The sequence below is a fragment of the Papio anubis genome, chromosome 11 (assembly GCF_008728515.1).
Source record: "Papio anubis isolate 15944 chromosome 11, Panubis1.0, whole genome shotgun sequence".
NCBI lineage: Eukaryota > Metazoa > Chordata > Mammalia > Primates > Cercopithecidae > Papio > Papio anubis.
The window spans coordinates 122,296,524-122,368,612 of NC_044986.1; the positions used below are offsets into that span (position 1 = coordinate 122,296,524).

The following is a 72,089-nucleotide window of genomic DNA, read 5'->3' on the forward strand; positions in this document are numbered from 1 at the left end:
AGTTAGGAAATTGACTTCTAAATACTCAGAGTCCACTCCTCTCTCCCACATAGGCGTCTCTGAACAGATGATTTTTGACATTTGACAAAATTGATGGCAGAGAGACAGCAGCTGAGTGCTGAATGGTGCAGTGTTTCTCTGCACCCAAAATGTCACAGTATATGAGTCCCGAAATGTGTGGGCATCTCATCCGCAGGGAAACGTTCGACGTCACGGCTGCACCTATGCCTTTTATAGCACGACTTTCTACCCCAGCCCCTGCAGGTTAGCAAGCCATCTGGAAACTAACCCTGACCCAGCACCATTTTAGAGAATGTTTTTCACTTCTTAACAATAGTAGTAATAATAATAATAATAATAATAACTCTGCCATGGGGCCGTTCTCCGCACAGCTCTGCACGCCGAGTTCACTGACACTGTCTGGCTCTGTCACTGCTGGTCATGGTAATTTCCTGCTAGGAGTTTTCGGCTTCTGTTACAGACTGTGTGTGCCTGAGGTTTGCTTCTCTTGGCTGCTCTTCCACAGTGGAATGTTCTTTTTGAAATCGATGACTTTCAAGGTGATCATTAAGTACCAGAGACCCCTGGAAGCTCCTTCAAAACACCAAACTTGGACTCTTCCCCAGCTCCTGAATTGGCTGTCAAGGGTGTGAGCTGACAGTTTAGATGACTAAGCCAACTGACAGCATGCCAGAAAATGCCACAGTTTAGAAATTCCTTTCAATGCCCACTCCTCATTCTATGAGGAAGGCCATGTGCAGTTTGCCAGAAATACTACTGAGAGGCACTAAATAGCATTGACGAGTCTCCATTAAAATGAGACAACTTGCTATACATTTCTTAACATATTTACGATTACACAGGAAAAGCAAAACCATTTGACATTAGTAAGACTTTAATTTTACTCTTTGAGCAAAGCAAGTTATGTAACTAAGCTAAGAGGAATGCAAAGACAATTTGCAAATATACAATTGCTTTAAAGAGTCAACGTAGAGAATGATGCTATTAAGCTTGTCATCAGAATTCAATTAAAATTTCACTAGTTTTTAGTTATGAAGAAAGAACACATCCAGAAGTGCTGTGCTCACCAACTGTTTAATATTAATTAGTGAAAGCAGTATTTCCTGATTTAGCCCTGAAAGTTAGTACAGCATTTCATTTCAAATAAATTTTTATTGAAAGCAAATTTTCAAACTACCTGGAGTTGTGTTCAGCAAGCCTTGGGAATTTGAACTGTTTCACATACAAAAGTTTAAACCCCTTTTTTTTTCCTGTTGTGTGCAAAAATCTCCTTTTCTTTGTCCTCCTGTGGAAATTGTTACTTTCACCCATATATTGCTCCAAAAATATAAACCGTCTTAGAGCGGCTGTTGAAATTATTCACTCTTGGCCTAGAGCTAATTGTGGCTTTTCACTCCTAACAATATCTTATGAGAAAGTTGTAAGTGAAAATAGGGTCAAAATGCACATATGAAAGCTGTGTAGCATTCTCAGAAAAACCACACACGGAGCTGGTTTTTTTTGTTTGTTTTTTTGTTTTTTGGGGAGTATCTGTTTATCAAAAAGCTGCCCGTCGTGATTCAGAGTCACATTATTCATCTGTGTGTATGTACTGGAGAACTTTGACCACGCTTGCTGATTTCAAAGCAAGGCAATATCTTTTCGATGACATCAGCTTCCACTCCCTGTACCGGGAACTCACCGTTCTCTGAACTGAAAGTTGGGAGCTGGTGCCAAAGGTTGTCTCACCTGTGAGTGCATTTCCTGTAAGCCCAGTTCATCCCGGCGTGGGCCTGGCCGATTCCGATAGTGACACACACCTCTCCAGTTCTCACAAGCAACAGCCCCAAGACTAACTCTTCAATCATCTCCAGACTATGACCGAGGCCATGGAGGGCAGCCACACCTGGAGAGAAGCCTGCCCTTGCTCTCCTGGGCTGTCCTGTCACTGGCAGTGAGAGCAGAGCTGTTTTCCCTTCAGAATCACCGAATGATCAATAAACACACTGATCCTTGTGGGCAGGAAGTGAGCCTTGTAGGTTAACATGTGCGTGCCGCAGCCAGAGGGCCCCGCGCCGGCCCCTCTTCATGACATGGTTGGGGTTGCAGCTCCTAGGGACACAAACACATGAGATTCGGGGCCACAGGAGACCCCTGCAGTGACATGACAAAATGCCTCCTTGTGCAGCTCAGGCAGCGGACACAGTGTGATAACGAAGAAATGGAAATAAAATGACTGTGGTTTTTTTTTTTTTTCTGTCCCGTAGCAGGAGAGTAGATGCCTGCAAGGCAGTGCATTTCAGAAAGGGTGAACGTTAGTGGATTAAAATTATCTCAAGGTGTTAATCCCCACATTTACATTGTGCTTATACTGTATTGACAAACTTCTTTAGTAAGTATAAGGAAAAATTCTCCCCTGGGATTCAAAGGACCAGCCTGCTCAGAAAACAGAGGAGTAGATAAAGAATTACACACAGACACAGACACACATACACACACACACACGCAGATATGCAACAGACACACAGAGACACCTACAGAGAGACTCACACACATGCATACACACAGACACACAGACATACATACACACGCAGACCATATACACATACACACACGCAGATATGCAGCAGACACACAGAGAGACGCCTACAGAGACACTCAGAGACACACAGACATATACAAACACACACAGAGCATACACACACACGCAGATATGCAGGCAGTCACACAGACTCACAGACACACATGTATACATACAGACACACATATAGACATACATGCACACAGACACACACAGATACACAGACATACACATATATACACATGTACATACACAGATATACATACATATTTACATGCAGACATACAGGCAGACACACGGAGACACACACACACATAACATACACAGCCATAAACACATGTACACACAGACACTGGGATATATAAGTACATATAGACACTGTAGAATGATCTTAACAATTCCTCTCTTCCTCCAATAATTCACATTTCTAGGTGACTGATTTTCTTTAGCTTTAAATGAAAAGCAAAATGCTTTCTATTATACCTCTTTGTTTGAAAGTATATTTTTAAAAAGATTCTGAATGGAAGATTTTTTTTTTTCAAGTCCTCTCATCTTTTACTTTTCCGCTAGTGATATCCTCACGGAGTCCATTTGGACAAAGACTGTGGACAAGCCATTGGGCGTGACACCCGGCTTGGAGCCTGCCCTTTCAGAGCAGGTCAGCGCCAAAATAGACAGCAAAGGAGAACTAAATCCAGGTTGAACAATGCCGGCCCAAAAATAGCAACAGGGTTTATGAGCACAGCAGCAGGAAAGGCAGCTAATCACTTGCCAGGATCTTTTATTTGGATTTGTCACTATTGAGCGACACTGGGGACTTGAGGCCCCTGTTGGGCACACAAGTCCAGAATTCCAAATATGAGACTCTAATAATAACATCTGGTGCAGAACCGTCCTTCCATAGAGAGCTAAGGAGCCAGAGCCTCCCGTGCTCCCCAGGAGCCGGCGGGAGGGTTTCCTGAGCATCCGCTCTGCAGGGGCCATCCCACCATGCTCTGGTATGAATCCTCCATTCACCCTCACAGCTCCCATTGGGAGCTTTCAGTGCTCCACGCTACCAATGAGGAAACTGAGGCCCAGAGAGTAGGACGGCCCAAGGCCACACAGCTGGAAAGCTCTTCCTGTCACACCATGGATCTCGAGTGTTCTGTGCGGTAGGGAAACAGTCACCTTAGACACTCTTCACTGCAGAGGATGGTGCAGCCGAAAATGCAGATCGCAGGGTAACTCTCCAAGAGCACAGCCACGGAGTGCAGGAGGCAAGCAGAAGGGACAGAGATGCATCCCCTCAGGGATGGGTGGACGGAAGTGGCTCTCCCTGGTGGCCTGAGCTCTGTGGAAGGGAGCACCCTCAGCAAAGGCAGCCAGCAGGACAGTCAGTCCACATAACAAACAAGCCAGAAAGAGAGAAGTGCGTTTACAGCTCTTGACCACGCTGAGGACTCGGATGCAGACCGATATGGCTGGAGCTATGGGATGCTATAGGGAGGCAGAGCTAAGTGAGCCTGGAGGGGGCTTGAGGTTTGGCAATTCACAACCAAGATTCCAAACCAATGGATGCTGCCTGGAGGGATAAGATCTTAAAATGGGAAGTGAAAGCAGTGTGCAGGCATCGATCAATCTATGGAAGGAGGATTATTCTCCTGAAACACAGAGCAGACTGGCAGAAAGGGGGCCTGGAAAGGAGGACCAGCTGGAGACAACTGTGGAACTCAATTATCGGTCTGATTTGAACTGAAGCAGGAAATGGCCAACCCTAGTTGATATCTAGCCACAGACACTTGATGAAACCAAGCAATTCAGGAGTAGACTCTGCATTTCTTGCGGTCTTCATGGGACCCACAGACCCTAATTGGTTCTAATTGGTAGGGAAGGATCAAGACCCTAATTGGTAGGGAAGGATCAAGACCCTAATTGGTAGGAAGGATCAAGACCCTAATTGGTAGGAAGGATCAAGTCATTCTGAACTGATGGAAACCCAGATGTCAGCTTGGGTCCTCTCCGGCATCCTCGAATTGGGACTGACCCGTGGTTGTGGAGAAGCAGACTGCAGGCTCATTCCCTGAGGCAGGTGCTTCCTCCAATACTTGCAACTCTCTCCTTGGGAACATCAGCTTGAGCAGCAAACAGGGCATTTGGAAAGCTGTCAGTGGTCACATAGCAGCATTATCTTCAACAGGTTTATGTAATTGAGTTTCAAGTAAAGCAGGGTGGCCACGCGGGAGTGTTGGAACTACTCACAGGTCCACAGGACCGTGATGCATGAGGCCGGTGGCGATGGCTTCACTGATTCAGCTGCAGTCACACATAGTTTATAGAGAAGGCAACCCTGGGCTACGACAACAGGAAAACAGGGCCGTGCCCATCTTATTCATTCTTTATAACCAACGGCAAATATTTACTTAGCAATCATATGATGCCCATCACCAGATTAGACACTTATATAGAACTTAGAATTGTACTGAATGCAAATAAGATGTTAATTATTACAACTGAATGATGCCTTTATCGTTAAGACTCTAGATGCATTTTTAAGATACACTTGAGGGAGAAACATGGCCATAATGTCATTCATTATGAGGATTTTCAAAGAGAAATTGTTGGGACCCATATGCTTCCATATAAGCAACAGGATTTTAAAATTAGGGCAAAACCATGACTTGGTTTTGCTCTAAGATTCCTTTTCACGGCAGGAAATTCCCCTTCCTTCTGATAGGATGTTGTTTCCTTCTGGCTCTAAAGGGAATGTGACACCCAATTATTCGCCCAGTGGCTTCCTTCAGGACCCGGAAGATCCCTGAAATGCCTCTGGTTCTACTGAGAATCTGACCCAAACCACACAAACCTCAGAGACAGCGTGGGATGGTGTTTCAGAGGTGGTCAGACCGGAGGCCCCAGCCCCCATCCTCCCAAGCTCTCCCTCCAGGTGTGTCTGCAGAGAGCCAGCTGATGTCTTCCGGCCGCTGTTACCAGGTGCAGGGTCTGGAGTCTGCAGCTGCCGAGCTGGAGTTATTTGTAAAAAATGGTAGCAACAAGACAATAGATAGACATCTTGTCCTGAAAGCAGCAGGGCAATGACTCACACGGATGAATCATTTTAAATTAGTCCAGTGGGTCTCGGGGGAAGCAAGTTCTAAATTCAGGAAACATCAGGCTCTGACCAAGTGAAGACTGCCAACTCAATTTCATAATCCTACAACAAGAATTAAGAGAGTTTTTCGCTAGAAGAAAGCATAGAGAACATGTTATTATTCAATGGCATAATTCTGTAGATGTGAAAACAGAAGTCCAAGATCCAAAAGTCACTTAGCAAAGCCCAACAACACTGCAGGTCTTCAGATTCTCGGCTTGGGTGGTCTCTCTGCCATGCCATTGGGGCGCACTGCTCACGCTTTGGAAAACCACTGCACAAGCGTGTGAGAGCTTTGGGGTGACATGAGCAAATTATGAATTCCCCAGAGAAAACTGAGGCATGATTTTATGTAGCCAGGCAAGCATTACCCTGCCACTGGAGAAGCATCGGTTACAGCATAAATAATCAACGAGGCCACAGCCATAGCCAGAACTGCTCACCGAAAGTTTCTTTTTTGGTATGAAAACTATGAGTGTATTTTCCCTAAGAACTTTCTGGCAACATGTACAAATAAAGCCACATCCACAATGACAAACTGTGCTGGTTAGAGTTTAGCAGATGACACTCTTGTTATTGAAACAGGAACTGACTCAGCCTCAGCAGCTACAGATCATATATTTTATTCCGTTGTGTTGTCTCATTTGAAAAAAAACCTATCACATGGCAACACTGTTTGTTTTCTAAATAATACATTTTCTTCAGAGAAACATGTAAAAGAGAGATAAAGCCTTTGAGATTTTAATTAATGTTTTCGAGGAACCAGGAGATAATTTCTCAGTTAATACGTCAATATTTAAATACTGCAAAATATGTTTTCACAAATATAATAAAATCAAATGAGTATTTTTCAATGAAAGTAAATACACGTTTAATGTTTTTGAAGGACATAGATTCTAGTGTTTGAATCTGACTGTAGAACCTTTCATAACACTGAATAGTAGTAGTATTGCTATTAACTAAAAATGGATTTTTTAAACACATTATAATGTACCTTTTAAAGATTTTATTAACTTCAGAAATTTTGTTCATTATGACTAGGGCTGGGCTGAAGTTTGTCCATTAAGCCTTGACATCTACACAGTGCAAACTGATAATCTAAAAAACGTATCTCAGGACAAGTGCTTACAACACTGAAATTTTTCAGGATACACCGAAGGCAATCTGCCTGGTGAACACTGAGAATCTGTTTACAGTTCACGGGCTACTCCAGAACAATGCCTCTGCCGCTGAAAACTGCTGAAAATAAACAGAAAAAGATTCTTTACATTCTATGAGTAGATGTTCGCTAGTACACCCACCCAGACTTAAATGATTCCAACAGAAAAGCTGTCCTGTCTCCGCAGTGAGACGTGTGACACTTCTTGCAAATCATGGGCTTCCCTGGTGAGATAAGTCTCTGCCTGACGTACCATTTATTTTGTAAGGGGGTCTCCCACTGCTGGAAACTATTGCAAGACCACAAAACATCAGAGACCCAGGGAGGTGATGGCTGTGACCTCTACGCACAGAAGCCAAGAGGCCTCCCTAAGGCTAGACTGGGTCAGAACCAGGCCCAAACCCACGGCACATCTTCCTTGCCCGCCGGCTTCTCTCTGTAAACACCAGCTCCCTTTCTGTGGCTCAGTTATCTGCAGCCATTAGAAAGACATGGACTTTTTTTTTCTGCTTTTCCCTCCATAAATCTCAGAATGAATAGTTTCCATCTGTAATTGTTGGTTTTATATTTTTAAATAGTGAACTAAGAAACATAATGTCTCATTATCTCTGAAATGATTCGAGCATTTGCTGCGTGCAACTCTGTCGATAACAGCACAATACAGTCATTTTACTTTGTCTGGGGGGAGGGGAGACGCTTCAAGAAAGTTCCCTTTTTTTTCCTCTACTAACTCTGTATTGCTAGTTATCTGCTGTTTCCACACTCTGCATAGATCTAATTTAGGTATTAAAAAAAAAAAAGAGATACTCCAGACATTATCCTGGATTGGCAGTTCAGAAAACACATGTGGCTCCAAGCCTCCGTTGCAGATCTGAAGCAAATTATTTCTGTAAATGTGTGAAAATCTGACTTTCCTAAAAAATGGCTTGTGGTGCATATGTGCTCAAATCTATTCAGAAAAACCACAGCGCCTGACATTTCTTCTCCATTATTTCCCTTGAGACATGAAGAGTCTTGTATAATTTTAGTTTTGTGAAATGACAGGTTCCGTCAATTTGCTTTTTGGAGTAACATGTTTTCTTGTGCTCTGTCATGTCAGATTTTACCTGAAAGCACTGAGAAAGCAGCTATCTGCCCTGCCATCTGGGGAGGGCTTCTCGACTCATGACAGTGACTCGGGATTTCTCACCACGGAGGCTGGAGTCATTGTGGGAATGTGCTTATTTCATATAGGGCCAGTCATACCTTAACATTTTCACGGTACTATGACAACATGCTACTTTAAAGCACCTTTTTTTTTCCCCTTGGTCAGGCAGTTCTGGGATTTAACTCCTAAGCACACGCTGCATTTGAACAAGATAACCTTTTAAAATAGTGTTATAAATAGCACATCACCAAGCGGATTTTCTTTCAATCGCACGGTATCTGAGGACAGGAAATTCTAGCCAAATGTTTACTGTCTACTCAGTCCTGAAAGTTAATCGTTAAAACTTAAGACCTGGCATGTTTTTATTAATCTGTTAATCACAACAATACTTTATTTGAAAATAAGTCTAAAGCTATCAGGTTGGCGCAAAAGTATTTCAGGTTTTTGCGTTAAAAGTAATGGCAAAAACCGCAGTTACTTTTGTACCAACCTGATAACTCACTCAGGATGTAATCTGCCTTCATCCAGCTGAAAAACTCCAGCGTCTCATGAACCAGTGGCCACAGTAGCCACGAGGCCCTCTTGGGTGTGAACAAGTGTGCTTGTGTTTGTGCCTGTGTGCCTGTGTCTGTGTCTGTGTGTCTGTGACTCTGTATGTTAGTGTGTGTCTGTGTGTCTTTGTGTCAATGTGTGTGTGTCTATGTATATATGTGAACATGTGTATGTGTGCCACTATGTGTGTTAGTGTGTCTCTGTGTGGGTAAGTTTGTGTTGTGTCTGTTGTGTGTGTTGTGTCTGTGTGTGTGTGTGAACATGTACATGTGTGCCTCTGTGTCAGCGTGTCTGTGTGTCTCTGTGTAAGTCTGTGTATGTTGTATGTGTTGTGTCTGTTGTGTGTTGTGTCCATGTATATGAACATGCGTATGTGTGCCTGTTAGTGTATGTTTCTGTGTGTGTCTGTGTAAGTTTGTGTGTGTGTCTGTGTATCTGTGTAAACATGTATATGTTTGCCTCTGTGTGTGTCAGTGTGTGTCTGTCTGTGTGTGTCTTTGTGTGATTGTGTGTTGTGTGTCTGTGTGAGTGTGTGTCTCCACTCCCAACCAAGACGTGTTCTAGGGGAGGGGGAAACCAAGCACAGAAGTCTGTGAAGACAGCCTATGTTTGAGACCAGGTGGGAAGAACAAGTGCCGAGTCAGGAGGAGGCATTGAGTGGAACTTCGGGGACACGATCCTGCTAACTGACCCCAACCCAAGACCAGGAAGTCACTGCTTTGAGAGGGACATTTTGGTAGATCCCTGGGGCTTGTGGGCATCTCAAGGACAATATGTGACCCAGTGGATCAATAATCCAGTAGAGATGGAAATACAGAAAACAGAACCAAACCAAGTACCCGTCCTCCAAGTATTCACCCCAGCTCTTCACCCTTATGGCACCCAAGGGAAGAAAAACCCACCGCTGTCAGCGGGTGACACCTCCACCCAGTTTCACATCTGCAGGATCTTCCAAAGGAGAATTTGTCACCATGCTGTAAGAAAGCAACAAAAAAGCAGCATTTGTATTTAGTAGAGCTTCTATTATGATCTGACCATACATCATCTCACTTAATCCTAAACCAATCCTGTCAGGTCAGCGTGTCCTTAGAAGAAATTCAAGAGTTAGGAAACACGTCTGCCCTTGGGCGGCTGGTCAAATGGCAAAGATCAGGCTCAAGGCCGGGCTGGTCTTCAAAAGCAGGTCCTGTTTTGATGGCACCGAATGACACTGAATAATGACATCAGTTTAATGCCTGTTATGAGAGGTGATGGATTCCAGGCCCCATAGGCAAGCTTCCAAGCTCTATAACAGTCAATAGGGAATAGCGAAAACTCCTCAAGCCCTTTACTGTCAATTATATTTCTGGGCCATGATGCCTGCAACTCTCATCTCAGGCCATCTTTCCTCCAGAGCCCTTCAAACATGTCAAGGGATCCTGGAGGTGGGAAGGAGACACATGATTCCCCATCAGCTTCAACTTTGCAACTCAAATGTCGCTTTGAGATTTGGAAATGACCATGTGGACATCAGGGTGTTCTGGGCTTTTGTGAGACCCACTGGACTCCAAACTGTGAGGGTTTCCGTGTTTGTGTCCAGTCACAATGAGACAAGGGAGGATCACGAGTGAATCAGAAAAGACCCAAGCATACACTTCCACAAAACCTGCACCAGCCTAGCTTGTGTTTGGTCCAAGCACCAGAGCTTTGGCACCACAGAGACAAACCCTGGGGGAAGTTCTGGAAGGAGGTACTGGCCTCTCTGGAATTCTGTTTCTAGGAGAGCTTCCAACAGGACTTGGGGTGTTCTAGGCTCTTCATCTGATCAACAAAACTGTAAAACGGGGATGTTGTAGTGGCTGTAGGATTGTAAAGTATATGAGAGCTGAAGGGGCTTTTGAAGGGGTAGAAACTGCTCTGAGCAGTGGCTGACCCGCTCTCCTCCATCAGAGTCAAGTACTCTTCCAAAGCACTGGAATAGAAGGCCCTTCCCATGCACGCACGAATGCTGTGTTTTAGAAAACTTATTTCTTCCAAGAAGTTCTACATAGGTCCTCATGACCTCCCTGCAGTTTATATTTGAGGTCACCTACAAACAAATGTTACCCAATAAAAAAATTGCGATGTGTACATAAAGAAATACCTCAATGGATATAAAATCTCTAAATATCTTTTAAAATTAAGACTAAAAAAGAAACTGTTTATCATGTTGGTAACTACATCCTGCACACGCTTCCTGACAGATAACACTACACCTAACTTTCAGCCATGGCTTCACTTTTCACTTTTCATTTTTAACTAAAAAAAAAATCTGATCGGGCCGGGCGCCGTGTCTCATGCCTGTAATCCCAGCACTTTGGGAGGCCGAGGCGGGTGGATCACGAGGTCAGGAGATCGAGACCATCCTGGCTAACATGGTGAAACCCCATTTTCTACTAAAAACACAAAAAAATTAGTTGGGTGTGGTGGCGGGTGCCTGTAGTCCCAACTATTCGGGAGGTTGAGGCAGGAGAATGGCATGAACCCGGGAGGCGGAGCTTGCAGTGAGCCGAGATCGCGCCACTGCACTCCAGCCTGGGCAACAGAGTAAGACTCCATCTCAAAAGAATAAATAAATAAAATCTGATTGACACCTAATAATTGCATATATTTGTGGGGCACACAGTGATGTTTTCATACATATGATGTAAGGTGAGCGTATCAGGATAATTCGCATAGCCATCATCTCAGACCTTTATCATGTATTTGTGTTGAGAATATTCGCTGTCCTCCTCCTAGCTATTTGAAACTTTAGAATATATAGCTGTATAGTTTCAAATCCTCCTTCTAGCTATTTGAAACTAATGTGTACTTATATAGTTAACTATGCATTATTATATAACAATAACTATATCATATGTGATTAACTATAGTCATCTAGTACAGAACACTAAAACTTATCTAGTTGTAATTTCATATCTTTTAACAAACCCTTCCTTGTCCTTCCCCTCCCCCTCCCTTCTCAGCTTCTAACATTCTCTTTTCTTCTTACTTCAATGAGACCAACTTTTATTTAGCTTCCACATATGAAGGAGACTATGCGGTGTTTAACTTTCTGTTTCTGGCTTATTTCACTTAACATAATGTCCTCTAGTTCCATCCATGCTGCCATGAATGACAGGATTTAATTCTTTTTTATGGTTGCATAATATTCCTTTGTGCATATGTACTACATTTTCTTTATCCACTCATCTGTTGTCAGATACCTCAGTTGATTCCGTATCTTGGCTGTTATGAATATTGCTACAACAAACATGGAAGATTCAGGTGTCTCTTAGACATGCTGATTTTCTTTCCTTTAGATAAATGCCCAGTATTGGGTCATATTTCTATTTGTGCTTCTGAGGAACCTTCATACTGTTCTCCACAGTGGCTGTGCTAGTTTACATTCTCATCAGTAGTGTATGAGAGTTCCCTTTTCTCTGCATCCTAGCCAGTATTTGTGATTTTTGTCTTTTTGATAATAGCCATCCTAACCAGGGTGAGATGATATGTCACTGTGGTTTTGATTCGCCTTTTCCTGATTATTAGTGATGAGCATTTTTTTCATATATTTCTTGTTCATATATGTGTTTTCCTTTGAGAAATGTCTGTTCAGGTCATTTGCTCATTTTTTAACTGAATTGTTTACTCTTTTGCTGTTGAGTTCCTTGTATATGCTGGATATTACGCCCCTAGCAGATGAATAGTTTGCAATTGTTTTCCCATTTTCTTTAGGTTGTTTTTTCACTCTGCTGATTGTTTTCTTTGCTGTGTGGAAGCTTTGTGGTTTGATGTAATCCCAGTTGTTTATTTTTGCTTTTGTTGTCAATGCTTTTGAGATTCATAAAAATCTTACGATCATAAAAATTTATAAGATCTTTCTCTAGAACAATGTCTTGAAGCATTTCCTCTGTTTTCTTCTATTAGTTTTACAGGTTTGGGTCTTACATTTAGGTCTTTGATTCACTTTGAGCTGATTTTTGTACAGGGTGAGAGGTGGGGATATAATTTCATTCTCCAACACCTCTTCATGATAAAAACTCTCAATAAATTAATTGAAGGACAGTACCTCAACATAACAAAAACCATATATGTCAGACCCACAGCTAACATCATACTGAACAAGAAAGAGATAAAAGCTTTTTCTCTAAGAGCTGGGAAATGACAAGGATACCCACTCTCACACTCTTATTGACCATAGTCCTGGAAGTCCTAGCCAGATCTATCAGGCAAGAGAAATTAATAAAGCAAATTCAAATTGGAAAGGAGAAAGTTAAAATCGTTTCTGTCTGCAGACGATATAATCTTACACAGAGAAAAACCTAAAGATGTCACAAAAACAAAACTGTTAGAACTGACAAATTAAATAATGTTGCAGGATACAAAATTAATACACAAAAATTTGCAGTATTTCTATATAGGAAAAATAGACTAGCTGAAAAAGAAATTAAAAAGGCAGTATCATTTGCTATAGCTACCAAAAAAAATACCTATGAATAAATTTAACCAAGGAGGTAAAAGACCTCTACAAGGAGATTTATAAAACACTGCTGAAAGAAATTGAAGAGAATACAAACAAATGGAAAGACATCTTATGCTCGTGGATGAGAAGAATTAATATTGTTAAAATGCCCATATTACTCAAGCAATCAGATTCAATGTGCTCCCTATCAAAAAATACCAATGACCTTCTTCACAGAAGTAGGAAAAAAATTCTAAAATCTGTATGGAACCATGAAAGATGCCATATAACCAAAACCATCTTGAGGAACTAAAACAAACAAATGAACAAAAGAACACAAAGCTGGAGGTATCACACTACCAGACTTCAAAATAGACTACAAAGTTACAGTAATCAAATCAGCATGACGCTGGCATGAAAAAAGACACACAGACCAATGGAAGAAAACAGAGAATCTAGAAATTAATCCAAGTATCTATAGCTAACTTAGATTTTACAAAACTGTCAAGAACACTCATTGGGGAAAGGAGAGTCTCTTCAATAAATGGTGCTGAGAAAACTGGATATTAATTCTTCTTTCTAGACAAATGTCACCTTACCAGGGAGGCCCTCCATAACCATCGTATTTGCTAAGTCCCCTTGCCCACCACTTTCCATTCCATCCCTTTCATAGCATTTGTCCTCACCTGAGACATTATGTGCTTACCTGTTCCTTATTTTTCCCTCCACCAGAACATGAACTGTGTGTGAGGAGGGACTTTGTTTTGATCACTGCTGCTTCCGGAAGACACAGACAATGGCCAATGCATAGTAAGTGCTCAAAACAAAATATGCATTTCTTTAAACACATTGAAGTCTTCGTAGAAGAAGAGCAAAGTATTGACTGGCCGAAAAGTGCTACCAGATGACAGATAGAGATTTCTGACTCATCTGGATGTGCTGATGGAAATGAGAAAGTTGCATGGAAGAAGATGAGATCTTCTGAATTGATCTAAGTGGGATATCCCTTTTATTCAGGAGGGGATTTCAGTTTTCAAGAAAAGCACCACAGAAATTGGGCCCCTGTACAAATTTGTCAGAATCTCTATGTGGGTCCTCTGGTGAAAGGATTCTCATTTAGGGTTCTTCTTGAAATACTAAGAAAGGTTAGAACTTTGCCTTCTCATTTCATCCTTTCTTTCTCTCACTCTTTCTCTCATCCCTCTGTGTTTAAATGTCTTAGGCTTAGCAGGCTTTGTAAAACTCAGTACATTAAAATGGAAATAAAATATATATATATATATATTTTATATGCTAAGATAAAAGCATAACCATGAACACAAGTTTAATTAGATCATTTTGGAGTTCTTGAACTTAGTTGTTGATGACATTCAGGGCCTCTGGTTTAAGTTAAAGAACCAGGACTATAATTGTGTCCCCATTCTCTCCAGATCCCACTGAAATAAAAATATAGCATTACAAGAAGAACCATATAACAGGAATTGAATAGGGAGTCACTACCATATACAAGATTTCAACAAGGTTCTAGAAAACAGAAGGTGGGTGGCAGAGGGTTACACAAGGTTAGCAGGCCAAGAAGTCTGCAGCCTGGGGGACACCGAAAGTGGCTTTCAGAAGAGGTAGGCCTCAGTCCACCCAGGAAGCCCAGAAATTTCTGTGCTCAGATCAGCACACAGACTGGAGTATAGGAGGTGGAAAGGGCTGAAGACAGAGGAGCAATTGAAATTCTATCTGTGGGGCAATTGTACCTGTCAAAACCTCACCCTCTTTCCCATTTTCTACCCATCACTCATGATGCTCAGGAATTTATGTTCCAGCAAAACACTCCTCCCAAAAACACTCTCCCCCAAAGAAACTAGAGAAAATGTTGGAGACAATATCTTTCATTGGTTAAATTTGCAGCCTGTGGCCAGCTACCTGCACACATACTCTAAATGATTTGCCCTTTACAGAGTCCTGGATAGAATTCCTACCATGAAGAGATCAGTCAGGACAAAGCCTAGGAAACCATAGACACCCAGGTATCACCAGCATAAAAGAACCAGAAATGAGAAAAACTAACCAGAAAGCCAAGTGAAACACAAAACTGAATCTGATCACAGTGGAATTATCTTCAAAGGCCCAAGAGAAATTTATACCAAAATTTCTATATTCAGTGAAATTATTAATCAAGCGTATGAGAAGATTAAAAAAAAATTGAGAGTCAAAGACTCAGAAAGGTGACCTTCCACACATTCCTCAGGAAGTTACTACAGGATATATTCCAGAAAAACGAAGAAATAAATCTAGAAAATATGAAAATGAAATCCACAAAAAGTGGGGCACCTAGGGTCAACCTTGACACATGAGCTAAGCAAGCTTTGACTGGTTATTTGTAGTCTAGAGGCCTCTGTTCAACAGTCCAGTAGATTTTCCTTCAACTTCTTCACATGTAATGAAATACAAAATATTTGACATTTCTGAGTTGGCATAGAATTTATCCCATGGATATGTATTTACTCAGGACCATATCACACATGCTGAGTTTCCTAAGTACAGACATTTAGAATGTGAAATTAAATCAGCTGTGACTTATGAAGGATAAAAGAGTCCATGTTTATTTAAATTTTTGTATGGGAACAAAAGAGAATGAAAATGAAGCAAAATCATTAATGGATTAAAAAAATTGTGTCACAACCGACGATAATTAGACAATACTTTGAAGTTCCATTTTTAACTCATGGATAAATTCTGTATTCATGCATATCGTCATTCAAGGATTCACTCACTCAGTTAAGTATTTATTGAATAGCTGGGAGAGTCCAGACATTATACTAAACACTGGTTTTAAGAAGGAATACGTACCCTCTTGTGTTCAGGCTGACAGAGGAGACAAGGACATAAAGCAATAACTAAAGCCAGAACTGCAAGAAGGTAGAGACACCATGGAAATATGAGTAGGGTTCATTTGTTTATTTAAATAGTGTATTACATACTTGCAGGTGCTTCAAACCTGACGACCATCTACCAGTTTCCCGTCCTTGTGAAATTTCCTTGGAAAATTTTTAGTGATTGCTAAGTTTTTAGAAGGCATTACTGGTAGCTCATTTTTTTTAGAATACAGTTGACCAAAGTAAGATTAAAAGTATTCAGAAGCAAATATAACCATAACTTATTTAATTTACAGGGGTAAACTGTAATCTTACTTGCAATTGTCAGCTTCAATTCTTTTAACCCAGCTGTAATTTTTTTCATGTTCCCTACTTTTTTTTTTTTTTTAACAACTTAATGCTCAATGACGGGTTTTAGATTTATACCAAATGTATCAATCACCAATCTTTGGCAATCTTCCCTTTTCTTTTTGCCTTCTTATAAAGTCTAACAGTTCTGAATCTTAATTTCTAAAGGGTGCTTTATAGACTAATAGATAACACTAGTACTTTTTAAAACTCTTAAGGTGAGTGCTTGCTGACATTTGCAAAGGGAAGAAAGATGCTGAAGACTCAATTACTATTTCCTAGCAACTGAGTCTAGGAGGGAAGAGAAATATTCACAAACAGCTGTAATACAAGACATAAAAGACAACAGTACCCCTATAGACAGGCAAAAACTCAGGGAGTTTACCTCCCAAGCACCGTTCTGCAGGAAGTTAAATGAGTGGCATTTCCGACTCAAGCTATCAACTCTGTCCACTTCTGCACATCCCATAGTGGCAATGGGATGTGGAGATGGAAGTCGATCCCTTCTCTTAGAAGCTCACAGACCTAGGAGGAAGGCAGAGCAATCCACCAAGACTGCAGGATCCATAGCGCCCAGGGAGACCAGTGCAGAATCCTCAGGATCCGCAATGAGAGCACCACGTGGTTGCTGCAGAAAGTGAGGGAGGACAGCAAGGGGGGTGCTGCTCAGGGCACTGGGGAAGTCCAAGGGACAGGTGCACTGGGGAAGTCCAAGGGACAGGTGCACAGGCTCTCAGTGAATACAAGGGAAGACACACTCCTGGCTAACTTAGAAGGGCATGGAGGAAGCAGCGGCATTCGGATGAGGGACCATCCCCATAGGGGTACCACAGCACTTCCTAGTGCCAAGGGCATCTGGCCCGAGAGCACAGTGAAGCAGTAAAGTGTCCTCTGCAGGACTCGCAGCCCACTGCAGCCTCCTTGGAGACGGGACCATGGCTCACCTCATCTCCCTGGTACCAAATTCTAATGATAATCCTTGGAAACAAGTCTGCAACCTTCTCTTTCAATTCTCTTGGTTACTATTACACAGCAGTGGCTGTGCCTCAGCCTCTGGGCTCAGAATCCCGGGTTCAAATCCCTGCCCGTTACTCTGTCCAAGGCTGCAGAGCTGCCCTGTGAGCTCCTGGACTCCCTCCTCCTCTACCGGCCACCTGACAGTCAGTGACCTCTGGCATGTTAGTTCCTCTCCCCCACCTCAGTTTCCAGGTCTATACAGCAGAGATTATGGTGGCATTTATCTCAGAGGGTTGCAATGTGGAACACCCACTGAGTGTCATCTTTCCTTATGACCTTTCCTTAACAAGGCTGGGTGGCTGAGCCAGATAAATACTTCCTGTGCCTCGGTTTCCTCGTTACTCACAATGGAGGTGGTGGGGCCATCCTGAGGATTACATTAAATAATCCATATCAAGTTACTGGGAAATGCTGTAGTCTTCACACTTGTTTCCACTGAGTCTGGCTTTATGATATCAGCTTAAGATTTATTGTGATTGTCCAGTCTTCTTACCTCTTGCCTATAATATCTTGCAATATTTAATCCATTATTCTACTGCTAAGCACTATTGAACACACGTTAATTTATATGGTTTTGCTGAGTGTGGCAGAACAAAGACATGGCCTCCCCAAAGATATCCATGTTAAGTCACTGGAATCTGTGGACGTGGCTTGACTTGGAAAACAGATCTTTGCAGATGTAATTAAATTCAGCAGGTTGACAGGGGCGTATCCTGCATTATCCAAGTGGCCCTATGTCCTATGACAAGTGTTCTTATAAGGGAAGTGAGAGATACATTTGACACCTATAGAAGGGGAGGCAGCAACATGACCAGAGGAGAGACTGCAGTAATGCGGCCACGAGAAGCTGAAAGTGGCAAGGAACCGATTCTCCTCTGGAGCCTCCAGAAAGAGCATGGTCCTGCCCATGACTCAGTGTAGATTTCTGGCCCTCAGACTCTGAGAGAATTCATTTCAGTTGTTTTGAGCCACTAAGTTTGTGGTGTTTGTTACAGCAGCCACATGAGACTAATACACTCTATTCAAGTACGAACTTTCTACTCTGACTCATTAGATGCCTTAAATCTGCATACTATAGCTATAATTAGTTACAAAGACAGGGATTCTAAAGTTAACTCCAAAATAACCTGGCTTTAAGTCTTCCTCTCAGCATCAACATAGGTTTCAACAAAATGGTTCAGTCGAAATTATGAGGCCCTGAGCATGGTGAGCAAAAATGCCAAGCCTGGAACCAAAGGTACCCCAGACAAATCCTGGCTCCTCTCTTCATCTCCCTTTCAGCTTCAGTCTCATCTGTACAGCAGGGTGTTCAATAGAAATGGCCTCCATAGTATGCTGTTAGGAGGAATAACTTAGTACCAAATAAGGGCCTGTAGAGTGCCTAGAGAGCAGGTACAGGCAGCAGGCATAATTTTTAGCCTATCTTATAGGCTAGGAAACTGAGGTTTAGATGTGCTGGATAACTTACCCAAGTCCCATGGCTATTACGTTTCAGAATTTGGAGCCAGATCTCATTAACCAAGGCGCACTGCAGCAGGGCACCTAATGTTCCCTGCTCTAGCATATTTCCCCCCAACTTTTTATCAGAAACGTTTTCAAATATAAAGAGAAGTTTAAAGGATCAGTGAACACCCAAACACCCTCCACTGGGATTCGAAAATTACCATTTTACTATATTTGCTTTGTGGCATATAAATCCATCCACCCATGCATCAATCACGGATCCATCCTTCAAGCCATCTGCCCCTCCCTCCTCCTCCTCCTCTTCCTTCCCCTTTTTTTCTCTCTCTCTCAATTTCTTGAAGTTTCAAAGCATACAGTATGCCTTAGCATGCTTCCCCTCTGAACACTGCAGCTTGCATGTTATTACTGTGAGTTCAATATTTGTCTATGGCTCTCTTCTTTTTGGTGGGGAAGAGGGAGGTAAATTTGCAGAAAGTTAAATGCACAAATCTTAAGTATATCAGCCAATCAGTTTGGGAAAAATGTAATCTCCTGTGTAACCCAAACCTTTATCCAGACATTAAACATGCCCACCAGGTCAAGAGAGCCCCCTCATGCCCTTTCAAGTCAATCTCCACCCCTGCTCACCATGGCAACTGACATGCTGGTTCTTTTCTCTAAATATCAGTTGTGCATCTTCTAAAATGTAATCAAAATGAATCTTGCAGTAGGCATTCTTGCACGTGAGGCTTCTTTACTCACCAAATGTGTCTGAGACACACTCGTGTTGCTGCAGGCTCTTCTGTTGATGAGCAGCCACACATCGTACAATTCACCACATCTTCCGGTCATTGACTCCTGGACAGGCTCCAGTTTTTGACTGTTGCGGATAAACTGCTATGAATGAGGTTGACCAAATCTCTTTATGGCCATATTCTTTTAATTTTTTTAGTTAAATGCCTGGAAAATGGAAGAACTGAGTCAGAGGATAGGTGAATGTGTAGTTTTATTAAAAACAGCCAGACTTTTTTCCAGAGAGCTGGTGGCATTTTGCCCTCCGACCAATAGTTGAGGAAAGTTCTGCTGGCTCATGACATGTCCTTGTCAACACTTGGTATTGTCGAAGTTCTTAATTTTAGCCACTCCAGTGACTTTTATTTCACATGTCCCTGAGGACAACAAATGTTGAACACAGTTTTAAGTGCTTATGAGTCATCTGCATATCTTTTTCTGTGACGTGTCTGTTCAAATACTTTGCTTATTTTTAATTTTTTCAAAATATGTTTATTATTGACTTCTATATGTCATTTATATATTCTGGATACTTGTTCAATACTAGATGGATGCTTTTGAAATTTTCTCTCAGTCTGTGACTTATTTATTCATGTTCTTAGTGTTACCTTTTGATAAAGTTTTAAATTTGATGAAATCTAATTAATCACTTTTTAAAAATTTTTGCTTTGTGTTTCCCAAGAACCCCCCATCATTATTTTCTCCCTTTTTTTCTTTTCTGAAACTTTTGTAGTTCTGCTTTTTTATGTACTCTATCATCTGTCTTTACTTACTTGTATGTATAATGTGAGGGGGTAGGGCTGAGTTTCTCTCTCTCTTTCCCTCCCTCCCTCCCTTTCTCCTTCCCTTCCTTTCTTCCTTCCCTTCCTCCCTCCCTTTCTCCCTCCCTCTTTCCCCCTTTCTTTTCTCTTTTCTTCTTTCTTTTCTCTCTCTTTCCTTCCTTCCTTTCTGCGTGTCTGTATGCCTCCTTTTTTCCCAGGTGTCCCAGCATCATTTGTTGAAGACTTTCCTCTCCCCATTGGATTTCTCTGGAACTCCACTTCTGATGTATGGAAAAAAGCCACAAGAGAACATTGCTTCCACCTCATTAACAAGAAAAACTCAGCTACTCTACAAAATCTTATTTTTCTTTAGCCTATTAAAGAGTAAGGGCCACAGGCACCCAAAACATCTGAAGGGAAATGGTGCCACAGATTGTTTTGCCTTTGGAAAAGTAGAAGGAGGAAGCAGCTTCCATTCTAATAATCTGTTAATGGGTAAGCCTGGGCTGGACCACAGTTTGGAATAAATGGGATCCCATTCTCACCTACAAGTTCTTCTCCACAGGCTTCTACCAGGTGCTCACAGGGAAGATCAGTAGGTAAGGCAGTAGGCCCCAGAGCCACCACCTGCATCTCTAGACCCCTCCTCTAACGAAGACAAGCCTCTCAGTGCAGGACAGCAGGATGCTCCCTCAGGCCCAGGTCCTACATACCAAGAAGCAAGGGTCTTCTCTTCCCAGGAGAGGGGCAGGAAACTCCCTCCCACCTACCACCTGTCCTCTGACAGATACAGATAGTTTGGCTTGGTGAAGGAGAGGAGGCAGGGACACTGAGAAAGCTCTAGCCCCAAAGCACAAAGGCACAGGGCCATCCTCAGATCAGAACTGAAAACCCACCCTGCCCTCTCCAGGAACCCATCTCCTTCCCCACACACTTCCATCACAACAGGTGTGCAGCAATGGCCAAAGCAGGTGTGCAACAGGAGCACTGAGGGGCACCCAGGCACCCCAGTCTCCACGTTAATCGCAAGGCAGCAGCAGCCCAGTGCTGGAGAGTTTTAACAAGTCTCTCACGCATGGAAAGGAACTACAATGACAAAACCAAAACCTAGCTCAACTACTGACTGACCAGGCGGACCCAATCCCTATACCAGGGATTGGCAAATTATAATCAGCCAGCCACATTTGGCTTGTCACTTGTTTTTGTAAATAAAGTTTTAACGGCAGACAACCATGGCTATTCACTTACTTGTTGTCTGTGACCAGCTTAGGGCTACATTGGCAGAATCAACAAGTTACAACAGAGACCCTGTGGGCCACAAAGCCTAAAGTATTTACTTATGTGGCCCTTTACAGACAAAAGTTTGCCAGTTCCTACCCTATAAAGACAGCTAGAGAGAAGGGATGTGCCCATTTTAGGAGAAATTTCTACTTATGTAAGTCTCTACTATTCTGCTCAACATATGTTCAATTTAATCAAATGTTAAGAGCCACACAAAAAGCAAGGCAAACAACACATTGTTAAGAGACAATCAATAAAATTTGGCCCAGAGATTAACAAGATACCGAAACTATCAACGAAGGACTTTAAAATGGCTATGATTAAAAGATTAAAATAATCTAGTGGGGAAAATGTAGACAATAAAAAGATGGGGAACTGCAGCAGAAAGAAACTATGAGAAAGAATAAAATGGAAATATAACAAAATACTATCACATCTAAGGAATCCCTTCAATGGTCTCATCAGCAGACAGGATTCAGCATAGGAAAGAATCAGTGAATTTGAAGGCAGGTCAATAGAAATTATAAAAAAGAAACATATTCAGGAAAAAAAATGAAAAAATGAAATGGAGCATCTGAAATCTGTGGCACAATATATCCAACTGTTAAGCACATGTGCAACTGGAGTTCCAGAAGGAGAAGAGAAGCAGAATGGGACAGAAGACATATTTGAAGTTGCAGTGATCAAGAACTTTCCAAGATTTAATGAAATACAACAAACCACAGATACAAGACCTCAGTAAACCACACAGGGATTGCTTTAGTACCTTTTTGAATTTTTTTTTAAAAGTGTGTAAGAATGATGGTATTTCTGAGCTCCATATTCTGTTATATTGATTTAACTGTATCTACGCCAGTGTCACACAATCATGTTCAATTTTGCTTTAAGTCTCGAAACACATAATATAAAACCTTCAGCCTTCAGGACTGGTTTAGATATAGCTCTCTTCAGCATTTTCTATACATTTTTAAATCAGCAGGACAACTTCAACAAAAAAGCCTGCTGGGATTTTGATGGGAAGTGTGTGGAATGCACAGACCAACTTGTAAAGAATGGATATCTTAACCACACACGTGGTATAGCTTGTACCTGTGGATATTCCACAGGGAGCTCCTTCTGGAGCCACTATTGTGAGGTGAACTTTACAGCTCTTCCATTTTACAATTATATTTTTAGAGAGGGCTACTAAAACTAAGGTCTTAGATAGAAGTTCTACCCGACCAATGCCCTAGAGGTATCCTGTCCTTGTATTTATTATCTTGCATATGTTGATAGTAAAGTTCAACATCTTTTGAAAACTATCAATAGGGCATTTTCCTTCATTATTCTCAGCACAAATTGTTAAAGAGTGAATCCACTACACCTTACATGTTATGTAGTAACCCTTTTTTTTTTAAGTAAAAAATTCATCTACCTCCTAAAAAACGCTACAGAGAGAAAAGGCAACTCACTATTGAAACAGAGCTACCTGCAAATGAGACAATTAAGAAATGAACATCATGGGGCCAGGTACAGTGGCTCATGACTGTAATCCAGCACTTTGAGAGGCCGAGGCAGCGGATCACTTGAGGTCAGGAGTTCAAGACCAGCATGGCCAACATGGTAAAACCCCATCTCCACTAAAAATACAAAAATTAGCTGGGCGTGGTGGTGCATTCCTGGAATCCCAGCTACTTGGGAGGCTGAGGAAGGAGAATTACCTGAACCCAGGAGGCAGAGCTTGCAGTGAGCCAAAATTGTGCCACTACACTCTAGCCTGGGCAACAGACGGAGACTCCATCTCAATAAAAAAGGAACATTTTACACTTACATAGGACCTACCATGTAAACAGAAGTACTTTCTTAACAATTGTATTTTGCACACCCAAAATAAACAGATGAAATAAAAGGTTAGTTTGCTCCAGAATAGGCAATATACTGGTACAGACAGACACCAAAACCAAAACCAAAAAAAAACCAACAAAACTGGCTTCTTGCCCCAAAGTTGGAACATTCTCTGTCAGTATAATTAGGGGGCATTATTTGGAATTATCCTCTGAACAGATTCGTAAGACTTCCCCTAAGAGTCCATCTTGAATGACCTAGAGCAGGAAGATCAAATGTACTCAATACCAACATGTCATCTCATTAATTTTTAAATTACATTTAAAATTAGGTTTCAAATGTATACTTTTATTTTTTGAGAAGCAGCGAAGAGAGCTTCCTGGTATGAAATAAATGAGTGCAGCCCGGAGGCCTAGGAGGAAAGGGAAAGACAGTGGAGAGCAGGGACCTATAAGCGGGGACTGAGGAAGTAACACCGGGGTGCAAGGGGGGTGAAGTGGCCCCCAGGAATGTGTAAAGGAGCCACCGACTGTCACCCAGAAGAATCTTTACCTTTTGAAGACAGTGGCAGAGACTGGAGCGGCTCAAGGTGAGCAGAGAACGAGGGTCACGCCCAAGAAATGGAGTTGATTATGTTCTCTCCAAGACTGCGAGAGTGAAAACAGAGCAAGGATCTTCAGCGAGGAGCGGGAGGAGGAAGCACCTGTGGGGTTACCGGACAACTCGAGGTCCAACTCTGTCTCTGATTTGCTTTGTGGCCTGCAAAGTTGATTTCATTTTTCTGTCTGCATTCACTCATCTGTTAAAAAAGGGGCGAGGGATTATCAAATAATCAAGAGCAAACTTAGAAATGGCTAAATGTTGATCAAGTGAACATTGCCTTCAATTTATTGAATGACTATTATTTGCTACCAAGCAGGGATTTTAATCCATTAATTCTTCTGATTATACCAAACTCATTCTAACGGCCATTTTAATCTCCTATTTAAATAATGTGACCAGGGACATGCGCACAGGGTGGATAACTAGAGGGTAAAGTTCATCATCTTTTTATATCCTGCCATACTTGCCCCTTCTGAATTAATCAGGCCCTCTGTGATTCTTCGTTGCTCTTCTTAAAAAAATCAGGTGCAGCTATTAGTGTTCAGATGCAATGCATATATTCTCTGTCACATCAAAGAAAATATTTTTTCACCAACTGGTTACACGCTTACTAGCAATAAGGACTTTTGTTTTCAAACATCTCTGCACTCTCCTGGCAGCCTACCTGTGCCTGTTTTGTAAATTTCTGTGTACCAATACCTGGCCAGTCATAGGATGTGACTAATATGTGTTAAATGGTTAATGAGTGCAGCACGATGCCATGGGATCTATTCTATTTGAAATTTAGTGTTCATACGTACCATGTTTTTAAATCTTTTTTTTTTTTCTGAAAATGACAATGCCTATTGTACTGTATCTGCATTATGACTAATCAGGTTCCCTCTTGTAAAAATACACGATATAATCTTCATACTGCCGGACAAGGTATGTTAAGAGACAAGGATGAATTTAAATTTTATACGAATGTGGATTAAAGAACATTAGGACAATTAATAATTAATTGTCCCAAAGATAAGCTGGGACACCCGCTCACCAGGACGCCCACACACCTTGCAGAGGCAGCCATCCTGGCCTCTCTGGCCCACACAGAGCCTTCCCCTTCATCTCCGGCTCCCCCTGATCCAGGGTGCCTGGCCCTCAGCGGGGTTCTTGCTCCACACTCCTGCTTACTTTGGAACTAGTGGGGCCAAGGTCACAAGCGCCAATTACTGAGCGAACCCTGCCCCCAACACAACGGCTGCCCAAACGCTCTTGGCTGCCAGTTACTGGGGCCCGGTCAGTGGGCACTTGGGTAAATCTGTAAATGGTTCAAAACAAAGCCATTTGCATTCCTGGAAACAGTTAAGGTACAGGTCCCCAAGGAGGGCTGGTCCTGGCTCTCGGTTGCTGGGGTAAATGTTATGAACACTGGCCAAGAACACTGTCAATTCACTCTGCACAACCTTCACAGCCCACATACCACAGGTACAAGACAAACCACCCTTCTCCACTCCAGACTCACTAAGGTCCCCACCTAGTCTTAAGCCACAGGCTTCTGCCGGACTCTCTAAAATTTAACATACAAAACCCTTTTTTTTTTTTTTCCTAGTCCATTCTTTCAAAATGTTTAGTGTCCGTTAAACTCTATTTTGAAACAAAAACTATAATACAGTTACAATTCAGTTTCCCATTTTGGATTTAAAAATGCTCTGGTTAGCGTTCTCGACATTTTTCTTAAAAATTAACATTACGGTATATTTTCGGAGATAATTTATATGGAAAAACACACACACACTAAATGTCGGCTTCCACCTAATTTAAATTGTTTACACATTCATGGGAAAACCTAGCTGTTAACCTTGGTGAGGGCTGAGATCGCCCTCTACAAGATAAACACGTTTCTCCCAATTCCAAGGGGAGCCTGTGTGCTCCCCTCCCCCACTCTGGTGGACCTGAGGACAGAGGGGAGAACGGACGTAGGAATCGATGGGGACCGAGAGGGGCTCAGGGATGGAGGGGGACAGAGAGGGGAACCCCAAGGTTAGAGAACAGAGGGGGACCGGGGGATGTAGGGCAACAGAGTGGCGTAGAAGGGGACAGTAGGGGACGGGGCGGCCCCACGCGTAGAAGGGGACAGTTGGGGACCGGGCGGCTCCGGGCGTAGAAGGGGACAGTTGGGGACCGGGCGGCCCCGGGCGTAGAAGGCAACAGCTGGGGACGGGGCGGCCTCGGGCACAGAGGGGGACGGGGGAACGGGGCGGCCGCGGGACCTGACGGCCGAGAGAAGCAGGACGGGGCGGCCGCCCGCGGGGTGCGCTGCCGGAACCGGGACTCGCGCGGCAACGGGGCCCGGCTTGGTGACCCGGACGGGCGCGGGGTGGCGGGACCGGGCAGCAGGGAAGGGGGACTGGGACTGGGGACGGGCGACGCGGCCCGCCCGGGCTCTCCCAGCCCCGGATCCCTCAGCCCCGGCCGCAGGCGCAGCACAGCGCTCGGCCGCGCACCTCACAGCGCGGACTCCTCCGGCGCGCCGCCGCCCGCGCCTTATATACCCTGCTAAAAATAGCCTGCGAGGCCACTCTCCAATCAGAACGAGCAGAGTTCGAATTGAACCAATGGTGCGGGCCGTGATGGAGAGTCTCGGTCACGCCAGGCGGGGCCGCTGTGTGTCGCCGCCCGCGATTGGCCGGAGCTGACATCATCGGCGCGCAGCCCCCGGGCCGGGAGCCACGGGATTGGGCCGCGCGCGGGGCGGGCACGGGGCGAGTCACGTGGGGGGAGGGGGAGTGGGGGGAGCCAGGCGGGGGCGGAGGGGGAGGCTGGCAGCGGAGCTTTGAATAGGGAAGTTTTGCAGGGGTTACGTTTGCAGTCAGTCCGGTGTTTGCAAATATTGTGTGGGCTCCGCGCGCTGCGGGCTGCGGGAGGGTCCGGCCGGGCGTCTCTGCGAGCCTGGAGTTTGCATGAAACTTTCACCTGCGCTCCGGGGAGACTTTCGGCTCCGGCTCCCACCGCGCGCCTCGCCGCCCTCGCGACCGCGGGCTCAGTCCGACCCGGCCCGACATGGACGTGCTCCCCATGTGCAGCATCTTCCAGGAGCTCCAGATCGTGCACGAGACCGGCTACTTCTCGGCGCTGCCGTCTCTGGAGGAGTACTGGCAACAGGTAAACGCAGCCGGCCGCGGTTCCCTGCGGGCGCCGGGGCAGGGGGCGCGGGCCGGGGCGGCTGTTTGGGGTTCAGACCCGGTGCTCCCTGCGGTCCGCTGGGCCCGGGCCCCGCGCTGTCACCGGGGGATCGGGCGCAGCGCCCCCTCCGATCGATTCTTCAGCCCGCGAGCAGCGTCCGCCCAGGGAAGCCCCAACTCCCGGCGCAGCCCGGCCAAGCCCCTGGCACGAGTTCGGAGCCTGTCCCTGCTCCAGACGCCACAGCTGGAGCTTGTCATGGGGACCAACTTGCTCTGCCTGCCAAGGTTTTTGTTTTTTGGTTTTTTTTTTTAAGATTTTGTTTTTGTTTTGCTTTTTGGTGCTTGTACATAACGGCTTTTTTTAAAATATCACATTTTGCCAGCAGAACGTAGACCAGCTCTCTCATTTATTTTCATTTTTTTTTTTCGTTTTTTAAAACTCTAGACCATTTCCAATGTGTTTTCCCCTCTTTGGAATGCCTAACATTTCCCCTAGAACTGCCTTATTTGTCTTACGTGCTTCTCTTGTTGACCAAGAAAAATAAAAATAAACAAAACTGTGTACACTCCAGTGACTTGTCAGTCTTGTGACAATGAGCCCGTCCAAACTGCTTCAAGTCTTAGCTTGGGAAAAAGGACCTCGGTTTCCGACGTTGTCGTAGAACTGGAATTTGGGGGCATTGGAAATTTTAAGAAACTTACCATGTCCCTGTGCTTATCGGTAGCATCGCCCGAGAGGAGAGAGACTGACACTCGTCCCATTGTCTCTCCAGCGATCGCAGGAGGGTTTACTGTTGTCTCCCTGCCCTGCTGTGCTGTTTGTTTTTCGTCACAAAGTGAATTGCCAGATCAAATAGAGGCTGTGGGTTTCCAAGCCTCGAAAGCTTTGAGGAGGATGAAATGCAGGGTGTTGCAACCTTCACACGCCTGCTTAATTGTTCACAATCCTCTCCTGCCTTTTTCCCCCTCCCCCTCTTGTTTTTTTTCTCCTCAAAGAAGCTGCTCCCTGGGACGTGATTGAAATTGATCTAAGTAGTTTCCTTCGGGCATTTGGGATTTGGGCAAACGGCCAGACCTGGCTCCTGGTCGCCTTCGGAGGCTTTTAAACTCTCCCAGAGCTTCGTTCAGGTCCCGGGTGCTCATCAGCGTAATGGAGATTTTAAATTAGCCGGATTATTAAAGTTTAACAAGATCTCCATAAATGTGCTTTTCTTTTTTCTTTGGAAAATCAATTAGATATATCGCTGCTGCCCCTCTTCAGAACGCTGTAGTGTGCATTGTAACTCAGACGCCTAGTTTCGGGGGAAAGGGGAAACCATGATTTTCCCGTGTGCTTGCTCACACTGGCTGTGTGCGAGCCTGGGGAGGGGGAGGGATTGCCTGTGGCAGGAGAGAGGCACACTGCTAAGTCAGCCTGAGCCCCCGGGGTGGGCTGTGCTCAGGATAGTCCCTGCCGGGAAAAATGATGTGCTCACCAGAGCAGAGTGGTGTAGAAACTGAAATTTGTAGAATTGCCAGTAGTATAGACAACCTTATATGGACATGCAGGCAACTGATCCTCGTGAAAATCAGGGCAGACATAATTTAATCCTAAAATGTTTCCTACCATTTTTCTTTTCCAGTGGCTAGAAAGTTTGAAATGGTGGGGAGAGGGGATGCTGATCTCGGCAGTTGTAGCTTCTTGAAAGGTTGGTTGCGGGGCTGGGGAAGGGGCGCTGTCCATGCCACACTGCATGTCCATTTGAACTGGGTCCTTATTGGGCTGCTGATCAGAATTTCAAAAGGAAGTCTCCTTTGGCATTGCGTGAAAGAAATCAGAGTGATGACTCATGCAGTTGTACTCTTGGCCAGTAGATAAAGTTCTTGTTCATTGTGGGACTCCCAGCAGGGCCGTGGAGTAATTTCCCCTTGCATCCTTCACAATAGCAGATGGCCATGCTGGAATTATTTCTGCACTCCTGTTGTTGAAGTTCCTTGTTTTTCTCTGACCACTGTAGAAGTAATTAAAGTTCTGTGTCATGCAAGGGCCTGCACTTGGGAACGGCATTCTGTGAAAACATAGGCGGTCTGGGCTGCACAGGAAATGGGTGGTTTTTCTGCAGCTCCATTCGATGCCCCTGAATACAGACAGCTGCTGTCTCCTCTCCCCCGAGTGTGGCCCTGTGTTGTCAGACGTGTCCCCAAGGGGGTCCCTCAGAACACGCTGTGTGCCCTGCAGTCTTTTTTGTCCTGTTGTGTGGGTATCTGTGGGGTGTGAAGGGTGAATGGCTGGGGCTTTCCTTAAAACACATGGTTCTTGACAATGTCAGATAATCTGGTTGAACCTGTTGGGGGGGTATGTGTGTGGGGCCGGTTCTCTTCCTGTGGTTTCATGAGAAACATCAACACTGGTAACTACAACAAAAAAAAACCGGCTTAGTAATCATCACTCCTTGTGGCCATTGACCCAACATTGGGAAAGCCAGGAGAGGTTTCGCCCTCTGACTTTTCCTCTGAATTCTTACCATTCTAGAAACAGATTTCCTCTAACTTCCGTAAGGACATGGATGCTTAATTATGAAAGGTTTTGCCCCTGTAGTGATCGGGCAGCAATGTATCTGTCCTTCATTCTTGCATGTTTTTGGAAATTGCTTTTGCTTTTACTTTTGGTCGCCATAGCAATCACGTGCCTTCTCTGGTTCATTTTGCACAGACCTGCCTGGAGCTGGAACGTTACCTCCAGAGTGAGCCCTGCTATGTTTCAGCCTCAGAAATCAAATTTGACAGCCAGGAAGATCTGTGGACCAAAATCATTCTGGCTCGGGAGAAAAAGGAGGAATCCGAACTGAAGATATCTTCCAGTCCTCCAGAGGACACTCTCATCAGCCCGAGCTTTTGTTACAACTTAGAGACCAACAGCCTGAACTCAGATGTCAGCAGCGAATCCTCTGACAGCTCCGAGGAACTTTCTCCCACGGCCAAGTTTACCTCCGACCCCATTGGCGAAGTTTTGGTCAGCTCGGGAAAATTGAGCTCCTCTGTCACCTCCACGCCTCCATCTTCTCCGGAACTGAGCAGGGAACCTTCTCAACTGTGGGGTTGTGTGCCTGGGGAGCTGCCCTCGCCAGGGAAGGTGCGCAGCGGGACTTCGGGGAAGCCAGGTGACAAGGGAAGTGGCGATGCTTCCCCTGACGGCAGGAGGAGGGTGCACCGGTGCCACTTCAACGGCTGCAGGAAAGTTTACACCAAAAGCTCCCACTTGAAAGCACATCAGCGGACGCACACAGGTCAGTGCCCACGCGGGCCCCGGAGGGCGGCCGCTGGTGGGCGCCACTGCACTGCACCAGCCCTGGAGGGAGCCAGGGCTGGCTCCACGGGATGTGGTCAGAGCAGACAAATCCTCACTTCCTCAGATGTTTTCCACCAAAGCATTGGGTCTTTGTGGAGCTCAGAGTAGAATCCTAAAGACTGGACTTTTGAGTTGGATAAATGCGTAACAGTTTTCAGATTAAACAAACAAGAGACTAGATCCTTTTCTCCATGGACACCCAAACCTCCACCCCCCGTAGCAGTGCCCGGGTTCCGAGGCCGCTGCCCTTTCACCGGTGCACACGCGCGAGGCTACCTCGAGTTGCCCTTGGGTTTCCTAAATGAAACTCGGGTCAGGACAGAGGGTTGCTGGGCAGCATGGAGTATGTGGGTTTGATGCTGATGACCCGAGGCCCAGGTGGGACCGACCTGCTCTGTTAGCAGCAGCGTTGATCAGCGGGTGTTTCCTGAGAACCTCTCTGTGTCTCATGCAGCCTTTGTTTCTGATACCGATTGAAACAATTTCTTAATGAAATGCCGTACCTTAGGTGAAAGTACTATTTGAAAATACCTTGACATATTTCTAGGATAATTGGTGAGGAATCAGAAAATTTAGAGCAGGGAAAGGTCTTAATGATCACGTGATGCAGACTCTTCTCTTATCAGTAGGAGAGCAAATTGCTGAGAGTCAGTCCCAGACAGGCTTGGTGACAGCTGAGATTGAGATCCAAGTGGCCTGAAATCCAGGCCCAGGCCTGTCTCAACATACCCTAGGATTGGCTTGGCAACTTTGTTTTCTCAGGTAGCACTTGTAGTAAATTCATATTTATGATTTGACCAAGGAATGAAGTGAACCCGGTTGTTGGATTGCCATTTAGAGAATGATTCCAGGGCGTTGCGCTGGGGCTTTCCAGAAGCTCCTCACTGCAGCTTTGTAGAAAGGTGACTGTCCCTGAGGAAACTGCAGAGACTCATTCCATAGGGAAGTGAGTACGAAACAGAAGTGTGTTTGGGAGAAACAGTTACCATAGAGAAAGCAATAGCTCTGCCTTTGCGGGGGCCGTGGGTCCGGCAGGCTGACACCTTGTCCCGCAAGCATTTTGCTGGTCTGAGTCGTGGTCATTCTTCCACGTTAACTTTGATTACAGCACCACGGGCCTTGCCGAAGCCATGTCCTTTGGACAGCAGTGGGAGGCCTGAGACCGGGCCAGGAGAGAGCTGCTGTTGTCTCTCCGAGGCTGCCAGTTGTAGTCCTTCCTTGAAGTGTGTTACCAATACCAGAAGCCACTGGGTCCCTGACCTCGCATCCCGTCACTGCGTGTGGGGTTGAATTTCCCCCTTCTGTCTGTGGGTCAGTGAAGTCACGGGCCGCTTGTCCTGTGCTCTCTCCGCAGGAGAAAAGCCTTACAGATGCTCGTGGGAAGGGTGTGAGTGGCGTTTTGCAAGAAGTGATGAGTTAACCAGGCACTTCCGAAAGCACACCGGGGCCAAGCCTTTTAAATGCTCCCACTGTGACAGGTACGTGCCTGAGGACGGCGCTGGGCAGGGAGCGTGGGGCCTTGGGAATGCGATGACCAGGGTTATGTAGGCGTGCAGGGCACGTGGGAAGGAAGGCACACGGTTTCCCATGTGTGAACGTTTCTTTTCAAGCCTGGGACTTTTTAGAAAGTTTCTGGTGTGCTCGTTGGCCGTGGTTAGGAAGAGCGGTTCCAGGTACACCTGACACTGGAGTCCGTTTATTGATAGTGTTTGGAAATTGGCCTTTCGACGGTTTTCGTATTTGAAGAATTAGAAATGAAGTCCGTTGAGATTCTCCAGAGAACCTCCAGCCACTGATGGGAGACATTCTTAATTCACATTCCTATCAGTTGGTGTCTCCTGTCCCTGAAGACACTGATGAGGCTTGGGAGGAGAATCACATCTTTCCCTGCAGGGGGTTAGGCTGGGCAGGGCAGGGAGGTGAGGGCGCTGGTCCGGAACACTGGCGAGGGTTGGGAACCTAACTTCTGTGCTTCTGATTTGCCCTTGCAGGTGTTTTTCCAGGTCTGACCACCTGGCCCTGCACATGAAGAGGCACCTCTGAGGGAGCAGAGAGGTGGATCCTGTAGGCTAAAAGGCTTCCAGGCTGAGAGCCGGCCGTGGAAGGAGGGATGCGTGTTCCAGCCAAAGCATGCCGTTCTGCACCCTACCCAGTTGCCTCCAGGGCCTCTCCTTGGAAGGTCTTTTGAGGGCTAAAACAGTCCTGTAAGAAGCGGCATAGCACCCGTGGTGCATGGTATGTGGGTGATCCTGGACTCGCCACTGGTACCCGACCTTCCAAGTGGCGCCTAAGCCTTTGCCGTGAGCATGCACACTGAGAATGTTAATGGTTGGGTTGATTGTATGTTGAGGATCTATTACTGACTGTATGATGAGGCCAACTTTTTTTCCTTGTGGTTAGCAAGACTGCAAGAGATGGAAAAAAAGTAGTTTGAATGTTTTGTGTGTAAGGAGTATACCATGAGATGAGATGACCACCAATCATTTCCGGGGGTGGGGGGAGGGGGTGTCTGCACCTTAGAAAAAAACAAAAATCAAAAAAACAAAAAAACAAAAACAAAAAAAGGAAAATCTTGGAGGGTGGGCGTGGGAACTCAGGACCCCAGAGTGGCGAGTGGTGTGGGGAGGGAGAGCCTCTCTCCCCGTTTTCTGCGTGAGAGGAGCTCTTAGTGTCTGGTGCAGCTATTAAATGTGCAATGTGTCAAGTAGCTTGTTCTACACGCTACAACATAGCTCATTTGTAACCCATTGTATAAGCTGTGTATTTACAAATATAACACAACCATTTAACTTTTCCTTAGAATACAAAAAGTCATGCATGGTCTGGGGAACTATATGCTTTTCCATTTTTAAGTCAGGACTGCAATACTGATTCCAGTTAATGAGCAGCTAAGACCCAGTCTGTCTAATACAGTGACCCCTAGCCATCCGGGCCTGGCAATCTACAATTTTTTTCCCCTCCGAGTTTGTAACACTCCCCTTCCAGAAAGGCATTGTGCAACACAGGATTATTTTTAAATGCTTCTGAATTTGAAGTAACTTTTTGGAGAATTGTGTGATGCCCTTTGAAGAAATTGGACACGTATTAAGTGTCACAAAGCTGGGGCCGGGAATTGGTCTAATGTTTCATTAGACTAAGAACCTAAAATTTTTCTCAGTTGGGTGGATAAAACCACTAACGCTTAGAAACTGTTTTCTCATGCAGCTATGTTTCTCTTATTTATGCCTTGAGGACTAATTTCTGGTTTTCTAGCTGTTAATGCACTGTTGACCTTCATAATGGTGCCTTACGCAAGCGATCCCTTATGTGGGGGTCTCATACAGGGGTGTGGGCGATGCATGCTTAATTAAGGCTCTTTTTTCACCTGGCAGTGTACTGTATCAACATATAACACAGAAAAAAAAAAATCTCTTTAAGGTCCTCCTTCACAAAAACATAGAGTGAAACTCCCTTTACATGTCAGTATTTGTTCAATACTTTAGACAACTTGACCGTCAGTGTTCAAATGGAAAACATGAGAATGGAAAAATCTGACCAATTCTGCCACCTTGAGACTTTCATATAGACCTTGCACAACAATTGTATAGATCACACACCGGCTGTGTTTAATATGTAACATTTTCACACATATTAAAGATACAGAAGTATAAAAAAATAAACCCAATGTTAATGTATTTGCTTAAAAGGCACAAGTTTCACATATCTGTCTAGCTATCTGTTGGTAATACAGAAAGTATACTACTTTTTTTAAAAGTGGGCAGAATTCTTGTGTATGTATATTTGTGTGTATAGTATGTGTATGTGTGTATATATATATATTATATATATAGATAATATATAAATATTTTTTTTAAGGAGAAACTAGAATGTTTAGCTAGAAAATTCCACAGCCTGTGAAGAAGTATTTCAAAATGGCCATAAAGGAGGAGGTAAAAATGAAAACTATAACCTAACTTTTATAGAGGCTTTATCTTTAATTTAACGACGTACGGAGGACTTTCTTGCTTGAATCTGTTCCGGGCCGTCCGCTCTGTCCATCAAATGGGCAGGTCTGGAATGGGGCACCTTTGGCCGTTCAGAAGGGGCCTGAACAGAATGCTGGAACCCAGGCTGGACTCGGACACACTAAGGTTTTGATTTTGAATTTCAGCCTTATTAGATGATCTAACCTAAGAGTGAGCTAACCACAGGGATTCTTTTGTAGAACACTTTTTATGCAGATGAAGCTATTTTTTCCAGCATGTAGATTCTTCCAGTTTTTCCGAGGAGTAATTTCCCGAATTGGCATACCACAGCGTGGACAGCTGATATTTCACCCAGCTGCAGGCTTGTGGGCGTGGCTCTTTGCTTTATATATATATACACACATGTGAGTCTGGCTGGGCTGGTATTTTGTTTGATCTTCCTGGAAATGAGCAATGACTAACGCTCACATAACTGGTTTCTTTTGTTTTTTGTTTTTTTAAATTTGAGCTGATGAATACATTTACCTAAGGAACTCATTTCATTTTGCTTAGAGGGGAAGTGCAGTTTTCTTTCAGCAGTTCGGAATCCAAGCACTTGATTTGCTGGGTTTGGAAAACTCCTTTTTTGGCCTTCTGTGTGCTTAGCCATAACAATTCCATTAAGCAAGAAGGTAAACAAAAGACGAAAAAAAAAACTTGCACTGGCTTGTCTCACTTACGAAACACGTCGGAGCCGTTTGCCTGGGTGGGGCTGGGTACCGTACCTGTCAATGCCTGTGATTTTCATAATTAGCACGTACATAAAGAAGTACATTCTGTTCAGGTGATAACTGAGCCTCAATCAAGCAGAAACTTTTTGCTTGAAATTTAAAAAAAAAAAATTTCTATTAGTGAAATTTCTTTTTTTTTTTTTTTTTGGAAGCACCCTGTTATCTAAAGAATCTTTGTAAGATTTTTGTAAAATTTTGTTTTACAAGATTTTATTTGAAATTGTTTTTTGCAAGATTGTTATATTTCTGTATGAATGTATTTTTTATTGGAATAACATAAAAGAATTCTTATCAGCATCTTGAGTCTGGTTGTTTTTTTGGGGGAAGGGGTTTGTTGGAACAGATTCCTGCTGCATTGATCACCCTGGGTTCCTCCTCAAATCTCCATCGTGCAACCCTGAGAACCACTCACCTACCTCAGCCCCTTCCTCTCACTTTCCAAAGCCTGTCCTGGGAGCTGGAGAGGATGTCGGGCGAGCCTGACGTTGCCCTCCCTGAATGCATCGAAGACTGTTCTCCAAGGACTGACAAAAACAGCCCCCAGGCTGTGGGCACAGTGAGAAACAGGCCGGGTTTTATCTTCCATTGCTCAAGCCAGGGAATGCATTGCACAGGCATTTGCACGACGACGACAAACCTGAGTGGTTCCCTGCCACTTCTGTGCCCCCACAGCCTGCTCCAGTTCTGCAGCTAGAGCTGGGCCTGCCTTCCCCAGCCAGACCTGCCCCGCACCTGGCTGAGGCATGTCTGGGAGGGGTGGAGGAGACAGGGACTCCAGGCCAGAGGGCTGTTCTCAGGACCTCAGCCCACTGGCAGTGAAGGAAGGCAGAAAGTAAAAGATGGTATCATTGCCAAATGAGTTCATCTCTTTTTTTTTTTTTTTTTTTAGGCCAATGAGATAGATTAAATGTAGAGTTTGTTTGAAAATAGGCAGCCTGTAGTTATGTAGAGCAATGTTTAGCAAGTAGCCTCAGCTTTGCTTTACTGTGTGGACCAGGACAATTCGATCCTTGTAGGAGTCCATTTTCAGATTACACCAAGCCAGCCAGTAGCAATGGGGTAAATCAATGTGTTTCCGTGGGAACCAGCTTCTTAGTGTGACAACAAGGATACTCTGGGTGGCTGAAGTGCTCACTCCTCTTCATAGCTCTTCATTTTGCTAAACGCGGGGAGTTTACAGTGGTTGCTTTTAATTTTATAATTAGAGAGGGGATGTTAAGATGTGTGCCCAGATTAGGAATTTTAATTAATTCTCTTTCTATAACTGTGGTAAAAATGTCAGCAGTTTGGAGGGAGCTGTGGTAGGGCAGGACGTGGGGAGCAGACGACAGTATTGCCAGGATTCATGGGTGTGTTCTACCCCGAAGCACATGTCAACATGACTCACCGTTGGAGTGCCCCGACTGTACAGTCTAAATAAAGTCCTGATAGTCATTCTCGGCTACTATTAAGACTTGACCACTTTGTCATGGAAAGAGTATGCGGGACAGCTAGGTTATGTTCAAATAAGGCTGTTAGGAGCGCTGCCATGCAAGGAGTCGGCTGCAACCCTAGGGTATTTATAGAAGTATAAAAAATTTCAGTCTGCTTAACAAATTTTTTGAAACCTAGCTAAAAGAAAGGAAATGTTCTAGCTTGAACGAGCTGTGTGCTTTGGACAATTTGCTGAGCTACACCGACCCTCAGTTTGCTTATTGCTAAAATAGTTAGGGCTAGGTCACATGTATCCAGCATTCTCTACAGCACTACAATTCTGTGGTCTGTAAGTACAGGGTGCACTTCAAATTACACGTTCGCCATCTTCAGAGTGCTGGCCTCAGCTCGAGAAAGCTTTCTGTTGTGCTACATGAAAGAACGGTTGAGGAAAACTGTGCTCACATGGAAAATAGGACTTTCTCAAATTGCCCTTTGCCCCTCTAATTACAGTTAAGTTATTCAGACATTCGTTGCGTTACAGCATACCATTTTTTAAATTAAAATCACCATTTTTGAAAAGTGCTATTGTAGCCATAAATGAACCCAAAGTCTCCCGATTCCCCACTTTACCAGCTCCGTTCCCTATCCAAGCTGACCTGAGTGCTCAAAGGACAGCAGAGGCAGTCGGAGCAGAGTGCCTTCCTTTTCCGCTGTAATTGCTATGGAGAAAGAACACAGCTTTCACACCCAACTCCCCTCTTTTCTGTTACTATTATGCCACCAGGAGCTACTTTTAAACAACCATCCTTGCCAAACGGAATTACTTTCCTAGCAAAATTTCATGATGATGCAGATAATGATATCTGCGTCCTACTTCTTGTGCTGTAGATTGCGGATCCCCAACCGCCAGGCCAAGGATCGATACTGTTCCAAATCATTGGTGGCATTAGCTTCTTAAAGGAGCATGAACCCTACTGTGAACTGTGCATGTGAGGCATCTAGGTTGCATGCTCCTTCTGGGAATTTAACGGCCTAATGCCTGATGATCTAAGGTGAAACAGTTTTATCCCCAAACTGTCTCCCACCCCCATCTATCCCTACCCTTCTCCACCCCCACATCCCACTATCCCTGGTCGGAGGAAAAACTGTCTTCCATGAAACCAACTCCTTGTGCCAAAAGGGCTGGGGACTGCTGCAGTAGATGTTATACCCATTTCACGGATGAGGAAAACTGAGGCCCTAAGAGACAACACAACTTTCCTGAGGTCACAGCTAGGAAGCAGCAGGCTCAGCATACTGGTGCAGTTCTCTTAGATGCCAAAGACCGTGCTTATTGTCACCATCCCACACTGCGGTGTCGCCCAACCCTTGCTGTTCGATCTGCAGGAGCCACCATAATATGACATTACATGCATGAAATGCAGATAGGGCTTTCTCACAATTCAGAAGCACTCCAGCTATAAATTGTGCTGTAATCCTGAGAAAACAAAAGTATCCATTTTGAATTGCTTTCAAAATATGAGACAGATGGCACGTATTTATTTTTAATGTTTAAGAAGATAGAGAAAGCAATTGGAGATGTGACATCCTGCATTAATTGGCATGAATCACCTAATGCACACAGTTAAGACACAGAGAGACGAAAATGAGGCCCATGCATCACGCAAATGAGGCAACACAACAAAGTGTGTTTAACTAGATTTATTTTATAACAAGGTCTTTCTGTTTCTAAGTAATTTTAACGAGAATTCTCTAAACGTCTGTGGATGAAAAGAGACAAAGAGGAGAGCAAATATGGGTTCCACATGTCCTGAGAGAAGCCACACTGGGCAGCACGGTCACCACAGAATCTTAAAAGACAGATTTAATCAGAATGCCCATTGTCCTACAAGTCCCTTTCAGCTCCAGTTGCTAAGTTGCATTTACTTTCCTTTACATGATCTGTACAAAAAACTGTGTGTGTGTATTTGTATTTAAATATATGTGTATGTGTATATATAAAAGTACATACATACACACATGTGTATTTGTTTGTATGCATGTACATTTTATATATACATATACAAAAAATATATATATATACACCTCAATCATCACATGATCTCTAGAATTATTTTTTAAACTACTTTCCTTTACATGATCTGTACAAAAAACTGTAAGTGTGTGTGTATTTGTATTTAAATATATGTGTACATGTATACATAAAATGTACATACATACGTGTATTTGTGTATGCATGTACATTTTATATATACATATACAAAAAATATATATATACCTCAATCATCACATGATCTCTAGAATTATTTTTTAAACTAATTACTTTCCTTTGCATGGTCTGTACAAAAAACTGTAAGTGTGTGTGTGTATTTGTATTTAAATATATGTGTATGTGTAGATATAAAATGTACATACATACACACATGTGTATTTGTGTGTATGCATGTGCATTTTACATATACATATACAAAAATGTATATATATGTACACCTCAATCATCACATAATCTCTAGAATTATTTTTTAAACTAAGAGCCCCTGATTCAGATCCGCTATGAACAAACAATGAGCTTCTTTCAAAGCTCCAGGGCTTGGCTAACGGGTAACGGAAAACAGGGTTGCTCGCCATTTTTCCAAGATTTGCCCTTTGTTGACGACAAGCACATTTATGGGTGACTTGCATGTATCAGCCAAGTGCAGCTCTGTTCCCCTTGATTTCTTAAGTTTCGCTTTACCACATGTCATTTGGTTGTGCAAGATCTGCTTCCAGATGTGTGAGATAGTTAATGACATGCGCTGACATCAGTTAACTCACTCTAGAGCCAGGCAGCGTGACCCAGGTGGCATTTTTCTGTTGCTGAGGAGACAAGACAGCGGGGTGGTTGGGGCTGCAGTGGAATGCAGCCTTCCAAATCCTCTTTCAGATGGGAATGGGAGAATCCTTCACTGCCACCCCCGCCCTCCCAGTGCAACGTACTATCCTCCCCAAACAGGTGATTTATTCACAAGTTCAGAAGCTAGAGCAAGTGGGCTCACCATGACACATATGTGTGTTTGCTGGGTTTTATTTATTTTGTTTTAAATCTAACTCCTCATGGTAAATTGCCTTTGAGCAACATTCAAATATATAAACAATTGCGTTCATGTAAATTAAAGAGAACTTAAGGGTTAGCTACTGATTTAAAACAGTCAACTTAGGATCCAAACTGCAAAGCCATGCATTCAAAGGTCATCGTGCCCTGTCATACGGCAGAGACAGGAGACAGGAGCTGCCCCAGGATGCGTAGGGCAAGAGACCACTAGAAAGTTCCCCGTTTCTGAGGCGGCTCCCAACAAGTGCCCCTAGAGCTGAGGGGAGGTACAGTAAGATCAACGGATGCTGAACACAGCCTCCGCTGCATAGAACAGTAATGTCCACAGATGGTACCAAAGAATGTGGCACGGACCTTCCGGCCTTCTTCGCTGTGTAAGCAGCTCCTTCTCAAGGCTCAAGGATGGCAAGGGGAGGGAGCTGTGGGAACAGGGCCAGTCCCATTCTCCACCCTATGAGAAAGGCTTATGCGGTTTAAGAGGGGAAGGCATGTCTGCAGCTCCTAGGTCACCGTTAATCAATTGTACCCGCTGAGCTCCCTGCACTTAGGGAATCAGAAACCTTGCCTTTTAAGGAGGCATAGGCTTAGCAACTGGATCATAAAATAATCCATACAACAAACCCCCGAGACAGGAGTGTACCTGTGTAACAAACCTGCTCATGTGCCCCGGAACCGAAAATAAAACTTCTAAAACCAAGACAAGGCATAAACAAACAAAACAAATCAAAAACTTTAAAGATGACATTCAAATAACTTGGGTTTATCCATTTAAAATATTACAATATTTGCAACTCTGTAACTTGAAAAAAAAAAAAAAGGGTGGACGTATCTTCATGACCAGCCTAGGGTAACACCTGGAAGAGAGGCTCCTGGATAAGAAAGTGGGGAAGCTCTTACCCAGGTATCCCACGGCCATTTCTTTAAGCTTGTGAGTTTCCTTAAAAACTTTCAGCAGTACTGCAATCTAGGAGTTACTGTTTTTAAGGAATTGCTAAGAATGACATTTGCAAAGAGTTGACATTTACCCTGTTGTGTTCTGAGCAAGCAATGAGGAGTCTTCCTTCATGGAACCTACAAGTAAAGATTGCAACAATTTCTGGCTTTGGGATTGTTACTCAGAACCTTAGAGCTGTGTTTTTCTTATCTCTCAAATGGGGGTAATGGGAACCCGTTCAGGATTATTGCAGGATGAGAGGTAAGGTATGCAGAGGACCGAGTCCATGGCCCCAGATGTGATAAATAAGCCGTAGCGGATCACAGTTATTACGGAGTGGTGGATATTTACTTTTTAAGAAAATAATTTTTGTTTTCCCATTGAATTCAGATGAAAATGGATTTTGTTTTTAATTTGCAATACGAAAGATTCATTTGCATTTAGGTTTCACAACATAATTTTCCAGTAAATTCAGGGAAGGACAAGCAAAGAACACGATGCTGGGTTTGTATGATTTATAAGGTAGTTTCCTTTTGCAATGCTTGCTGTGCTTCTGAAATCTTGAAGGAAGGAAGTTCTGCAAGTCTTTGAGTAAAACTCTCTGTCAAAAGCCAAGTCATACTGACCAATGGCGGAATTGAATTGACCAACAGATTCAGTGAGTTGAATTCCCTGTGATTTTGACAAAAGACAAGGAACCCAGATGTCCCAAGAGTTAGTGCAGTTTTCATGAGTGGCTGTAAATCCAGAGATTCACTGCAGTTTTCATGAGTGGCCGTAAATCCAGAGACTGGTCTAATTCTTCTGAATCGGGGCATTCTGCTTAAGTCACTGCCAAATAGATGTCTCACCATGATCCTCTGTAATAATTGCATTATTTGTTACATTCTTTGCAACTAAACGAATTATGTGGGTAGAACACCGCTTACATCACAAAGTACAGTCTGTGTGCTAGAAGCCAATTTGATTTGGCAAAGGTTTGTCCAATGACAATTATTACGCTTACATTCAGATACGCTGGTTGGCTCATTTTATTTTTTCCTGTTTTGATTAATTGAATTTTGTTTATTTGTTGGTTTATTATTTTCATCACCTTTTTCCCTGTGTACATAACTCCCACAAACATGCCTTCTACGCTATCATTATCCTTAGTGGAAATGAAATCCCAAGTATTTGTGGAGGGATTTATGTTGTAGTTATTGTTGCTTTCAGTTGCTATTCTTCACTTGTTTGTAAAATAGTCTCACTGGCTGTTTTCTGGCTTTTTGTTTTTTGGTTTTTTTGGACTAATAAGTGCTTCCTCGGGGCTTGATGCAGGCGGCCCGTCTGAGTAACAAGAGTGCTTGCTATGAACCTGGGAATAGCTCTCGCCTGAGATGACCCAGGGTTGCACAGGGCAGTCATCATTTTTCTCCTTGTGCAGGGGTGAACCCGAGACACAGCCAATTAACCCACACAACCCTGCAAGAAAGAGTTGGAGTTATAACCAACTCACCTTTTCAACTGCCATAATATATGCTGTTTAGCCATTTTATCAATTTCTCAAATTATGTGCTACAGAAGTCACAGGTACACCTTGATAAAATATGTGGCCGAACCACATCTATGTCGTACTGTCTTCCAGTGGAGCCCATACTCACTCTCTCACCTCTGAGCAACGGAACACTGTGCCAGCCAGCGATGGACGATTCTGGAGCCAAGTACGCATTTCCTTCATTCACCCGTGCAGTAAGTATTGGTTGTCTCCAGGTGTCAGGCACCATGCTGGGAGCCCCTCTGTCTCTTCTTGCATGTTGGCTACCTGCGGAGCGTGAGCCCAAGTGTGAGACGCCTTTCGGCTTTTATGTATTGTTGACAATGCATGACGAAGGACCTGGTCGTTTTGAAGCAAAGGCTGTGTGTGTGTGGCCTCAGCCCAACATCACAGTCTTCATACAGAACTGGGCTCAGTACCTGCTTTCTCACAGTGGTGACCATGATGGTCAGTGTGCCCCTTCCATGTCCGCCTGTGGTTCCTTCACCGCTGCCTTCACGGCCCCTTCTGACAGGTGTGGGATCAGTTGAGTAAGAAGTCACCAGGGCCATTCATTCTGGCCCCAGATCACAACTTCCCTGCTCAGGAATGACACCTGCGAGAGAAAGAGGCAGCGCAATGTCCACACTTCTGGGCAAGGGTTGAAGTTTCTCCCACAGAATACTCAGGGTAGAGCTGAACAAGGTACAAAGAGCACTTGTTTTCGTTTCTGCTGCGTGGCCGTTGAGCAGTAGTGAGTGTCCGGCACAATCTCACTGAAGCATAATGACATTCCAGAAATGGACGGAATGTCCTGGGAGAGCCGGTGGCCACCTCTGCTCTGAGCATCTTCACCCTTCTCCCTTCCTACCTGGAGGATGAGTCCTTTGGACAAGGAATTGTGCATACGGTTGTCCCCCTTATCCCAGGGGAACATGTTTCAAGACCCCCGGTGGATGCCTGAAAGCATGGACAGCACGAAATCCTATATATATACTATGTTTTCTTCCTATACATAATACCTGTGATGCAGTCTCTATCTTTCTCTCTCTCTCTCTCTCTCAATTTCTTCTTGTACTCACCTATTTTGAGACCTCACCTATTTTGGGACATCAGTTGACCACAGGCAACTGGAACTGCTGAAGGCAAACCCACAGATAAGGGAGGATTACTGGATAAAAGTTAATGCCTCTTGACTCCTCAGCCCCTAGAAATGCTCAAAGAATGAATGAATGAATGAACAATGAGCCTGATGTTGTCACTACTTTGCTCTCTTCTCCAACAGCATGGAGACATAAATTCTAAGCTGGATCTCTAAGTAAAACCCAGCAACTCATTTGATCCAAAATATTAGACCTCCTCTGGTTCCTGTTTTGCCTAGAAGGGTTTACATAAGACCAATCACACATTTTCCCTTTCATTCTCTTCCTTCTCCCCTTTCTCGGTAGATAGAAAGGCTGTGGGAAAGACGACGTGGTTAGACATCAGAAGAAAACGACCAGGGACGTCCACACACCTGTCAATTGCGTTCTCAATAGTACAACACCAGCAAGAACCCCCACCTGGGAGAGAAAGGACCTTTGAGCGTCCTTTATTTTGACTTCATATTAATTGAAAGGATACCCCTCAAACCGACAAATGCATTTAATGCTCCTAGAAGATTCACAGGCCCCTGAACACAGCTACTCAGGGAAATGAAAGTGAAATCTTATTAAAGTAGGTTTCTTGTTTGTCATTAAATTTTAAACAATTGGGTGTTTCAATACATCACTTCTACGCTAAATGCAAAACCTTTGAAATTCCGGATGTGAGTCTTTTACACGCAAGACACACGTTGGGTTTTCCCAGATGACTCATTAAAACGTCTACAAATCCCAAACCTCCTTTTTCACAAAGTGCTGCCTTTCCCTGCTTTTTACTTGCAAGCCGCTTGATGTTTATTTGACTACATTAAAACAGAATGGTCGTCTTTTTTTTCTTCAAGGTCAAGCAGACAGTTAAGCTGTCACTGTTCATCATGTATCCGTCTTAACGCAGAACATTGCAAAGTGCATGTTGTCTTTTTCCAGTTAGAGGTAATGTGTGATGCAGTCAGGGTCGGAGACGGAAAAAGGGACTTTGAATCCCTTTCGGGTGATCTGCATCCCATCCCAGCGCAGGCTGGGTCTGCTCCTCCTCCGCCAGTGCGGTTCCCTGGGAGGGGCTGTGGGTAGTGAGTGAGGAGGGCAGGGCCGTGTCCAATACAGTCCTGACAAGCCCCTGACCTCACTCCACTTTTACCCCAATGGCTAACTTAGAGGCACGTTGTTTTGTTTGAAGTCCCATGTCCACCATTCCTTTTAGTAACTCTTTTCCATTTCATCAAGCTTTTGTAATCAGTCACGAGGAAATACTCATTCAGATCTCAGCAACAAATTAAATGCACCGAAGCTCGAAGGCCTGGGTCCCAGACCCCAGCTCCCTCCTAGCTCTCTGATGTGGGCCAACACACTACTTATCTGAAGGAGAAATTCTCATCTTCCTAAATTCCCAAGTTGGTGTGGAGCTCTCAAGAGCAAATGCATGGAAAAGCACCTTTAATGGCGAGAATTGTGTTCAAATAAGACGCGGCTGCTTCATCATCTCCCTCTGCTTCAGTTTTCTCATTTCTAAAACTGGGGTTGAGGATAGCAAATGTGCTGGATGGTTGCCAGAATTAAAAACTGTATCTGCAAGGAGCTTAGCCCCGGTCCTGGCACAAAGGTGGGTGATGTATGTCACAGCCCCATGGGATCCAGATTATAATGGTAATTTCTTCTTTGTAAAACACGGAAAATGATTTAAAAAACTACCCTCCTACCCTTGTTGCAGGTGTACAGGACTCAAAAACAGAAAGACTTTGGGTGGGTGGGAAGCAGACACATGCACGTTGTTGGCATTCTCAGGATGTCTTGAGCCCTTCACTGTTTCTAGAAGGTGCCTGTGCTTTGCCGTCCCTGCCACCTGCTCCCTCTCTTCCAGCAAGTTACCCGAAAAATATGACAGGCAGAAACGAGGACTGCTGCCTTTGGCCATGAAAACATCCGCCCGCTTCCGGCTCGCAGGGAATAACTTGTGGTTTCCTCTGCTGCACATGCAAGTCATGAAGACGATTTTCATCTTTGCTTCATCATCAGTCATAGCTCTTACGATCTGCCTACTTCTGAAAACCCTTTTCTTAGAGAGGGACAGGTACTGCTGGCAGAGGAGGAGCTCTCAGCGAAGAAAATGGCATTACTAACCATTAGTTGAATTTTGCAGTGACCTCCTTGTTTTGAAATGACCAAATCAATCCTTATTTGTGTCACTCAGGAGTGCACAGTGAATTGCCCACACGCTGTCACTGTGAGGGTCCATGCTTGCTGTGGTTGAGGGATGAAGAAAACTTTGGATATCAAGTGGCTTCAGGGCAACAGAACAGTTTTTCAAAGACACTGTCGCCTTTCCTTAGCCAATAACAACAACAGTGGCAGCTACAAGGCAAATACGGAAATGATCTTTGGTGTGCACAGATCAGAAAGTTTGCACCTGCACAATCAGCCGGTTACGAATTTGGAGAAATTTCTCCCTTGCATTCTGACTGTTCTTTCTTAACCCACTACCTGTGTGGTGGCCCACGCCAGCAGCCTCTCTGTCCTCTTTCTACAAGCACAGGGACGTTACCGACAAGCCCAGTCTTACACCCTGTCGGGGCAAGTGCCTAGCACAGGGCTTAAATGAGAAGACAGATGTGCTTCAGAGTCCAACAGACCTTCTCTCAAACGCCAGCTCCAGAAGTTTCTAACCATGAGAACTGATTAACACATGGGAGCTTTGACCTTCCTGTTTCTAAAGTGGGCATGGGGATGTCTACTGCTCAGGTCTGCTGAGAGGGTGGATGCAATTCTGTACTTGCCGTTCAAATCCAGGACAGCCCCGAGGCTGCTGCCCCAGATCCCAGGAGCTCAGGGTACCTCTGTCTGCAGAGGCCGGAGAAAAATTTACCTCTTGGCAGAACTCAGCACTCAGCGAACATAGTATTCTGCTTCAATTTCCAGTTCAATCTTGAGTTCTAGTATCTTAAAGATAGAGATCTGAGACTGTTCAGATATTGTGTCTAACTCCTGTAGAAGTTAGAATCATAAAGAGATCCTACACAACAGGTTCTGTTCAGTCCCTTGGCCAATTTCAGCATGGTGACTTTTTCTCTGGCTACTCATCTAAAATACGATTGTTATTTAATCTTATGTAATAAGATCACAGTGTCAGCATCAGAGCTGAGAGGAGAACTCAGGATTCTGGCTCCCAGTTCTGCTTGCTTCCTACTGAATCATGTTCATCACAGTTTCTGTGACCTCAGAAACCTCAGGCAACTCATGTATGGGGAATGAAGAACCGATTGCAACAATGTCAGCTCTTACCCTATCTACTTGAATTTTTGACTTCCATTGTTACTTCATGTTTATACCTTTATTTCCCCTACCATCATCCCTTCCCAAATCAAAGAGCCTTTACCTTGTATTTTATGTATATCCCAAACATAAGCTACCCTGGCTTCTAGAAAAATAGTGGCTGTGTACAAACCATCCTTCTGCGTGGCTTTCAAACTAACTAGGGAATCCTCTGTTCGGCTACTAGATTTTTGACTTGATCATAGAACATTTGAGATCTTCAATAAATGAATGAGTGTTACTTTAATTTTCTATGTTTAAATTTCTTTTTACACCCAGAAGTTGACCTCAAGCAAGACGTTCACGTGCTAACTATTGGGTGCAGTGGCAGGCACCGCGAAGAGAAGCAGCAATTCTCCTTCAGGTACTGGGGCATGAACAGAAAAAATAGTCATTTGCTTAGTTGTTTTTCTACATTAGGGTTTGGGTATCTGCTGCTACACCTCTTTGTCCAAACAGCAATTTTGATTTATCTTTATAATCTCTGATTTCTCTTTATAATCTATAATCAGAGGCAGATTTTTAGCTTTCAGTGGCCAGGAACAGTGCTGGAAGCTTCTTTCTGCTGGTGCCTACTGCACCATTGAAGATGGTCATCAGTTTCAGCTCCCGAAGATGAAGAACTGGGCCCAGAAGCTGCCCAGACAATGGCTTGAGGCAGTGCTTTCTGCCTCACCCTCCAGAGGCACCAAGCCGTGAGATTTCTCTTTCGGGATAAGATTACAGGCTCTATTTTTTGCTGGGCCATCGTATTGTTGGGCTCGCCATATTCACGTTAGCGAAAAGAAATGCCACCGTGATGGTACAATGGCAAGGTCCCCAGAGACCCACCCACTAGCCACCCGAGTGAATTTCAAAAAGCCAGCAAAAGAGAAGCAAGTGGTCGTGGGGTGGGTTTAGCAAACATTCTTGTCTCGTGAAACAAAAACCTTGAAGATGTCAGTGACATCTGTGCCTTTTTGTCCCCAGTGGGCAAATCCAAGGAGCCCCTTCTCGGGTTAACGTGTTTTTACGAAGCATGCCAAGGTGCACGGAGCCCACGCTCCTGGGCTCCTAATAGAGGTTTTGAAGAGGGGATGGGAACATGTTAAGAGGATCCTGAGTGGTTAATGGTTTAAAACTAAAGGAATCAACTCTGAATAACATCAGATAAACAAACAACAGCAGTGAAAGCTAACCTCACTGTTCCACAGGCTGCCCAGATGGTTCATTTCTAGTGTTTCTGGTTCTTGGTCATGCTACTTCATTGACCACCTCTACATATCAAATACTGTCTTGCTTTTTCCTTCCCAAATCCTGTGACGGCAGTAACTATTGGCCGCATGTTAAGATAGAGTTCCCCAGTGCTCAAACATGCTAGTATCACCAAACTAGGAGCCAGACCATCGTCCAGATCTTTATTTGGGTTACATGTCCGTGACTCTGCAGATCGCAGATGACCAGGATTTTAGTCTCACTGAAAGCAGTGGAGTTGCTTTCATCCTGGAGCAACTTTTGGGGCCCAGGAGCTGACCTCTGCAGGGGGATTGAGCAAGGCTGCAGTGACTCACCTCCCTGCACTGGCACCCACAGATGGTCCTGAGTCAGAAGCCTGGCACCTGGGTCGGGCTGTCGGGTAAGAGTGTGCACTTTCATGGCCTATTCATCCTCGTCCTGGGAAAATCTTCCAGCCTGGGAAATGGCAGCCTGACACGTTTCACCAGGACTCAACTTCCTGAGCAAGCATAGAAAACCCCACACCTTTCACCTTTATCGAACAAGGAGGGAGCCTGATGAGACTTGCCGAAGAAACGCAGGGAGTGTCCCGCACAACCGGATGGGTGTGGGAGGCAGCACGGGGGAGTAGAGTGTCCTGGGGTGGAGGAGGTGCCTGAATTTGCGGGCTCCAGCGGCTCAAACCATCCGAGTCTTCAGTGCAGTATCTGTGAAAAAGAGAAAAACTTTGCAGACACTCTCTGAAATCAGCACTGAGCAGATACCCATTTCCTTTCCTTTCGCATTTGCAGAATTCAATTTTTCTAGGGGTGCAGAAAGAATTGGTTGGGAAAAGGTTGTTAAGGAAGGAGGTAAGTAGACAGAGACGGGGTTTGCTGGAAATAATGAGGAACAAGCTCGGGGCCACTCATGCACCTGCTGTCACGATTCAGCTGGACCTTCCGAATTGCACAGACCCAAAGGACAGCCGTGCTGTGTGCGCCCTACGAATGACCATTTGCTAGAATAATGTATTTCCGGAATAATTCGTTTAGGGGCAATTTTATATGTGTGTACAAAATATTCACAAATGTTTTATCTCCACAGTTAATTCAATGAAGGAACTGTTAGCCCTTTTTTACCCCAGAGAATTTGAGACTGACCTAAGGACTCTCCGGCCTCCACTCCTATTGCCACACAAGCTTCTGCTGAGGCAGGAACCACCGGCTTTCCAGTGACCTCCAGTCAAAATCAACGAGGTCAGCAAACAATTTCAACTGTAGTATTGTAGGCCCAATAAGTAAAGAGCACTTATTAAAACATACTGACTCGAGAAATATTTGACATGGTGTGTTTGTAACAGGAGAACGGGAACTCAGGCCTTTCTTCTCATTGAAAATACCTCCACTCACCTTGTTCTCTACAGGGGGAAAAACAAATGAACAACAAACAGATCGTGAAGCCACTGTCCCTTCTAACAGGCAGGTCGGTGGGAGGATCCTATGCAAACTGCAGGTACAAACCCCACCCCTACTCCGCAGGACTAACCTCAGGACTCAGAGTCATTCTTCAGGAATTCCAGCTCAATTATTAGCGTGAAAGAGAGCGCTGAAGGCTGGAAATGGTCAGCTCCTTCTTTTCCAAACTGCACAAAAGCATACACCTTTGACCTCCTAATGCTTTACAGAATGGGTGTGAATCAAAAGGTCGACATCCAAGGAATTTCAACGTTGTTTGTGTGTGTGTCCTGCGTTTTCTAACCACGCTGGCTCAGCAAGTCAGGGGTAAGAACCGAAGGATAAAAAGCTTAGCCAGCTGGGCAGGGATCTCTCACAGATTACCTCGGCTTCCAATCTTTTGTTCAACCCATTTAGCCTTGAATTTTTAATGCACTTGTCAAATTTTTTTTTTCCTACCATTTCTTTCAACAGAGTCAATGATGACTTTATCTTGGTGTACTTTTTTTTTTAAAGCCCCAAAGTGTTTGGCCTAGAAATGACACAAAATGTTAAGGTTTAAGGTGCTTTTTGCTTTCTAAAATGTGCCAGAATATCAAGCTAAGTAACTTCAAACTAAGGTGATGTCAGGTGAAGAGCCCCGGAAGTGGGACATTTTGTACAGGAATATCTTCCTGGTGAGTCCATTACATGCAAAGCAGAGGAATGAGGTGTTTTCACTCTTTTATTGCTTTTAGAGTCAATTCTACATCAAGAGATAGAAACCAAGATGACTCAAGAACTCTTGAAAAAAAAAAACCAAAAAACCGTCTCTTAGAGAACTGCATGGTTGTCTTACTGCCTGTGTGGAGGGAAAGCTGTGATGAAGGACCTGTAATTTTTATTTGCAGACTTTCACTTCTGCTCTCATTTGGTTGCAACCATTGGTTCCGTCTTTCATTTCCTATACCAAGTGCATCACTGAGGCCAGCTTCTGGGTATTTATTTGTAGTCCTGGTTGGCTGGGGTTCTGATGCACGAGGCCCTGCCATCTTCTGTGTGAGAAGTGTGGGATGGTTTCTGGATGGAGGACTCAAGCTCATTTTAAAGGGCTCTCTTAGAGGTAGGGGTGAGTGCTCCAAGGGTGGAACATGCGTGAGGAATCGGGTTGCTCTCCCTCAGCTCTATGCATAACCAAAGGTTTGATACCAAATGCAGAAGTTGCCAATGGAAGAAAATGCCACTTCAACTGCATATGGAACTGTGGTTTTGAACCCAAGTGAAAATCAGAAGATTCTGGGGAACTTGAAAGTTACCCGATGGGTTTGGCTCAGGGATTAAAAATTCAACTTCTCTTCATTCTAAATGCAATACAGAGTCTGACTCCTGCACAGGCTAAAGAAAGCAAGAAAGAGAGAGAGAGGAAGGATGAAGGAAGGAAGGAAGGAAGGAAGGAAGGAAGGAAGGAAGGAAGGAAGGAAGGAAGGAAGAAGTGGGGGAGGGAGGGAGGGAGGGAGGGAAGGCGGGAGGAAGGAGGGAAGGAAGGAAGGAGGAAGGGAGGGAGGGAAGTCAGAGTCTGACTCCTGCACAGGCTAAAGAAAGCAAGAAAGAGAGAGAAAAAGAGAGAGAGGAAGGAAGGAAGGATGGAAGGAAGGAAGGAAGGAAGGAAGGAAGGAAGGAAGGAAGGAAGGAAGGAAGGAAATGTATGTTTTTCTGCACCTTGAAGAATAAAATGCTGGCCACTATTAGCCTCCACTATTCTCCTTAATGCTAATAATTAAGCACAGATTCCTTAGTTAAGCATAAAATGGTTGGAAAAAAAAAGTGCTGGGAGCTCAGAGGTGGGGATGATGATCTCAAAAGTTCTCTGGACTGTGCATCGCGCTCTCACAGCCTTTCATTAACCATCTCCCTCTCACCTTCAACAGGTCTGAGAGGTACGAGAACACATGCTGTTTCTCGGGTATTTCTGAGAATTGTCTAGGCATATTTGTAAAAGAAAACAAAAAGCCCCTTTTATGCTTACAGTGATCCATTATCTCCAGTGTCTAATTTGGGAGCGGGACCAGGAGTAAAGTTCATGAAATCTTAGCTGGGCCAGAGGCCACTGAGCCATCCTCTGCCTGACATGGGCATCCTGAAACTGCCTCATGCCATGCGCTGCATCCGGGTTCTTGTCCTGGGAAAAGAAACAAAAAGGGACTTGAGAACAGGTAGCAGTGTCAGCCGATGACGCTGGCCCCGGGCACCCAGAGGCCTCCATGGCAGCTCAGTCTAGGGACCTCCTCTTATCCAGACGGTGGGACCGTGATGCTCAGAAACCACTCTGCTCCAGAAGGACCCAGGAGCACTGGGAGCCGGGCATCCAGAACGTGGGGTTTGCACAGATTCTCCCCTTACTTCTCAGTCACATCTAGGGCTAAAAACTCTTGTCAAAAGGAACCAACCTGGGGACTACTGCAAGGAGGCATCTTTTCATCTTTGACTCTGTTGTCCTTAAACCACAGACCTCCCACTTTCCCTTTTGGCTCTCAAAGTCACTTGGTCCTGCCTCCACCCCTTCAGATTCTGCTAAGGATTATTTCCTACAGAGCCTGAAAATCGCACAGAACAGAAACCCTTGGACTCACCTCTCAGAGCCTCCTTCTTAAGAGATGGGCCATGTCCCTGATTCGCTTTTGTGGAAATCTCCTTTTATCCCACAGTTAGAGGAGACAGAGAAGGTTCTCTGGGCACAACTGGTCCTTCTAGGTGGAGACAAAATCTGTTTTGCTAAATCAACTTTCTCAGCACTCTTCCCTCCCTCTTCTTCCCTGTCCTTCCTTTTTCTTCCTTTCCTGCCTTCCTCTCCCTCCTTCTGCTCTCCATGCTTTGCTTTTGTCTTTTACTTCATTTCTCTCCCACCTATCCTCCCTCTCTTTCCTCCTTTCCTGTTCTTCATTTTCCTTTCTTTCTTGCCTTCCTTCCTTCCTCTCTCTTTCCTTCCTTTCTTCACTTTTTGACTTCCTTCCTTTTGCTTCCTTTCTCTCCCTCCCTCTTTCCTCCTTTCCTGTTTTCCTTCCTTTTTCTCTTTCTTCCTCCCTCCCCTTCTCCCTCCCTCCCTAGTAGCATGTGCATGGCTGACAGATTGCCTAGACTTGAATCTCAACCCCATCACTTACTGCATGCATGAGCTTGGGCAATTTGCTGAAGAGCGTACTTCTCTCTTTCTTCATCTGTAAAATGGGTTAATCATTGTGTTCACCTCACGCAAGAGAAGGCCTTAGAAGAATGTGTGGTCCATGAGAAGCTCTCCATAGAGGGTGGCTATTACTATTAGCTTTTTATTCAGCCCCATCCTGGGCATATCTGTCTGCAAGGTATGAGATGAACACAGTGGTTTCAAACTTTTGTTTGTTTGCTTGTTTGTTTTTGACACAGTCTCATGCTGTAGCCCAGGCTGGAGTGCAGTGGCGTGATCTCAGCTCACTGCAGCCTCCACCTCCCAGGTTCAAGTGATTCTCCTGCCTCAGCCTCCTGAGTAGCTGGGATTACAGGCATATGCTGCCACATTCGGCTAATTTTTGTATTTTTAGTAGAGAGAGGGTTTCATCATGTTGGCCAGAGTGGTCGCAAACTCCTGACCTCAAGTGATCGGCCCGCCTTGGCCTCCCAAAGTGCTGGGATTACAGGTGTGAGCCATCGTGCCTGGCCGAGATGAACACAGTGGGATGATGGCCTGGCCTTGCTCCCTGGTGAATGATCTGGGAAGTGTGAGCAGGCATCCTCCATCCCACCCCTCATCCCAGCATCACTCCGTCAGGAGGCAGGGGACTCTGTCATCCGAGGACAATCCCGAAGTCTCTAAAGGAGGAGGCAGAGGAAAGGGAACCTTGCCAGGCTGCAGGAGCGTTCTGTTCCTTTGAAGGGTGTTGAGTTGGATGGGAGAGGGCAGGGAGCAGTGTCCCTGATAGGCTGTGCCTGAGTGTCAGCACAGGTGTTCCTCAGACAGTGAGACCAGTTTTGACTGGAGAAGAAAGTTTGCTGGGACAGAGTGGGACAGGATGCAGTGAGACCTGACCCATCAAGGTCCCTGGGCCCCTACTTGGGGAGATTTTCAGTCACCCAGGGATTTCCTTTCTTTATCTGCAAAATGATGTCTGGTAATACTGAGCTATTTGCTGCCGGTGGCACGTTAGCTTTGTCCTGATAGAAATGGAGGGATTGGGGAGGGCTCTCGGTGTTTCTGAGTTGGAGGAAAACACTGACAAAACAGGTATTTTAGACACATGTGTCCATCTGTGGTATACAAGGTACACACAGGGAAAGAAACAAAATAGGCACTTATTTCACTAATGAAACCTGTGAAAATCCCCTGGAGGGAGGTGAGATTAGTCACAGCTTGCACATAGAGAAAACAAGCTGCAGAGAAGTAAGGAGATGGGGCTGAGGCCACCGGCTTGCAAGGGACCCTGCCTGCAGCTTCCACAGCCCAGCAGCTGGGCCATGCGGGGAGGAATGGACTGGCTGGGACCTGGCATGGGTCCAGTCCTGCCACCACTTTGCTCCTGGACAGGGTCATCTGTGCCTCTTTTCATCCGGTGATTATTGCACTTATCTAATAAAAATTAGATGAGACGCTATAAATAGAAGTTCTGGATGCGGTAGGCCCCCATAGGCATCAGCTATGATTTAAACCACATGGCAATGGCATGACTTCTAGGAAGAAGGAGGCAGTGGCGAGGCTGTTCTGGTGCAAGATGAGCTCTGAGCCAGGCCCAGACAGGTTGCCCGTTAAGGCAGGAAAGGTGAGTCATCTTGTTCTCTAAGATTCCGAGAAGATGTCCTTAGGGTGATTTTTACAATGTTTCTTTGAATCACTTTTTTCTGCTAATGATGACAAACTACACTTTTAGAGATAATTTGGGTGTATTCCCTTCACTTAATAATCCAATTTGTTGTTTTCAGGGCAAATAAGATCGGATGATGCAGGAATCTCTAGGACTTTGCTCCTAGGACTGCCAGGGAATCTTGACCCATCGCTAAGTAAGATCACGTTTAAGAACACAGGTGAATTTCCTGTTTGTAGGGTTGTCTTGGCAAGACATGGTTCCATGAGGACCAGTTTGCCCAGGTGCAGATCTGTGGTTCACACACATAAGTGACATCTATCAGACCATGATATTGCTCAGAAGCACTGTGGGGATGGCTGAAATTAAGCAGCCACAGGGAGACTTTTAGCTTCTTAGAGAAGTCCAAATAACATAAGAGAGACTGGTGTTGACCTTAGGTGACAAGGCCGAGAGAACTGAGCCAGTATCTCTGCAGCACAAGCCAGCAAGGCCACGGAGAAGAGGAGTCTGTTGATGCCACTGCTGCTATTGTTCTTTTGCCTGAAAAACACAGTGTTCTCTGTTCTTCATCTCCCTTTACTTATTTATTGAATTTTCTACATTATTCCATTTGCTTAAAGTTCCAGAGAGTACACATAATAACACCATTGATTGAAATAATTAAAACAGATAGCTTCAATAACAGCAAAACTGAACAGCAATGCAGCAGCTGATTTCTCTTTTGCCATTCTCTTGGGGTGTGGGTTGTGAAAAGCCAACTTGACTCCAAAGTTTTTCAATATCCTTTGCTGTTGGAAATGGCTATGCCTTAAGGAAGTCAAGACCAGCTTTGTTCTCCTTAGACTAAGAGACCTGAGAAAGGCACCTCACTGGCCCTCACCTGTGAAGGGGACCCGGCTGCTCCTGGGACTGTTATGAGAGTTTGCATCCTAGAAGTGAGGTGCATAGCACCATGCTGGATGTGGTGTTTGCTTTTTAGTAAATAGGTGTTCTTTTGTTCACGCAAGATGTTAGAGAAATCTGTTTTCATTTTTTAGGGGAACCTCTGAAAGGAACAAAAAGTCCTTATTTACTCAACCTGGGACTCCAACTTTATGGAAGAAGAAGAAGAAGAAGAAGAAGAAGAAGAAGAAGAAGAAGAAGAAGAAGAAGAAGAAGAAGAAGAAGAAGAAGAAGAAGAAGAAGAAGAAGAAGGAGGAGGAGGAGGAGGAGAAGGGGAGGAAGAAGAGGAAGAAGAAGGAGGAGGAGGAGAAGAAGAAGGAGGAGGAGGAGGAGAAGAAGAAGGAGGGGGAGGAGGAGGAAGAGAAGGAGGAGGAGAAGAGGAAGAAGAAGGAGGAAGAGCAGGAGAAGATGAAGAGGAAGAAGAAGAGGAAGAAGAAGAAGAAGAAGAAGAGGAGGAGGAGGGGGAGGAATGCATTCACCTTCTGTATGGAAAAGAACTTTCCCTAGGCAAAGCTAAGATACACAGCTGCAGGCCTGACCGAGGACAGCTGTCCATTTCAGGTCCCACTCACGGAAATAATGACCCGGGCACAGGCAGCAATTGTAGCAGATGCTATTCCTTTTTTCCGCGTGTGCATCATTTTTGTTTGGTTTGTTTCTTACTCTTTGGTGGGAATTTCTGCTCAATGCTCCCACAGGACCTCAGTTCAGCCCGATCAGTGGAAAACCTGTACAGCTTGTCCCTTTATAAAAACTCCTGGTTACAGTTTTTCTTTGATATTTACTTTGGAATATCTAGAGACTCTTGCCACCCACATCCCCCTTTCCAAAACATGGCTGTGTTGGAAACAAAATTCGGGAGTCCAGAACACTGTGACTATGGGAAGAAATGTGGTCGTTTAGGAACCCGGGACTTCTTCTTCCCAGCCTTAGATGAAGAGCCTTAGATGAAGGCCCTGAGCCATAGCCTAGAGCAATTCTCCTTTGCCTATCTAAAGAGCAGGACAGGCAGGATTAGTGAGGTAAACAAAACTTGAAGGACTTCTTAGTAGCCAGACATCTGAGGCCCTTCAGAAACACTTTGAAGATCGGGGGTGATACTGGCTGAGGCTCCAGGTTTATCATTTGATTTGTGACTTTCAGTTCAGGCAGGAGACAGACAGGAGAGTTCACCAGAGACAGGTCACTTCTGTTGCATGAGTCACCATCGCCACACAGCTGCTTGTTCCGGAGCAGCTATGATGCGGACATTGTCTAGGATCCCAGGAAAAGTGAAAACAGTGACCTGAATGTTTTCAGCACAATTAATGTGATAACAGAGAATGAATAAGTGGAAACAGCTCCAACACAGCCAAGGAGATGTTGCTTTATGAGAGCTGACTTTCCCCAGAGCAGTGTGCTCCCATCACAGGGAGGATTAATTCATACATTTCAAGGCCTAAATGATAGACGATAAATGTGTGTAATTATGTAAGTGAGCCCATTGCGTTGGTACGCATAGGTGACCACTTTTCCTGCATCAGATATCGGCCCTCTTCCATGTCAAAATTCAGAGTGACAGCTGCCAATCTCACCCCAGCATCCTCATCTGCTAACCAGGTATCTGTACTCACTCAGCGTGCTTGCTCGGTGAATCTCAGCTGAGTCAGTTGCAACAGGTCCCCTTTCAGACAGGTGATGATTAGAAGGTTTGTGACTCAAAGAGCATGACGTGTTCCCTTTCCTCTGCAGCAGGAAGATACTCCCTGGTATCGTAGCTAGTGACTCAGCCTGCCAAGACAATCCGTTGCATTCTTGTATCATTCTTGCATAAATCACGGCGCAGAAAGCTTGGCAAGATAATTTTTAAATTTTAAACTCTCTCAAGAGAACTGTTGAGAAAATAAGACTTCACGTTTAAGTACGTTTCCTCTCCTTGGAAGCTTTCAAGAGGCGATGCTGTGTGAAGGTTACTCCATGGTAAATAAATGATACTGTACTTCGTAGTAAATAGGAGCTCAGTGCTGATTCAGCCGGTCGCAGGCCATTCCTTCCTGAAGAACTCAAAAGCTGTTAGTATGTAAGGTGGGTTCTTCCACAAGGTGACAGGTCAATCAAACTCTACCATCTCCCAAACCTCTTTGAGACAGGGTTCTATCAACACATACCCTCTTTGTTCACTTTCCAGTTTGGGGGGTGAGGAGAAGGGCAAGAAAAATAACTCTCATTGGAAATAATATTTCATGTTTTAAATTAGCTCAAAAGATCTTGTGTTAATATATTCTCTTCGTGAATCGTTCTGAATTTAGATTCGTTTCCGTGTAATAATTCAGATACAAAGCTAAAAATTGCAAAAATGATAGCAAATACTCATTGAGGGTTTATTATGCACAAAACACCGAGATATGTGTTTTGTATTATTTAATCCTCTTGGAAACGGAAGCAGATACTGTTATTATCACACTGTCACCGATGAGCAAACTGAGGCCAGGAGAGGCATCCGAGGTTATGCAGAACCCAGCCCACTGATACGCGGCTGCACTCTTTCCCTGCGAGCCACAAAGTTCAGCTTTATAAGCCAGGACTGCCTTTCTTTTCACTCTGACCAGAGAAAAACAGTTCCAACACAGCCAGGACAATGTTGTTTTACGAGACCGGACTGACCCCAGAGCGGTGGGCTCCCATTATGAGGAGGACATATTTAAAAGCCTAAAATTATAGTTCTATAAATTCATATCCTTTTATTATGTATTTATCTGAACTTTTATTTTATTGTTATTTATTTACTTTTGAGATGGAGTAGCATTCTGTCACCCGGGCTGAGATCGCTGCAGTGAGCGATCTCAGCTCACTGCAACCTCTACCTCCTGGTTCAAGCGATTATCTTGCCTCAGCCTCCCAAGTAGCTGGGATTACAGGCAACCACCACCACACCTGGTTAATTTCTGTATTTTTAGTAGAGGTAGAGTTTCACCATGTTGGCCAGGCTGGTGTTGATCTCCTGACCTCAGGTGATCTGCCCGCCTTGGTGAACATTTTCTATATATGTAAAATATTGTTATATAATTTACATTTTAGTTTAATATATCAGAGCCATTTCTTTGCTTTGTGTCTTTGCCATTTGAGCTGCTACAACAGCAATACACATGGCTTAAACCAGCATTCATTTCTCACAGTTCTGGAGGCTGAAACTCCAAGATTATGATGCTGGTAGAATCGGTGTCTGGTGGGAGCCCTGCTTCCTGTCTCGTTGAGGGCGCCTTCTCCTTGGGTCCTCATCGGTGAAAGGGGGGAGGGAGCTCTCTCTGGTCATTTTTTCTAAGGGCCCTAATCCCATCCTTAAGGACACCATCCTCATGACCTCATCACCTCCCAAAGATGATGTCTCCTTATACCTAACCTAAGAGGTCAGAATTTCGACATGAATTTTGAAGGAACACAAACATTCAGTCCATAGCACCTTCCAGAGAGTTTAGAGTATGTGTTCCCAGCCTCAGCTCTGTTGACATTCTGACAGAAACAGTTCTTTGTGGTAGGAGACTGTCCTGTACACGGCATGTTCAACAGCACCCCTGGCCCTCACCCACTAGATGCCAGGGGCATATCTGCCACTTGTGACAAGCAAACTTACCTCCAGACATTGCCACGTGTCCCCTGCTTGGGTGGGATGTGGAAAGTCAAGTCAACCCCAGGAGAGAGAGCCACCGATGGAGACGTTTCAGGGCAATCTTATTCCTGAAGTCCTGTGTCTTAGTTAGAAACATAAAATATGTGAGTGACAAACACCCCAAGACTTCCTTGCTGAACAGCAGGAAATCAGTCCCCTGTACCCCACTCCTCACCTCCACTGGGCGTGACTAACCTTTTCAGTCCTCAGCGGGTTTTCTTTCCTCTTCCTTGGGACTGTGTAAGGATTCCTGATGTCTCCACCAGTCCCTAGCCTGACACCTGCTCCTCATGGCTCAGGACGCTGCCCCTCAAAGGCCTGGCCCAAAACAGGAGCTGATAATCTGGCATGACTTCTTGTAATAAGCCTTCCATTTCTCTCTGATTAGATTTATTTTCTTCTTCTCCTTGGGATGGGAACCATTCAGAGTTTGACTCTTGATTTGCCCACCACCCCAGGGTTGTGTCCCACATGGCTTCTCTGGGGTATTTAGAAGAAAAATCCTCCTAGTAAATCAACAGTGAGGGCCAGGAGCAGTGGCTCACACCTGCAAATCTCAGAACTTTGGGAGGCCGAGGAGGGCAGATCACTTAAGGTCAGGAGTTCAAGACCAACCTGGCCAACATGGTGAAACCCGTCTGTACTAAAAATACAAATATGGGCTGGGCATGGTGGCACACACCTGTAATCTCAGCTACTTGGGAGGCTGAGGCAGGAGAATCACTTGAACCTGGGAGGCAGAGGTTGTGGTGAGCTGAGATTTAGCCACTGCACTCCAGCCTGTGTGACAGAGCCAGATTATGTCTCAAAAAAAAACAAAAAAAAAACAAAAAAAAAAAACTGTGATAGAGTATGGTTTTCTCTAGTCCTCAAAATGTTTTTTATGAAATAGACCCCATCAAATGAGACCTGCTGCATTCATGATGTCAGAATCATCACACAGAGGTGCACACTGGTGTATTTAAACTTGGGATATGACACGCTTGCCACTGTGCAAAGTGTACATGCCGACTTCCACTCTCTACGGGATCACTCTGAGGCCACCAGGGGCTACGCTGACAACACGCAGCCCTGCAGGAAGCAGAGCTCCTCCTGGCCTCCCCAACACCCTCGGGGCAGAACGGGAACTTCTCCAAGCACCTGTCCTCCTTCTACTGTAATTTCTCCTTCACCTCCAGAAATTGTCTTTATATAATGTAAAGCCTTAGTTCAAGGGCTTGTCTCCAGAATGGTGCCTTATGACATACAATTTTCTGGGAAAATTTTTACCTCTTTCCCATTAAAACCATGTCTGTATCCACAGTGACACGTTCCTGAGAACGCTGCGGACAGAAGATGCAAATGTCTCATACCTGAACGTAGCCCACGTGTCTCCTCTGTGTTTACTGTGTTTTTGTTAGAATCGGGATGTGTTCATTCTAAGTATAAAAAGAACTCAAATTAAACAGGATATAAGACATATGTCTAAAACCTTTTAAAACTAATATTTATCTGAAATAAGACATTCTGTGTTATTTTTAGGTGAGGTGAGAAAAACGTCCTATTATAAGATATATAGTTTCTTATAAGGGAAAGAAACATACATATTTCCCATTAAATAACCTCTAACATTATTTTAACATTTCCACCAAATTTATTAATGATAAATAGAAGTCAAGAAATAATGCCATTGAGAATATCCTATATTGAAGAATCTTGTTTTATAAAGCATCTTCCCGTACAATGATAATCAGTTACTGTAATATCTTTTCAAGTCATACCACTCAGAAATATTTTAAATATTATACAACTTTGTGTGTGTATATATATATATTTATGCATATTTTCTTTAGTCAATGATGTGATGCTTTACTCAAGTCAAATATGGTGTTCATAATCTTAGAAAAGATCTCATAAAGAACTTGGTAACTAACTTAGAGTGTATGTGAGACTCTTTCAGGACACTCTTAAGAAATCAAACATTTTGGTATTGTATTTTTTGCTTGAGTACAACTTGATCATACGAGTCTAGTCTGTGTTTCCATGTTTCTGCATTCGAATGAAACTAAACTGAAATGCTTGGAACCAGTGTGTTTCCTCTCTGAAGGCTCTGCAGCATGGGCCATGTGACTGACCTCAGATGTTAAAGGAAGCCCAACTCCAGGAATCGGACCTCACTCAACTGAGCAAAACACGTAACACCAGCCTATGTCTCCACTCACCCTTGAAAGAATGGAGGGAAAAGCTTCTCCTGCTGGGCTGTGTCCTGCAGCCGGGAATTCTGGCGGGAGGCAGAGGCCGCTGATGCACTTCCGATGGGGGGGTGGGTGGTCCGTGTGTGCGTACGTGCGTGGGCATGTGTGTGTGTGTGTGTGTGTGTGTGTGTGAGAGAGAGATAGGAATGTGTCTTCCTTATCAGAAGCCGTTTCCTGTGTTCAAACGTGATTTCTCTATTTATCTACAATCTCAACTAGAAGCATAGAAAGCATTCTCACTCATGTTTAGGAGGAAAGAAGTCCAGCTGTGTCTATGAAAGCATTAATATTATTTCTCCCCCATCCCTTCAATATCTTGCCCAAAGCATTAGACATTCACGTATGTTTAGGCTAAATACTTTATTCTATTTAGCTGAGCATTTCCAATATGTTAATAGGAATATAAGAGAAGCGATATGCTTCAAAACATCACAGTTAAGTCCTCCATTGCAAGATAGAGTGATTGATTGATAGATGATGGATAGCTAGACATAGGCAGATAGATGGATAGAGAAGCATAATAACTTAAGTGGAAAATGGTCAGAAGTAGCAAAGGTTAAGAGGCAAATTGCCTTGAATTTCCCCACTGAGCTACCTTTGGCAGTGTCTAGGAGCCCCAGGAAGCACTCAGCACACATGTATTAATCAAGCATGCCTTAAACATTCAAGCCTGGACACACAAAGCAATTTCAGTTTTTTTGTGAAATAAATATCAGCTATTAAAAACATACTTGGACACAGAACTGTTTTCAGTCTTCAGACAAAGGCCAAATAATCTGAGATGTGCGCTGGGGGAGAAAAAAGGCGGGCTTTCAGTTTCCTTTGGCATGAATTCGATTTGTGCAAAGTGCTGAGACTCCACATCCTGGGAGAAGCCTCAGCCTAAAGCGCCCCTGGGGCCATGCTGGTTCCCTTCCCTGGTGGCTGGACCTGGGTCCTCTCAGGGGCTCCCCAGCCGGCCTGCAGGGTCAGCTGTCAGCCCTAAGTGGGCCCTTTGCTTCAATTGTCTCTGATGTCGCTAAGCTGCTGCAGGACTGGAGATGGATACAATGTCAGACTCCATCTTCAACCCCAAGGACTGTGTCAGGGCCATTGTCATTTCATTCCTCTCTTTCAAATGTCTTCACAAATGTAATTAATGCGGGATCAGCTGTCAAATCCATCTTTTAACAATCAAATCTTAGGTGGCCAGATTCGATTTTGCTTTGGGTTTCCTGATGGTTCAGAATGTATTCCACGCAGCTTCCCCTCCTTCTCAGCCAGTTCCCCGACCAGCTCGGGAACAACTATTTTTAGATCCAGGCAAGCCCCAGAGCGTCAGACGGTGAATTATTAGCTGTGACTTTAAAAATAGTCATGGAGACACTTTCGAAACCTCTGATTTCTCCATAGCATGTGGACTTGAATTTACATCCCGCCTTTACAGCCCACATTCCTGCGGTGTAGAGAGAGGTAGGCCGTCAATGCAGTCCACATCTGATGTTCCTGTTTTTCTCTTTTTTTTTTTTTTTATTGAGGTGGAGTCTCGCTCTGTCTCCCAGGATGGAGGGTAGTTGCATGATCTTGGCTCACTGCAACCTCCACCTCCCAGGTTCAACTGATTCTCCTGCCTCAGCCTCCTAAGTAGCTGGGATTACAGGTACTCACCACCACACCCAACTAATTTTTGTATTTTTAGTAGAGACAGGGTTTCATCATATTGGTCAGGCTGGTCTTGAACTCCTGACCTCAGGTGATCCACCCACCTTGGCCTCCCAAAGTTCTGGAATGACAGGCGTGAGCCACCGAGCCCAGCCTAGGTCTTATCAAAGCTCTGAAACTACTCATGGGGTCACACTGGCGATGCACAGTGTCCTTGGATCACGTGCCTGCGTTCAGGAGCAGCCCCTGTGCTCTGCACACCCCACTGGGGACCTTCACAGATGCTTCGCCCGACACACACAGCCAAGGACAGGGCAGCGCTCAGAGCTACTCCACCAAGCCAGAAACCTACTTGCTCTACCTTTTGCTCTTTCCTTTATATATATTTTTTCATAATGTGGAGGTCAGAGGGAGGCAGCATATTAAATCTTAGCACTAACCTGAATGCTCTACTGGAACAGGGTCTAGGAAAGCAAGGTCTTCTGTAAAACGCCTGCTGGCGATTGTTGAATATGATGTTTCATAAAACTGGAGAATATCAACACAGTGTCATTCCCAACTCCTTATTTTATAGAAAATAAATGGAGGCCTGGAGATGCTAAAGGACTTTCAGCAGGATTATGACAAAACCATAACCTTGATGATGCCTGAAGTGTCCAGACTCCCAAATTCATGCGGTTTGGAGAACTTTCTGCCTGACAGCAGCAGGGAGTCGTAAGCAGCGTTCAGCATCACCCAGAAACACTTGTGTGTGGGATCACCCCTTCCACAGAGGGCTCTGCAGAGATGAAACAGACACGATGGCGAGGAAAAGGTTAAACGCTTCCATTCTCTAGGACTGCCTGGCATAATTCTTTGCGCTCACGGATCTCATCTTCAAGATTCGAGACTGTGGGCAGGAATGTGCAGGTGGGGGAGTCAGCACCAGTGACATCCTATTAATTCATGCCAGCCAGTCACTTCTGCTTTCAGGAAAAGACTCAGATTTCCCCCAGTCTTAGGAACATTTCAAGAAAAAAAAAAAAAAAAGAAGAAACAGCTTTCGGTTTGGTTTTTTTTTTGAGGAAACTGTCTTTCATACTAGATTTAAAAAGGAAGGTGTTTTAGAAGCGACAGATGCAAATATCCCCCACCAGTGTTTGTACAGCTTTGGGCAAGTAAGAGGTCAACCTCCAGTTGTTGACAGGGAGAGGTTTTGTGAGCAAAACACCTTTATCACGAAATATTATCTTGTAAAAATATTTACTAGGGTGTAAGTGCAGAACATTGTGCTTCTAATGAGGCACACGAATTTTGAAACCGTGATCCAGTCCCACAAAACAATACCCAGGAAAAGGCCGTATTTTTCTCAGCCCTTGCTGTACATGTTGTTTGTATGGAACTTCTCCCTGACTGGCTCTGCCTCTTGTTTTGAAGTTCTGTTTTTACGGTTGACCATGCTTCCTGGTCACATAGAATACCTTTTTATTACGACCCCTGATTTTAGTGTAAAAGAAATTTGAGTTTATGTCATAAAGTGAGGGTCACTCCTAAGAACCAAGCTTGAGAGGAAAATTGTGTTCCTATCTGGCAGACATTCTCATTTCCCTCCATCTTTGGCACGGCCATCCTCTGTGGTGTTCAGAGTGAAACAGAGTCAACCATCAAACCTGAGGTGTTAGGACACACTGGAGCGTCCTGGTAGTGATAAAGACACGTGTAGCACGGATGAGGTGCCTTCAGGGGAAAAACAGAGCCATCCTCTGTGTCTTCGGAAAGTTCCAGAATCTGTGTATTTGGGCTTCGGGCATGCGCAGTGTGCTTAGGGACTGTGGCTGCAGGTGGTCAGATACCTAGGACCACGGGAGGAGGAAACGGAACTTTGGGAGCAATGCCCTCCCCAACTTTTCCTGTAATTCAGAGCCATAAATAGAACTGGAAATGAAGTCAGGCTCCACATTACCCAGCACATCATTCTGTGGGGATTACAGCCTCATTCATGCCTGGATTACTGCAACAGCCTCTGAGCTGCGTCCTGGGCCAACACTGTCCACATTCCATTCAGCTCACACACTCGCACCAGGCTGAGCCTTCCTGGGTGCTGTTTTCATCCCACCGTCCCCCAGTTTGAGAAACAGACAACATTCCCCGTGCCTGCTTCATCCTGCCTCAGCCCCAGCAGCTTTATGGCGCTCCAGGGGCCCTGGCTGATGTCCTCCACGACCTGCATCCCTGTGTCAGGGACACTGTTCTCTAAGCCCCCTACTCACGCTTCTAGGTGCACCCATGCCTGGCCACATGCTTCTGCGGACGCCCCCTGATCCTCCACCTCTGCAGACAGGGGCTGGATTCATATCAGTGGTTCCCAAGGAGATTCCATAGACCAGAAGGGAGAGAATCAGCTGTGAATTTTTACTGCAAATATTGTCATGGGTTGGCAGAGCCATCGAAAGTCCCTTCCCAAATTAAACAAAATGGGGATATGCACCCCCATCCCCGACACACACAAGTCTCCATTTATTTTAACTCAAACTCAATGAAGTCTGAAAGGCTTCCAATTAGTGGCATTGCACAGCTGCTAATTCAGCCTCCCCTGGATTGTGGGATGTGTAGGCTTGTGTGGCGTTCTGTCCACAGAGGACACACCAGAATGTACGGGGTGACCAGAAGCCTCCAGCCGGGCTGTCATCTGGCAGAAAGGTTTGAGGTCTTTGACTTTGCGTGTGACGATGAGCTGGAGGGTCTGGCAATGTGTGTAAGAACAGTGTGGTTAGGGTGGGTAGATATATAGGTTTAAAAAATCGATTACTCCAGATTTTACAGCCATAAGTGGACTTAGCGTCTTCATGTTCAAGGTGGAGAAATGAGCTCTAATGGTTAAATGACTTTCTTACATGTCTTGGCAGCAGAACTGGAGGTGAAACCCGGGCATGTGGCCCCCACGCGGAGTTCCCACCGCACTGCAGTGCTTCTCTGCATTGCATTGCACTGTGGTGTGAAATTTATGCATTTAAAAATGTTTTAGTCTATACAAAAATCAGCTGAGTGTGGTGGCACGTACCTGTTCTCCCAGCAACTCAGGAGGCTGAGGCAGGAGCAGCTCTCGAACCAGGGAGGCAGAGGTTGCAGTGAGCTGAGATCGTACCAACTGCACTCCAGCCTGGGCAACAGAGAGAGACTCTGTCTCAAAAAAAAAAAAAAGTTTTTGTCTAGTTGTAAAATATATATTTACTATAAATATTAGACTATAGGAACAAAGAATAAAGAGGAAGGAAGAAAACAATTCACTATCCAGCATTACACATAGTTACTGATCCTGTCAAGTTCTTGTTCGTTCTCTCCTTTTCCTTATGTCTTTACATCAGAATCCTATCTTACATATTGTTTGAAACCTGACCTTTCTCATAAAATATATGAATATCTTTTCAAATTAATAAACATCGATGTACACAACAACTTTTAAGATTGACCTGGCATCCTACTACACGTCTATAATCTCATTCTCTTGATCATTTCCACGTTGACGCCATCTGGAATACTTCCAATTGCCATTACAATTTTAAGGCAGGTATTTTCCTCATCAATTTTACATTTGTGTTTCCTTCACTTGTGACAATTTCCTGAGACCTTTTGTACTGTGGCACCCTGCTGAGAGCAGCTGTGGTATTGCAGAGCGTCATAGGCTCGTCTCTAATTCTCATGCTCTTTCAAGTAAGGGACTGTTTTTTAGGAAGGTGCAGCACACTTTGATGAGTTGGATATCAAGGTCTGCCTCTATGCTGATATTTATTTACTCTTTGGTTCCTTCAGTGCTTGTTTTTAGCCCAGTGTTCCTGCTGTTTCATGGTGATTGGCAGAAGTCACACTTCTGACAGATGGGAGGAGGGATTCTTCTTCTCTCATCCCATCACCTGTTCCAGAAGGCAGCTGGAGCAAGATGCATATGGTGACAAGACTGTTAGGAGGAAGGAGGAATTCTAGAAAACAATGTGACATCTTCAAAGGTGAAGAACTTTGCAGCTCATGGAATTACAGTTAACTGAGAACCTTGGTTCGAATGAGTGGATGGATGACTATTGGAAATAGAATAGTGACTTTATATAAACTGAATAATGGGTGGAGATAGCTTTTGGACATGTGACTATTGAATGCACGTGTGTTTTTGTGGATTAGAGAGCACGAGAATGTTCTGACTGCCTGGTATGGTCCAACGGAAAATAACGAGGGGTAGTGATTGTAAGACTTTTAGGAGTAAAATTTAATATTTTTATATCATAATATAATGAGAAGCTTTATTCAAAGCCTGAGATTGTTTTATTTTTAAATTTTTAGTAATGTATTTGTTTACTTTATTTTTTTATTTTTTTGAGGCTGAGTCTCACTCTGTTGCCCAGGCTGGAGTGCAATGGTGCCATCTTGGCTCACTGCAACCTCTGCCTCCAGGGTTCAACCAATTCTCCTGCCTCAGCCTTCTGAGTAGCTGGGACCACAGGTGTGTGCCTCCACTCCTGGCTAATTTTTGAATTTTTAGTAGAGATGGAGTTTCACCATGTTGGCCAGGGTGGTCTCAAACTCCTGACCTCAGGTCATCCATCTGCCTTGGCCTCCCAAAGTGCTGGGATTGCAGGTGTGAGTCACCGCATGGGTCCTTGTTTACTTTAGAGATAGAGTTTGCTCTGTTGTCCTGGCCTGAGGGCAGTGGTACCACTGGAGCTCATTGTAGCCTTGAACTCCTGTGCTCAAGGGATCCTCCCACCTCAACCTTCTGAGTAGTTGGGATTACAGGTATGCACCACTGCAACCAGTTTGGAATGGTTTTAATATGGCAAAGGATGGTAGGAAAAGGAAATATTAAGCTTTCAGTCCTCAAGGTCAAGGACAAAGTCATGTTGATCATCTATCAGCAACATGGGGCACAGAACTGGTGAGGGCCAGATAAAGGTTTCCTGATGCTCCTTGAATGGGATGCTTGTCCTTCCTCGCTGTTCATTGCAGCTACTTTATTGCTCTACTTAGTACATAGTTAATCCAATCAGCACTATTGATAAAGAGATTATGCTAGACGCTGTCTTCGTTTTAACCTTCTTTCTTTCCTCATAAATTGTGACTCTGATATCGACGGTGAGATTTCAAAATGTCAAATACTTACATTATTCTAGTAGTTAATTGAGAAAAATACAAAGATACAGAAAATAATAGGGAAAAGTAAAATATATAGATAATGATTTCAGGGAAGCTTAATAATAATTAAACACACACACACAACAGGAGTTACAGCAAAAGAAACTTGGAAAAACAGAAATTATAAAAGAAATAAATCAAGAACATTGTTCAAAGCTAAAGAATATGAACCTTTAAACCAAAAGGCTCACAAAATGCCAAACATTCAAATTAAAAAAAGAATTGCATTTAAACACTTGCTTGGGAATGTTATGTAATCAAGGTTAAACGGAGTAACAAAACAGTTCAAAATTGAGAAAGAATCACTGAAAAAATGATAAAAATTGCTTTAGCAGCATTGAACAAAAAATGCAATAAAGCAAAACCTTCAAATTAGTGACAAAAGTTATTTTGAAACACTACTTCTTTCATTTAGTAAATCTATTTTTTAATAGGCCTACACTAAGGAAGATATTTGTTATTTTATACATTTTTAATTTAACCGACAGATTTAGATGCAATATTGCTATTCAATCTGTTTCCGATATTTAGAGCTCTTAGAAGAGAAATCCTAAGCAAATGATCCTGTTTATTTTCTCTCCAAGTTTCACATATACAGGAGTTAGTTTGGATAAAGAGAACATAATATTCTCATTCTGGGCTTTTTCTTTTTCTCGAACAAATTTTCATTCATCTGTTGATACATATATGACAGTCTTGTTTCAAAAAGTTATAAATTTCATGGTTTCTTTTAGGCAGGTTAAAATATTTTTGCTAACCCATTCGTTCATGCATTTGTTCAGCAAGCTTTATTGAAAGCATATCATATCCCATGCATTGTGATAGGTACAGGAGATGTAAACAACAGCTGCATTGTTTGTCTTCAAGGACACACACACACATATAAACACACACATATATACACACACACGTATATATACACATATACATATATATACTGTATATGCATGTATAGATGCAAATACATAAAATGTGCATGCATGTGCGTGTGCGTACATGTGTGTGTGTATAGTTCTTGTCTTCAAGGTCCATATATATATTTCTTTTCTTCAATGACACACACACACTAACACACACACATATACACACACACACACATATATATACACATATAGATATATATGCTCTACATGCATGTATAGATGCAAATACATAAAATGTGCATGCATGTGTGTGTGCGTGTGTGCATGTGTGTGTGTGTGTATAGTTCTTGTCTTCAAAGTCCATGTATATATATTTCTTGTCATCAAGGATACACGCACATGCATACATGAACACACACATGTATATGTATATATATGTGTGTGTGGGTGTATATATATATATAGAGAGAGAGAGAGAGAGAGATTGACAGAACTGGTTGATGAGATGATGAGGACCTAGAAGTCTCATAATCTGTTGTCTGCAAGCTTCAGAGCCAGGAACACTGGTGATGTGGCTCAGTCCCAAGTCCCAAGTTCAAATTCGAAGACCTAAGAACCAGAAGCTCCCACCGTGTGAGGGCAGGAGAAGATGGATGTCCTGGCTACAACACAGAGAGAAAGTTCACCCTTCCACTACTTTTTTAATACTGTTTGGGCTCTGAAAGTGAAACCGCCTTTGCAAAATTATGACTGAGACAGTGAAAAAGATCCAACTTAACCAATTCCATCTTGCCGCTAACCTCCAAGCTGTCCTTGTTCATTCTTGGCATAGGCTGAACTAACTTTCAGAGAAACTTAGTTCATAGTTTATAGTTTAAAACAAAGACGCTAGCAGCCCTTTCCCAAAACAAACCTCCTTTTTGCCTGGGGACTAGGCTACTAACGTTAGCCACAAGATTAGAAATTATGGTTTTGGAGTCATGCAGCTGGAGGCTACAAGATTCTGACCCTCCTTAAACTGCTTCTGGAATCCGTGCTTGAGATGGTTTGCAGACCCTGCACCTGGTGAAACAGCTGGCCCCATACAGATGGATAAACTGGCCCATCCGATCTTGTGACCCCCACCCAGGAGCTAACTCAGCCCAAGGAGACAGTGACGTGCCATGATTTCATCTCCAGCCCAACCAATCAGCACTCCCCGACTCACTGTCCCTCCCCACCCACCAAATTATCTTCAAAAACTCTGAACTCCAAATGTTCAGGGAGACTAATTTGAGTAATAATAAAACTCCAGTCTCCCACACAGGCTCTGTGTGAACTACTATTTCTCCATTGCAATTCCCCTGTCTTGATAAATCGGTTCTGTGTATGCAGCGAGCAAGGTGAACCCACTGGGAGATTACAAAAGGACTGGATCATGCCCACGCACGTTGGCAAGGGTAGATCTTCTTTACATCCATTCGCCAATTCAAAAATCAATCCCATCAATTCAACTAAAATGCAAATCTCTTCCGAAAACACCCTCACAGACACACCTGGGAATGGACTTTTACCAGCTATCTGGGCATCCCTTTGCCCAGTCAAGTTGACATAAAATTAACTATCAAAAACGTCTTTCTGAAAAGTTGATTAAAGATCTTAGTTTTACCAATCAAGTAAAAATATACATTGCAATATAAAATATTCTTTTGTGAATCTTTTTCTGGAGATTTAAAAATTATGCAATAAATATGTTTAATCTAGATTTTATTATAACAAAATCCACTATGTCCGCTGACTGGTAAAAAAAGCAAGGCCTGTACAATAAGGACCACTAAAATGTGAGCTGGTGGAGGACAGGGTTTTGGCTGCATTCTTACGGCTGTGTCTGTGGCACCAGGGACATGTTTGATTTCAGTGGGTGACTTGGCACTTGGTAAATGCATTTGCTGGCTGAGTCGAACACTTACTATGTGTCAGACTCTGGATTTAACACACACTCTCTTACCCAAATTTCACAACTGCCCTATGTAATAGACATTACCCTGCATTCATAATACTGAGAAAACAGAGGTATTAAGGGCTTGAGTAACTTGCCTGCAATTCTCTAATTAGTGAGTGATAAAGTCAGAATGCGAATCTTTACCTAAATGCCTCACTTTATGACCAACCTGTGAAACAGCTACTGGTATCTCATGTGTACTGAAGATGAGGTTTCCTGGTTCAGCCGATAAGTCACTCTTGTCTGTGGGGACCTACACATTGGGATGATTCAGCTTTAATGGACTCTGCTCCCTTTAACCTATTCTGAAGGATTACATAATGGATTTTTGTCTTTTACTAATGTGTATCATTTTATTAGTGTTTGAAATCTTGTAAAAGATAATATCTGAAGGGTGTAAGACAGCAAGGGAGAAGAAACGCTCAGAAGAGACTTTGAGTAATGCTGAGTAATGTTACCTGAACTTCCTGCTCGACTGGGGTCCTTCTTGTACCATATAGAGAGTAAAGGGTGAAACGAAAATCTTATCTCAACATCCTGCCCCTGTGGATGACAAGTAAACTTTGATATTTATTTTATCATTGATAGTAGTGTGTCCATATTTACAATGGGAGGAGCTCTTACAGGAAAGCATTTGTCAAATACCTAATTACAAAATCTATTGACCCTCATATTCTAAGTCAAGTGATACATTTTATATCATTTTCTGCAGAATTATGATAAAGCAGGGTGTGTATAAAGTCAAGTTACCCATTATTCTAGCACTGTTACTGTTTGTATGAAACATGTCAAACATGAGAATAACGCCCATTTGAAAATGTATTTTTTTCAGTTACTTAGAGCTACATTATTTTTTCTTTTTTTTTCTCAGACGGAGTCTTGCTATGTTGCCCAGGCTGGAGTGCAGTGGCGTGATCTTGGCTCACTACAAGCTCTGCCTCCGGGGTTCACGCCATTCTCCTGCCTCAGCCTCCCGAGTAGCTGGGACTACAGGCACTCACCACCTCGCCCGGCTAATTTTTTGTATTTTTAGTAGAGACAGGGTTTCACCATGTTAGCCAGGATGGTCTCGATCTCCTGACCTCGTGATCTGTCCATCTCAGCCTCCCAAAGTGCTGGGATTACAGGCATGAGCCACCGCACCCAACCTATTTTTTTCTTCTTATAATACATGTGCATTGTAGTACATTTGAGAAACACAGAAAGGAACAAAATTAAAAAAAAAAAATTATTTGAAAACTTGCCATCCCCAGATGGTGTCTATGAATATTTTGTTGTATTTCTTCCTGTACCTATATGTCTATTATAACAGGATACAATTTAGGTGATGACTTTTTTCCTCTTAGCATTAAATCACTGGTAGTGTCTGATTTTACTTTATCATTTCCAGATAGTAGTAGTAAAACCCATAGGGGATGGATTCAAATAGTACTCTATTTAGACATCTTGTCACTTAAGAGCCTTACAATTTTCTCTCATCCTCAGTTTTTTCATGTGAATAATAATTGTCACAATATTAATTCACAGGTTTGTGGAGAGAATCAAATAAACTCATGCATGGTGA

General features: G+C 44.1%; 1 protein-coding gene and 1 long non-coding RNA gene across 7 annotated transcripts; one reads left to right on the forward strand and one right to left on the reverse strand.

Moving 5' to 3' along the window:
- Positions 1–3,067: 3,067 nt before the first annotated feature.
- On the reverse strand, positions 3,068–26,206 carry LOC103887258. Of its 5 annotated transcripts, XR_001906131.3 has the most exons (6): positions 25,020–26,206; positions 23,920–24,166; positions 19,472–19,669; positions 9,472–9,543; positions 6,706–6,950; positions 3,068–5,774 (listed from the first exon to the last, which is right to left on the reverse strand). It is a non-coding gene; the product is annotated as an uncharacterized LOC103887258 (long non-coding RNA). The 5 variants fall into 5 exon arrangements; XR_001906134.3 differs by lacking the exon at positions 3,068–5,774 and having other exon boundaries at positions 6,319–6,947; positions 25,020–26,205; XR_001906128.3 differs by lacking the exon at positions 3,068–5,774 and having other exon boundaries at positions 6,319–6,950; positions 25,020–26,205.
- Positions 26,207–26,742: 536 nt separating this feature from the next.
- KLF6 (Kruppel like factor 6) lies at positions 26,743–35,491 on the forward strand. Of its 2 annotated transcripts, XM_003903328.3 has the most exons (4): positions 26,743–27,111; positions 29,824–30,397; positions 31,814–31,937; positions 32,451–35,491. In XM_003903328.3, exons 1-4 carry the CDS (start codon positions 27,010–27,012, stop codon positions 32,500–32,502), a joined length of 852 nt encoding a protein of 283 aa, XP_003903377.1. In that variant the 5' UTR covers positions 26,743–27,009; the 3' UTR covers positions 32,503–35,491. The 2 variants fall into 2 exon arrangements, with proteins under 2 accessions (XP_003903377.1, XP_021798697.1); XM_021943005.2 differs by lacking the exon at positions 31,814–31,937.
- Positions 35,492–72,089: the final 36,598 nt, after the last annotated feature.

Coding starts and splice junctions, on each gene's coding strand:
- KLF6 (XM_003903328.3), top strand. CDS start 27,010: ATGGACGTGCTCCCCATGTGCAGCATCTTCCAGGAGCTCCAGATCGTG. Junction 30,398..31,813: donor ACATCAGCGGACGCACACAG/GTCAGTGCCCAC, acceptor CTCTCTCCGCAG/GAGAAAAGCCTTACAGATGC. Junction 31,938..32,450: donor AAATGCTCCCACTGTGACAG/GTACGTGCCTGA, acceptor TTGCCCTTGCAG/GTGTTTTTCCAGGTCTGACC.